This window comes from Bombina bombina, chromosome 4, assembly GCF_027579735.1.
Source record: "Bombina bombina isolate aBomBom1 chromosome 4, aBomBom1.pri, whole genome shotgun sequence".
In the NCBI taxonomy this organism is placed as follows: domain Eukaryota; kingdom Metazoa; phylum Chordata; class Amphibia; order Anura; family Bombinatoridae; genus Bombina; species Bombina bombina.
The window spans coordinates 1,120,709,405-1,120,781,493 of record NC_069502.1 but is presented as its reverse complement, the minus strand read 5'-3'; positions in this window follow the sequence as shown (position 1 = coordinate 1,120,781,493).

The following is a 72,089-nucleotide window of genomic DNA, read 5'->3' as shown; positions in this document are numbered from 1 at the left end:
CCTTAAAATAAAGAAATTATACTTTTTCTAACTAAAATTAACTTTTTCTCTCATTTATGCACCTCCCAACTAAGGGCTAGTTTACAAGTGGAGGCATATGCTGTCAGCATTTATCGATGTGCGGCGGACATGATACGCTACATTGTATCATGTCTGCTCGAACATTAATAAATATACCCCCAAAACCCCAAAACTCTTTTAGTGGGCACTGCCATACCCCACAAGCATAAAAACAGACAGGAATGTATGATCAAAAAGCTAAAACAGTGAGGTGAAAAGAAACAAGAAAAACTCAATTTAATGACCCTTATATACATAAATATTTTTTTAAATGGTGTTTGTTTCATTTCAGATTGTTCTGTTATTTATCTTCTAGTGATACAGTTTTTAATAGGCTTGTTAAGTTTAGTTCAGGCCAAACCCAAGAACCGTGCTGAGTACGCACTATGTATAGTAGCAGACAAACACAAACTCGCACATAGATATTCACACTCTCACACACTCTCTCTCTCACACACACACACAAACTCAATCTTTTACACACAGACTCACACACAAATACACTTACACACGCAGACACTTACTCAGAGACACTCTCACACTCAGACACACTCCCACACAAAGACACACACACGTAAGAGAGAAATAATTGTAGACATGTGCAGTATGTTTCCCTACAATCTCAGCTTCAAACCCGGACACACAAATGGAAACCCGAACTGTCCGGGTCATTCCTGGACAGAATAAAACCTTACGCCTAGATTACGAGTTCTGCTTTAGCCTTAAAAAGCAGCGTTGAGAGGTCCCAACGCTGCTTTTTAACGCCCGCTGGTATTACGAGTCAGGCAGGTACAGGTGTACCGCACACTTTTCTTCCGCGACTTTTGGCTACCGCAAATCCCCTTACGTCAATTGCATATCCTATCTTTTTAATGGGATTTGCCTAACGCCGGTATTACAAGTCTTCGAAGAAGTGAACGGTACACCCTCTCCTGTCAAGACTTCTACCGCATTTAAAAGTCAGTAGTTAAGAGTTTTATGGGCTAACGCTGGAACATAAAACTCCTAAATAAAGTGCCAAAAAGTACACTAACACCCATAAACTACCTATGAACCCCTAAACCGAGGCCCCCCACACATCGCAAACCCTATAATAAAATGATTTAACTGCTAATCTTCCGACCGGACATCGCCGCCACTTTAATAAATGTATTAACCCTTAAACTGCCGCACTCCCACCTCGCAAACACTAGTTAAATTTTATTAACCTCTAATCTGCCAGCCCTAACATCGCCGACACCTATCTACATTTATTAACCCCTAATCTGCCGACCCCACTATAATAAATGTATTAACCACTAAACCTAAGTCTAACCCTAAGTCTAACCCCCCCTAACTTAAATATAATTTAAATTAAACAAAATAAACTTACTACAATTAAATAAATTATTCCTATTTAAAACTAAATACTTACCGATAAAATAAACCCTAAGATAGCTACAATATAACTAATAGTTACATTGTAGCTAGCTTATGATTTATTTTAATTTTACAGGCAACTTTGTACTTATTTTAACTAGGTACAACAGTTATTAAATAGTTATTAACCATTTAATAACTACCTAGATAAAATATATACAAAATTACCTGTAAAATAAATCCTAACCTAAGTTACAATTACACCTAACACTACTCTATAAATAAATAAACTAAATTAAATTAAACTTATTACAATTAAATTAAATAAACTAAATTACGGAAAAAAACCACTAAATTACAGGGAAAAAAAAAATTACAAGAATTCTAAACTAATTACACCTAATCTAATCCCCCTAATAAAATAAAAAAGCCCCCCAAAATAATAAAATTCCCTACCCTATACTAAATTACATATAGCCCTTAAAAGGACCTTTTGCGGGGCATTGCCCCAAAGTATTCAGCTCTTTTACCACCCACCACCCACATACCCCTACTCTAAAACCCACCCAATCCCCCCTTAAAAAAACCTAACACTAACCCCCTGAAGATCACCCTACCTTGAGCCGTCTTCACCCAGCCGGGCACAAGTGGTCCTCCATACGGCAGAAGTCTTCATCCGATCGGGGCAGAAGAGGTCCTCCAGACAGCAGAAGGCTTCATCCAGGCTGCATCTTCTATCTTCATCCTTCCGCCACGGAGCGGGTCCATCTTCCATCCAGCCGACGCGGAGCATCCTCTTCAATCGAAGTCCTAACAAAGAATAAAGGTTCCTTTAAATGATGTCATCCAAGATGGCGTCCCTCAAATTTGGATTGGCTGATAGGATTCTATCAGCCAATTGGAATTAAGGTAGGAAAAATCTGATTGGCTGATGCTATCAGCCAATCGGATTGAAGTTCAATCCGATTGGCTGATCCAATCAGCCAATAGGATTGACCTCGCATTCTATTGGCTATCTTGGATGACATAATTTAAAGGAACCTTCATTCTTCGTTAGGACTTCGCTTGAAGAGGATGCTCCGCGTCGGCAGGATGGAAGATGGATGCTCCGCTCCGGAAGGATGAAGATAGAAGATGCAGCCTGGATGAAACTTTCTGCCGTCTGGAGGACCTCTTCTGCCCAATCGGATGAAGACTTCTGCCGTATGGAGGACCACTTGTGCCCGGCTGGGTGAAGATGGCTCAAGGTAGGGTGATCTTCAGGGGGTTAGTGTTCAGTTTTTTAAGGGGGGATTGGGTGGGTTTTAGAGTAGGGGTATGTGGGTGGTGGGTTGTAATGTTGGGGGGGTATTGTATTTTTTTTTTTTTTTACAGGTAAAAGAGCTGATTACTTTGGGGCAATGCCCTGCAAAAGGCCCTTTTACGGGCTATTTGTAATTTAGGGTAGGGAATTTTATTATTTGGGGGGGCTTTTTTATTTTATTAGGGGGATTAGATTAGGTGTAATTAGTTTTTTTCTGTAATTTAGTGTTTTTTTCGTAATTTAGTTTATTTTATTTAATTGTAATTAGTTTAATTTAATTTAGTTAATTTATTTATTTATAGAGTAGTGTTAGGTGTAATTGTAACTTAGGTTAGGATTTATTTTACAGGTAATTTTGTACTTATATTAGCTAGGTAGTTATTAAATAGTTAAGAGCTATTTAATAATTATTGTACCTAGTTAAAATAAATACAAAGTTGCCTGTAAAATAAAAATAAATCATAAGCTAGCTACACTGTAACTATTAGTTATATTGTAGCTATCTTATGGTTTATTTTATAGGTAAGTATTTAGTTTTAAATAGGAATAATTTATTTAATTGTAGTTATTTTATTTAGATTTATTTAAATTATATTTAAATTAGGGGGGTGTTAGGGTTAGATTTAGGTTTAGGGGTTAATAACTTTATTATAGTGGCGGCGACGTTGGCGGCGGCGGCAGATTAGGGGTTAATTAGTTTAATATAGTTGCAGCGACGCTGGGGGGGCAGATTAGGGGTTAATAACTATAATGTAGGTGTCGGCGATGTAGGGGGCAGCAGATTAGGGGTTCATAGGGATAATTTAGGTGGCGGCGGTGTCGGATGCGGCAGATTCGGAGTTAATAAGTGTAAGATTAGGGGTGTTTAGACTCGGGGTTCATGTTACGGTGTTAGGTGCAGACATATTTTTTCTTTCCCCATAGGAAACAATAGGGCTGCGTTAGGAGCTGAACGCTGCTTTTTTGCAGGTGTTAGGTTTTTTTTCAGCCAGCTCAGCCCCATTGTTTCCTATGGGGAAATCGTGCACAATCACGTTTTGACAGCTTACAACTACCGTAAGCAACGCTGGTATTGAGGTGAGATGTGGAGCTAAATTTTGCTCAACGCTCACTTTTCTGAGGCTAACGCCGGCTTGCAGAAAACTCGTAATACCAGCGTTGTTTAAAGGGAGCGGTAGCACCGCACAGCCTTACCGACAAAACTCATAATCTAGCCGTTTTTCACAATATATGGTATCCCTAACCCATAAATAACTGGTTAAATTATTACAAGCTTAAGGGCTTAACTAGTTTAAGGGCTTATCTAGTATAACATGGGTAGTTTAGATCTAAATTGTAGAACAGCTGCTGGCAGTGTTCCAAATAAGGGCAGATGAAAAGCTGTTTTATGTATTTGTGTTCATTAAACATTTATGAATATTAATTCATTGCTTACATGAAAAATATCACATTCATAGATAAATTAACTCACAGTTTAACCCTATTTAAGATGATTCATAAACACCTGTCTTGGGAACTAGTAACGTGATGTAAGAGGGTCACTGAGCTATGAGATTATTCTGCCTTCTGACAACTGATGCTATGATTGTAATGTGTTATCAGCCAGCAGCCTCAATATTTGTGTGTTTTTTATTTCCATTAATAGTCATGTTTATTGTTTTCTGAAATTGTTAAGCTCATTAGGAGAAATCTATTATAAACAGTATGTGCATTGGCATTCAGGAGAATGTAAAAAAAAAACATTTGTTTGAAAAGTAAAATGAGCGAGCCCTTTAAAGATGAAACAAATAATTGCATGCATGCTCAGAGATGATTGGTTTATATGGTTAAAGCTGTTACTTAAAGGCGAGAAAGGCTTCAAAATTGCAGTTTTATACTATTTAAGGGAGATCCAACAATCTCCTTGTCAGCTGATTGATTCCATTGTCAGCCAATAGAATGTGAGCTTCAAGTTTTGTTTTGTTTTTTGTTTTTTTTCCACTCCTGACCCCTTTAAAACTAAAAATTCAGTCAAACCAAACAATCCAATGAAACATTCTTGGACAATATGAAAATATTTTTTAATAATTTTTTTTTGTCTGTGCAAATGTGTAATATACATAGTATAGGTGAAATCCACCTTCTAGTCCCCAGGGGAAGAATTTACTAGTCCACTCATTGTTTTTTTTTTTTACTTTTCCACTGTTTATTACTTGTTGGGGGTAGTGGACCAAGCGCCCAAAAAGCCTCTGCTTTGGGGCTTTAAGAGTTGAATCTGTCTATGGTTCTTTATGATTTCAAGGTACAGTTTAGTCAAAATTAAACTTTCATGATTCAGACAGGGCATGCAATTTTAAGCAACTTTCCAATATACTTTTATCATCAAATTTACTTTGCTCTCTTGGTATTCGTTGTGGAAAGCTAAACCTAGGTAGGCTTATATGATAATTTCTAAGCAGCTGAACTGCCTCTTATCTCAGTGCATTTTGACAGTTTTTCACAATTAGACACTGTTAGTTCATGTGTGTCATATATATAACATTGTACTCACTCCCGTGGAGTTATTTAAGAGTTGGCCCTGATTGGCTAAAGTACATGTCTATTAAAAGAACTGAGATAAGGAGGCAGTCTGCAGAAGCTTAGATACAAGGTAATCACAGAGCAAAAAAATGTCATTAATATAACAGTGTTGGTTATGCAAAACTGGGGAATGGGTATTAAAGGGATTATCTATCTCTTTAAACAATAAAAAATCTTGAGTAGACTGTCCCTTTAAAGTGCCATAAAACAGGTTGAGATCTGTGCATATCTTAAAAGGGCTAATTAAGTAAAAAAATAGTTTGCATTAAAAAAAATTAAAAAAATTGCTGGCAAGTATTTTAAAATAATTTTAAAAAATAAACAAAATTAATTACATAGCTAAGCTGCCTGGAGCAGCTAACTCCACCCCCCTTATCAATGTTTAGACACAGGCATTGTATTTCAACTGAGTTCACAGCTTCTAGGCATGTTCCAGCAGATAATCCCTATGCACTTTTGCCTTCTACCAAAATAACAATAAACATAGATACAGCCATAAAAGGAATTGTGTGGGGGGAGTTAGAGCTTTACAATTCAGAAACTAAAAAGAAATGGTTAATGGCGAGGCACTGCAGTATAAATTTGCAAGTAAAGTAATTAAAGTACATATTATATTTTGTCTCTATCCCAACTTGTTTTATGTCCCTTTAAGCTCTCATTGAAGACTGTTACTCAATAATTAGCCTGTTAAGTAGTAAATTGTGTTAGATGATTTGATACACAGAACAGAATAGCATAGCACAAATTGACATGATCAAAACTAAAGATATAAGTTCAGACACTTTTTATTTTAACCATAAAGAAAACAGTGTAGGGTTCATTTGTTTTCTGACAGAACTATTTCAAATGAAACTTTAAATTGATAAACAAAATGTAATTTGCAACTCAAAATGAGAAAGAAACATATTGTTAGGTGTTGGATTGAAAAAAAAACCAAGTTTTCTATTATTTATGTAATTAGTTATTGCTTTCGTTATGCATGCACCCTTAATGGTTATAGTATTTAGGTGTAATTACTTTAATACTGTATTCACTGAAATTTCCAAGTAGCTCCCTAATTAACTGTCTCAGATATATAATTACATTGCATCTTTACGCAAGACTTGCCTAATTAATTTCGTTACACCACTTCTTTTGTGAATATGCATTATAACATGTTCTTTGCATTATTCTTTGTACTTCTTATAATCTAGGCTTAACAGAAATTGAGACCCCGTCATAAAAGATTTCCTGACCCACAACTAATTCACTTGGAAAGCTGTAGAAAATGTATTTTCTTGAAAAACAAGAACTATGTAACTCATTATAAGACTGGTTTTAAAAAAGCTATCATTTTGATATAATAAAACATGGAAATTAATGTTTTTATAATTTATAGAATTGAAGCTCTATTACGATGACTGTTGCTGAGTTCACCTTAGTTATATCTCATCTGTATGGTCAAGAGACAATGATTATATGGATGGATTATTAATCTTGGTATTATAACAACCATCAAAGAAAACAGAGATTATACAATTTATTCTGCATTTGGTTTCCTTTTAATATTTGCTCCAGAAACAAAATGATAGAAAAAAAAATAGTTTTTCAGAAGTAATTAATTTTTCAGTCACCACGATATGTTTTGCCATGCACTTTTGGGGATTTTTTTCCCCCCTCCAAAGAATAGGTGCTGAAAATGTTATATTAAACTGGCTAACCAACCATTCATTTTCTAAGGACCCAGGGACATTCCCTGATTGGGGTTGAGATTATAAATAATGAATATAAAAGAGATATAGAGAAGTATGTCCATTATAGTAGAGCAAAGATAGACCTTTATTATGGGATATGGTTATCATTAGTCTCCTTGGACCGTAAGACGTATAATGATAGACTGAAGATGTCTTGGAAGATGTCACTTTTAATAAATGTCTTAGACCATGTGCGAGTTCATGACAGCATAAGTAAGTTCAGTTTTTCTGAGGCATACGTAACATATCCTGTGAGGGCATGTGCACCAGTATTCAAACTCCATGCCAGAGTCAGCAGTGGCTTGTATGACACAAATGATGTATTCGCAGAAGCAATATAAACTACTGCCAGCTCTCTGAGCAGGTATAGTGTTTGAATGCTGGTGCACAGGACCTCACAGGATATGTGCGTATGCCTCAGAAAAACAACCCATGTACCTTTCATTTTTGACCTTTCTATCCCTTTAAGGAGTAAAAAAAAATTGTTTCACCTGGCATACACTCATGGGGTAATTTAGAATGTGGTGAAAATAGATAATAATAGATTCTTTCAAAATTGCTGCCATAAAGTACTCCAGACATGAGCAGTCTCCTGAGCTTATGTCCCTGCTTTTTAACTAAAGATACCAAGAGAATGAAGAAAAATTGATAATAGAAGTAAATTAGAACATTGTTTAAAACTGCATGCTCTATCACTAAAGACAGAGCAGGGTTTCATCTCCCTTTAAGGTAAAAAATATTTTTTACAGTACACTGTCCCTTTAAACATCAAAAAAATGTAGTATCGGCTCACCCTTAGGTTATAGCAGTAAAATATATTTAAAGAGTAGCACATGATACTTACCTTGCTATAGCAAACTGGGAAACAATAGAGTCAAATATGCTGTTGAAGTACTGGTGTTTAACTGTTGGTACTAGTACATTGTCTCAGTTGTATTAAAATAAAAAAAATAAAAAAGCTGGAACTGTAAAATTCACAAATTTTACAAAGTTCTTTCATTTGTAATAAAAATGAAAGCAATATATTTGCCTTCAGTTTTTTTTAGAAAAAAAATAAATAAATATTGCTTAGAACTAAAATAAAAGTACACAGAAAATAGCAAACTAACACCTAGATTACGAGTTTTGCATTGTGGCTTTTAACGCTGAAAAAAATGGCAATTTCAGCGTAAAAGCAGTAATGCGCTAATGGGAGTCGTGTGGGTATTGCTATACCGCAAGCATTTTAGTCTGTAACGCAACGTCAATCCCACACTCAAAAAAATGTCGTTTTTGCGTGGGATTTCCATAGCGCCGGTATTACAGGTTGTGGGGTGAGGCTAAAATGTTTGCGTTACAGCCTATACCGACACACTCCATACCGCCATCTGAGAGCAGTAGTTATGGATTTTGTGTAACAAAAATGTTTCACAAAACTCATAACTAAAGTGTTACAAAGTACACTAACACCCATAAACTTACTATTAACCCTTAAACCGAGGCCCTCCCGCATCACAAACAATAAAGAAACCTATTAACCCCTAATCTGCTGCCCACCCACATCGCCAACACTATTTAAATATATTAACCCCTAAACCGCCGCTCCCCGACATCACCACCACTATAATAAAGTTATAAATCCCTATTCCGTCGCTCCCCGCCTTTGCCACCACTATAATAAAGTTATTAACCCCTAATCTGCCACCCTCGACATCGGCGCCACTAATAAAAGCTATTAACGCCTATTCTGCCGCTCCCCAACATCGCCGCCACTAAATAAAGTTATTAAACCCTAAATGTCCGGCCTCTCACATCTCCGCCACTAAATAAACCTATTAACCCCTAAACCGCCGGCCACCCTCATTGCAAAACACTAAATGAAACTATTAACCCCTAAACCTAACACCCCCTTAACTTTAAATTAAAATTACAATATAACTATCTTTAAATAAATAGAAACTTACCTGTGAAATAAAAATAAACCTAACATTAAACTATAAATTAATCTAACCTTACTATTCTAATAAAATAAAAAAGCTACAAATTAAAATATCTAAATTACAAATTTGAAAAAACCTAACACTACGAAAAAAAATGAAAAATCTAAATTACAACTAAAAAAAAAATTCCTACAAAAAATAAAAAAACACTAAGATTACAAAAAAAAACTATGTCTCAGATTATATAATGCATGTGAAATGAAAGAACACCCTGTTACTGATGGTAGATTAGATATCTTAAAGATCATTAGATATCTTAAAGATATATATATATATATATATATATATATATATAAATATATGTGATGAATATGCAACGTGTATATAACCGTATACCTTAGGCTTGATAGATTCAGATTACCATATCTTATTTATGTGTTATTTTACATGTTGGACGGTTCCATTACTTATTTATATATTATATTAAATGTCCGCAGTGTGCGTCCCTGCACACATTTAAACCGCAAACATACCAAGTCATTGCTTATTTGTGCGGCAGTCACTGACTTATTATTAAGTATTTATTGGTGTGAAGACATGCCGATGCGTAAGATTTTATTCCCCAAAGAAAATCATCTGGAGCTTAAATTATCATGGCGTAGGAGATGGGGGGGAGTGGCTTCAGGACGCCTACGTATCAGACTATGATAGGAAGGACAAGCAAATACACCCCTATTGAGATACCGAGACCATTGGTAGATAGCAGTCTCAGTAGTAATGTGGTAAGTGGGCAGGAACCGGGCTCAGATGCCGAAACGGCAGAGCACTATATATGTGCTCAGTTACGTCACCTGCCAGCGATCGGGATTTTTAACAAAAGATCGAACTTGTGGGCCTTACAAGTCACGGGTAGAAATACATACATAAACTAAATGAGAATTGCCAAGGGGATTCATTGGTCACAGAATATCGTCAGTGACCAAATCTAAAGAATATTAATGTATACACAAAGCCATAAATCGTATTGTCAAACACATTGCTGAGAAAGAATGTGATCATATCGTGTGTGAAAATAAATGAGTGTTTCTAGCAAAAGCACTGGTGTAATGCAGCTATCAGATCCAGATACTGTCAGAGCCAGTGACTAGATAAGGATGTGATCTAAATATACTCTGAGAAAAGCTAAGGCGAGAAGTGTGAGGGAAGGGACGTGAGTCCACAAATAAACTATAATAAGGGTGAGGAGAGGGAGGGAGAGGGGATATCCCTCATAACTCAAGGCAATAAACAAATGGGAATATGTTCATTAGATGATGGAGTGTATTGTGTGAGATATTAACAGTCCACATAACGGACATACTATGCACACGGGATAAAAGGTGCAGGTGGGGTGTTAATCTTTAGTGGGCGTGAAAACCAAATGGGGGCAAGGGGCGTTAAAATCATAAAAAAATGTAAGTGTATATATAATACAATAGGGGTCCTATGCCAGGAGAATAACCTAGTAAGGATGTGCAGATACTGGGCCATTACCAGGAGTGTATTACCATCAAATTTGTGATGCTATTTGTTTATAGATCAAAGGCTGCTAGGTCCACATATTCATTGAGACCTTCTGGAATCAGTATGTAATTTATAGTTCCAGTATGTTTCCCTATATCGAAGACTAAGCATAGGTTATGGCTGTTCCTTGGTATCTGTTCAATTGGACAAATTGAAAGCATTTTTGAGCTTCCTTTATGAGCATACATACAGTGTCTTGATATACTATGTTTTAAGAACTTTCTTTTTATATTATGTAAGTGTTCGGCCCAACGTCTTTTTATTTTTCGACATGTTCGTCCTACATATTGGGCTCTACACAAGCACTGTATAAGATTTATCATGTATGTAGATTTGCAAGTAAGACATTTTTTATAGTAAACTTTTCCCCTGTGCTATTTGACTGGAATGTCTTAGTTCCATTTTTCACCACCTTGCACATGTTGCATTTCGCATTATGACATTTAATTAGGCCACATTGAGGTACAAAATTGGCCAAAAAGGTTTTGTTATTATTAGTGGTCTTAGTGGCCAAAGTAAGGCTATTGGCAGGTAATTTATCTCTAACTACCTTACTGGGTGCTAATTTACTTTTTAGCGTGGGAGCCCTTCTATACACTATTCTGGGCTTTGGGGATACATGATTTTTCAAGTAGGGGTCATTATTATAGGCCAGTGTTTTAGTATGATTCCTTTTATCTCCCTATGATGACTGCTATATCCGGTGATGAACAGAGGGGTATTTGAATCACCATTTGACTTCTGTTTATTAATTTTATTTTCCGTGAAATAAGTTGTTCTATCGTCATTTAGGGCTCTAAGGTAACCCTTCTGTATAAGATTCAAGGGGTACCCCTTTTCAAGAAATCTGTCTTTCCATATAATTGACTGTAGCACATAACTCTCCTTTGTGGTACAATTCCTTCTTATAAAGGAAATTTATCAAAGGTCTGGCGGACCTGATCCGACAGTGCTGAACAGGTCCGCCAGACCTCGCTGAATGTGGAGAGCAATACGCTCTCGGTATTCAGTATTGCACCAGCAGCTCTTGTGTCAATAAACCTGATCGTACTCAATTGGGTTGATTTTTTTCGGGGATGTGTATCCACCTGCTCACAGCAGGCGAACAGGTTATGGAGCAGCGGTCTTTAGACTGCTGCTTCATAACTAATGTTTCTGGTGAGCCTGCAGGCTCGCCAGAAACACAGGCCCTCAAGCTCCATATGGAGCTTGATAAATGGGCCCCATGCGTCTAAACTGTCCATATGGGACATTTTTCTGCCAACTAAAGTAATAATTACTATTAAAGTCTAAGAAGCTATTACAATCGACTTTTTTTAGTGGATTGGACATTGCTAGTGAATTCTAGGCCAAAATCATTGGCGTTGAGAGAGTCTGTAAAAAGAGATGCCTCTTCAAAGGACCACTTAAACAAAAAAATCAGGTCATCGATGTAGTGGCCAAAGAACACCAGACTCGCCCCCATAGGTGACCCGTAAACACAGGTCTCTTCGAACCTACCCATATAGAGATTCGCGAATCTGGTGCCCATGGCCGTACCCTTGATCTAAAGAAAGAAAGGACCCTGATATTTAAAATAGTTGTGATGGAGTATTCTAGCATAGGAAATAACCAGAAGAAACAAGACTTTCCAGGAAAGAAACTTAATGTCCACCTTATGCATAGGCTCAAATTGAGGAACCTGCAAAACCTTCAGCACCTGATTCAAGTTCCAAGGTGGAGAAATTGGTTCAATAACAAGCTTAATATGCACCAAAGCCTGAACAAAACACATATCAGGAAAATTGGCAATTTTCTTGTGAAACAAATCAGAAAGAGCAGAAATCTGACCTTTCAAAGTACTGGTGGATAAACCTTTATCCAACCATCTTGCAAATATTGCAAAATTCTAGGAATCCTGAAAGAATGCCAAGAAAAAACATGAACAAGACACCAAAAAATAAAAGTTTTCCTAATTTAATAATACATTTTCCTGGTAACTGGCTTCCAAGCCTTAATAGGGTTTCAATCACAGACTCAGATAAACCCCTATTCCTAAGAACTAACCATTCACGCTCCATGCCATCAAGTTTAGAGATTTCAGATCTTGATGGAAAAAATGGACCTTGGTAAAGAAGATCCAGCCTTAGAGGAAGAGACCAGGGAGGGCAACTGGACATCTGAACCAGATCTGCAAACTAAACTCTGCGGGACCAGGCTGGAGAAATTAGAATCACAGATGAATTCCCCTGCCTGATCATGGAAACTACTCTGGGAAGAAGTACCAGATGAGGAAACACAGCTGCACAGAACCATGTATTTACCAGAGCATCCACAAACACCTGAGGATCCCTTGACCTTGCAAAGTTTCTCAGACGTTTATTGTTCAACCGAGAGGCAATCAGATCTACTTTCAGAAGAACTCAAAGATCTACAATCTGATTGAACACTTCCAGATGAAGAGACCATTACCCTGGATGACGGAAATGATGACTGAGAAAATCTGCTTCCCAATTGAACACCTCTGAGAGACTGCTGAAATTAGACAGCAATTGGTATCTGCCCAAGAAAAAATTCAAAAAATGTCCCTCATGGCTAAAGGACTGCGAGTCCCACCTTGATGGACGATATAAGCCATGGTTATGATATTGTCTGACTGGAACTGGTAAAAAGATTATCCTCTCAGTAAGGGCCAAGCTTAAAGAGCTCTGAAATTGCACAAAGTTCTAAGATTTTTATAGGCAACCTTGCTTCCCTAGGAGCCCATTTTCCCTGTGCTTTTGGAGACCCCTAAACAGTTCCCTTTCTGAAAGACTTGCATCTGTATTGATCACAGACCAAATAGGATAAGCAAATGAAGCCCTCTGCAAAATAAGACGGTGCTACTGCCACCAAGACAGAGACTGTTTTGTTTTGAAATCTAGAAAAATTCCTCTGAGACAACAAAGTATGATCTCTGCACCACTGTCATAGCATACAAAGCTGAAGTGGTCTCATATGAAAACAAGCAAATGGAATAGCATGCAATGCTGCAATCATAAGACCTAGAACCTCCATACAAAAAGCAACAGTGGGAAACTAGACAGACTGATGATTTTAACAGGTCGAAAATAACTTCAATCTTCTTTGATCTGTTAGAGAAAGTTTCATGGAGACTGAATGCATCTGGAACCCCAGACAAGTAACCTTTGTCTGAGGAACTAAAATACTTTATAGCAAATTGATCATCCAACCACGTTAACAAAGAAACAATGACAGTCTGTTTGTGTGAGATTCTGCTAAATGTAAAGATGGAGCTAGTACCAAGATATCATCCAGGTAGGGAAACACTGCTTTTCCTTGACCTCTGATGACAGAAAAATAAAGCCCCAGAACCTTTGTGAAGATCATTGGAGCTGTAGCCAGACCAAAAGGTAGAACAACAAACTGAAAATGCTTGTCAAAAAAAAAAACTCAGAAACTGAAAGTGCCTTTGTGAATCGGAATATGGAGGTAAGCATCCTTTAAATCTATTATGGGCATAAAATGCCCTTGCTGAATGAAAGGCAGAATAGACTCCATTTTGAAAGTTGGAACTCTGACAAACTTGTTCAGAGCCTTTAGATCCCAAACTGCTCTGAACGTTCCCTCCTTCTTAGCAATAAAATCCCTTTTCCTGTCCCAGCAGAGGAGCAGGAATGAACTATCACATCCATGGATTCCAGATCCAAGACTGATTTACAAAAGAAACCTTCCACTGAGATATCTTACTCTGATAACATTCAGAAATTATATTCAGAGCCCAAGAATCTGAAACATTCCGAAACCATGCCTCCTGAAAGAGACTTAACCTGCCAGAGAATCTGGATTGGGGGTTGTATCTTCATGCAGACTAAGAAGCAGGAGTAGACTTTTTGGCCTGCTTAGGCCTGTTCCAATTAGAGCTCAGTTTCCAATTCCAACCTGAGGACCTTGCTTAGCTGTGAAAGAATCAGATTTTTGTTCCTTACTTTGACTAAAGGAACAAAAACTATTAGAAGCCAAAAAATGTACCCCTAGATTTCTTATCTTGGGGAAGAAAAGCTCCCTTACCATCAGTAATGCTGGAAGGAATGGAATCTAGATCCGCCCCAAACAATTTCTTTCCTTGAAAAGAAATATTCAACAGTATGGGCTTAGAAACTGCATCAGGAGACCATAATTTTAACCATAAGGCCTGTTTAGAAAGGACAGACAAGGACATGCTCTTAGCACTAATCCTAATGATTTAAAAAATGGCATCTCCAATAAAGGAATTGGCACATATAATCAAACCAAAAAGGTTAAGAAAATCTTCACAGTCAGATTCCTCAGAAATCTGATTCGAAGGACTATCCAACCAAATGGAAGCAGCAGCAAAAACATCAGCAATAGCAATTAGGGATGTGTATTAGTTTTCGGAAGAATAAAAGAAAATAATGAAAATGTAATTCCGAAAACATAAACATAAGAAAAAGAAAATAAATGTGAATGATTTTCTTTTGCATTTTCTTTTACTTTTTTTTTCAGATGCTGCTTTTATGATGGCTGTAGCCAATGAATGAAAACCATGAAGAAGCAGTGAATGGATTGACAGGTTCTATCAGTCTATCAGTGGAAGCTTGTGACTTTTTCTGGGCAGTCAGCATTCTCAGGGGGAGGGATTGGAGACAAAGAGGGAACTTTAGGTTACTGCCTAACGTTTTCAGCCTCAGACCAGTGCGTATCAGTGTGCTAGCAGTACCTGTGTGACTGTGCCCCTCACTGAGAGCCATTTGCTATTGCTTGTTACTAATATTGCTATAGCTAATATATTATATAATATTACTATAATGTTTGTGCCACTGCCTGGCAGTGCCTGCTTTAAAGAGAGATTAGATTAGAAGAATATGCCAGCACCGTTTGTGTTATTAATATAGTTATCTCTAATCTACATACATGTCTAATTTAATTATTTTAAATATTTTTATCTGTGGAACTGCAGATTAGTTGTAGTGTTCAAGAGTTGTGTAAATTGTTAAATATTTATTTTAAAAAGTTAGTACAGCAGTTTAGTAGTACTAATAGTTTGAGTAAAACAAGTTATTCATTTTTTACAACGTTTGTCATAAGTTCTAGTGGCTGCTAGTGTCTTCTCTTAAAGGGACATTTTTTTGTTTCAGTTCAGTAGTACTAGGTTAATAGTTAAAAAAAAAAAAACAAGTTCTCTGTTTTTTACTAAGTTATATTACTTGTAATTTGAAAAAGTTCTTACCTTTTGTTGCATTGCTGCTAGCCACTGCAGATGGACTGGTTTAGTGTCTCTTAAAGGGACATATTTGCTTTCAGTAATTAAAGGGATAGTAAAGTCCAAATTAAACTTGCATGATTCAGATAGGGCATGCAATTTTAAACAACTTTCTAATTTACTTTTATCATCAAATTTGCTTTGTTCTTTTGCTATTCTTAGTTGAAAGCTAAAACCTAGGTAGGCTCATATGTTAATTTCTATGCCCTTGAAGGCCGCCTCTCATCTGAATTCATTTGACAGTTTTTCACAGCTAGAGGGCGTTAGTTCACGTGTTTCATATAGATAACACTGTGCTCATGAACATGAAGTTATTTAAGAGTCAGCACTAATTGCCTGAAATGCAAGTCTGCCAAAAGATCTGAAATAAGGCGGCAGTCAGCAGAAGCTTAGTTACAAGGTAATTACAGATGTAAAAAGTATATTTCTATACCAGTGTTGGTTATGGAAAACTAGGGAATGGTAAATAAAGGGATTATCTATCTTTTTAAATAGTAACATTTTTGGTGTTTACTATCCCTTTAATTAATAGTTTAAAAAATAATCTCTGTTTTAATGTTTTTTTACTAACTTTCGGCTAGATTACGAGTTTTGCATTAAGCCTAATAACGCTGCATTTTTACTACCGCTCGTATTACGAGTCTTGCAGGTTTAGGGGCACCGCACACTTTTTTGGCCTTACCGCAAATCAACTAACGCAAATTGTGTATAGTAGTTTTTCTATGGGACTTCCGTATTACAAGCTTGTCCTGGGAGGCCAAAATGTGAGCGGTACAGCCTATCCCGTCAAGATTCGTACCGCATTTTAAAGTCAGTAGTTATGAGTTTTACGCTACAAAGCCGTAGCATAAAACTCATAACTAAAGTGCTAAAAAGTACACTAACACCCATAAACTACCTATTAACCCCTAAACCAAGGCCCTCCCGCATCACAAATACTAAAATAAAATTATTAACCCCTAATCTGCAACTCCTGACATCGTCGCCACTATAATAAATATCTTAACCCCTAAACCGCCGCACTCCCGCCTCGCAAACATTAGTTAAATATTATTAACCCCTAATCTGCTGTCCCTAACATCCCCGCCACCTATCTACATTTATTAACCCCTAATCTGCCGCTCCGGACATCGCCGCCACTATAATAAACATATTAACCCCTAAACCGCCGCACTCCCGCCTCACAAACATTAGTTAAATATAATTAACCCCTAATCTGCTGTCCCTAACATCGCCGCCACCTTTCTTCATTTATTAACCCCTAATATGCCGCTCCAAACATCGCCGCCACTATACTAAATTTATTAACCCCTAAACCTAAGTCTAACCCTAACCCTAACACCCCTAACTTAAATATAATTAAAATAAATCTAAATAAAACCTACTATTAATAACTAAATAATTCCTATTTAAAACTAAATACTTACCTGTAAAATAAACCCTAAACTAGCTACAATATAACTAATAGTTACGTTGTATCTAGCTTAGGTTTTATTTTTATTTTACAGGCAAGTTTGTATTTATTTTAACTAGGTAGATTAGTTAGTAAATAGTTATTAACTAGCTAAAATAAATACAAATTTACCTGTAAAATAAAACCTAACCTAAGTTACACTAACACCTAACAATACACCAGAATTAAATAAATTACCTAAATTCAATACAATTAGCTAAATTACAAAAAAAACAACACTAAATTACAGAAAATAAAAAACAAATTACAAGATCTTTAAACTAATTACACCTAATCTAATAGCCCTATAAAAATAAAAAAAGCCCCCCAAAATAAAAAAAACCCTAACCTAAACTAAACTACCAATAGCCCTTAAAAGGGCCTTTTGCGGGGCATTGCCCCAAAGAAATCAGCTCTTTTACCTGTAAAAAAAAAATACAAACAACCCCCCAACAGTAAAACCCACCACCCACACAACCAACCCCCCAAATAAAACCCTAACTAAAAAACCTAAGCTCCCCATTGCCCTGAAAAGGGCATTTGGATGGGCATTGCCCTTAAAAGGGCATTTAGCTCTATTGCATCCCAAACCCCTAATCTAAAAATAAAACCCACCCAATACACCCTTAAAAAAACCTAACACTAACCCCCTGAAGATCCACTTACAGTTTTGAAGAGCCGACATCCATCCTCAACAAAGCTGGGAGAAGTTATCATCCAAGCGGCAAGACGTCCTCAACGAAGCCGGCAGAAGTGGTCCTCCAGACGGGCAGAAGTCTTCACCCAGACGGCATCTTCTATCTTCATCCTTCCGACGCGGAGCGGCTCCATCTTCAAGACATCTGGCGCGGAGCATCCTCTTCGTTCAACGTCTTCTTCCCAAATGAATTCTCCTTTAAATGACGTCATCCAAGATGGTGTCCCTTAGATTCCAATTGGCTGATAGAATTCTATCAGCCAATCGGTATTGAAGGGACGCCATCTTGGATGACATCACTTAAAGGTACCTTCATTCAGTCGTAGCCGTCGGAAGAAGAGGATGCTCCGCGTCGGATGTCTTGAAGATGGACCTGCTCCGCGCCGGATGGATGAAGATAGAAGATGCCGTCTGGATGAAGACTTCTGTCCGTCTGGATGACCACTTCTGCCCGGTTGGATGAAGACGTCTCCCGATAAGGTGATCTTTAAGGGGTTAGTGTTAGGTTTTTTAAGGGGTAATTGGGTGGGTTTTAGAGTAGGATTGGTTGTGTGGGTGGTGGGTTTTAATGTTGGGGGGGATTTGTAATTTTTTTAAAAGGTAAAAGAGCTGATTACTTTGTGGCAATGCCCCGCAAAAGGCCCTTTTATGGACTATTTGTAATTTAGTGTAGGGAAAGGCTTTTTTATTTTGGGGGGGCTTTTTTATTTTGTTAGGGGGATTAGATTAGGTGTAATTAGTTTAAAAATCTTGTAATTTGTTTATTATTTTCTGTAATTTAGTGTTTGTTTGTTTTTTGTACTAAATTTTATTTAATTTAGGGAATTAATTTAATTAGAGTGTAGTGTTAGGTGTAATTGTAACTTAGGTTAGGTTTTATTTTACAGGTACTTTTGTCTTTATTTTAGCTAGGTAGTTATTAAATAGTTAATAACTATGTAATAACTATTCTACCTAGTTAAAATAAATACAAACTTGCCTGTAAAATAAAAATAAACCCTAAGCTAGCTACAATGTAACTATTAGTTATATTGTAGATATCTTAGGGTTTATTTTATAGGTAAGTATTTAGTTTTAAATAGGAATAATTTAGTTAATGATAGTTATTTTATTTAGATTTATTTAAATTATATTTAAGTTAGGGGGGGTTAGGGTTAGGGTTAGACTTAGATTTAGGGGTTAATAACTTTAATATAGTGGCGGCGACATTAGGGGCGGCAGATTAGGGGTTAATAAATGTAGGTAGGTGTCGGCGATGTTAGGGACAGCAGATTAGGGGTTAATAATATTTAACTAATGTTTGCGAGGCGGGAGTGCGGCGGTTTAGGGTTAATATATTTATTATAGTGGCGGCGAAGTCCTGTTTGGCAGATTAGGGGTTAAAATTTTAGTTTAGTATTTGCGATGTGGGAGGGCCTCGGTTTAGGGGTTAATAGGTAGTTTATGGGTGTTAGTGTACTTTTTAGCACTTTAGTTAAGAGTTTTATCCTACAGCGTTGTAGTGTAAAACTCTTAACTACTGACTTTAAAATGCGGTACCAGGCTTGACAGGAGAGGGTCTACCGCTCACTTTTTGGCAGACTCATAATACCGGCACTATGCAAGTCCCATTGAAAAAAGAGGATACACAATTGACGTAAGTGGATTTGCGGTATTTCTGAGTCTTGCCAAAAAAGTGAGCGGTTCACCTTTACCTGCAAGACTCGTAATACCAGCGGGCATTAATAAGCAGCCTTGGGACTGGCCAACGCTGCTTTTTAAGCCTAACGCACAACTCATAATCTAGCCGCTTATTTCTACCGTAAACAAAACCTCCTTTAATAAAGAACAAATGTGATCAATCTGAAATAAAAAGGAGGAAAAAGCAGGCTCAGGATTAGAGGCTGGCACGTGATCATCAAAAAAATGCACCCTCAAAAGCTACATTAGCCTTATCAGACACAGGAATATTGCTACTAGTAGAAGGTGTATCTTGTGATGACCTTTTACGCTTACTTGTATGCAGAATGAATGCCAGCATTTCCAACACTGTAGCATTAATAAACTCTTTCATGCCAGGAACAATTTAAGCTAGACCTTCCTGTAATGAACAGAAGGAGCAATAATACCTTTTGAAGCAAGTGCAGCATTTGATCGGTCTGAATGCATCAAAACATTAATGGCCAAATTAAAAGTGGCGTGCAAACAATTATGCACAAACAAAAAGGACTCTATTGTGGGTGTTTGCGCGCATCAGATTTATCGCTCATGTTACAAGTTGAAAGTAAATGCGATCGCTTAAGCACAAATTAAGTTAATGCACATATTGATAGCGTGTCCACAGAGCTCTTGTTAACTGTTTTAGGAAACAGAAAACTGTGTATATTTGTTTACAGACATATAAACACATAAATACATATGTACACAAATATATACATATATAAGTGCATTGGAGCCCTTTGCTGTCAAGTAGATGAAAACATGAAAAATCATATTTATGCAGTATTCATATTTAATAAAGTGTCATACTGTGTATTTACTATAAATATTTCACATTTCAATGTTCTACACATAGGGGAATATGTTCTATGTATTTCTAAATATATATACCTATGGTTGCTTTAAGTGCAATGCCTCACGATGTAAGACATGCTCACACATCATTCAGGGCAATACTTGTAGATCAGAAGCACTGGACAAAGTGTGCGATATAAGATATTTTATAAATTGTAATAGCACACATGTAGTCTACCTTTTAACGTGTCACGGATGCAAGATTCAATACATAGGGTGCACCAAGAGGTCCTTAAAAGATCGGGTCATGGAGCACCTAAGATCAATAGAGGATCCCGAGTCAAAAACCCCTATAGCTAAGCATTTCAGACATAATCACAATTCAGATAGCTCACTTCTTAAAGTTCAGGGTATTGATTTCATTCCTAGACACCCCCGAGGGGGTGATAGGGAAAAGAAATTAGATGAAAGGGAGGTTTTTTGGATTTTACACCTTAAAACGAGAGTACCCACTGGTCTAAATTCTAGGATGGACGTCAATATGTTTGTTCAATACTGACAAGTATATAAAATCTATTAAAAAGGGCAGTACATAATAAAAAGCAAGCAATATGCCAATTAAAACACAATATATTCATTAATGAATAAATTAGCAGAATAAGATCAAATTTGGATATTACATGAAGTATATAATCTATAGTTGTAGAAGGGTAATAATATCTTATAACTGTTTTTTCCATATCTAGCTCATTTATACATATATGAATCATGTTCTTTTTATATATATGTTTTTATATTCAATATCTGCAATTTGAGTCTAATTTATTTATAATGTGGTTAAGTATTAATGTAAGAAATTCTTTACACATTTTGTATTTCGAAATATAGTTGCTTATCAATTTTGTTATGTAGTATGTATCTTACAGAACACTAGGGGTTAACAAGAAAAGTGTTAATTGATGTATATTCATTGGATACAAGTTTGTATAAAATGAACACTTTCACCACCTGTTCCCTATCAGTGAACAAGTGCCCTAGAGGCATGAAACGCGTATGATGTCACAGGAGGGTGATGTTCCCCCTGCTTTTCTGTTCTACATTTGATTTTACCAAGTCACTGTATGTATTCTATGCTTTTAATGGCTAATGAATAAAGGACTGCTTTTATTTCATCTTACTTTGGAGTGCCGAGGAGTCTTTCCTGTTTCCCTATATACCTATATATCTATATAAATATCTATACCTATATATATACATATATATATATATAATCATGTACATACTGTATATAGGTATAGAAGTATAGTGTACCAAAATACAATCATATATATAGAGATATGTATTTATGAATAAATAGAACATATGTGAAGAACATTGGAATGTGAAATATTCATATTTTCATGTCGGGTAAGCGCACTTAATATATGCAATTGGGTCTGCGCTCGTGTAAGGGTTTTTTCCTCTTTTTTTTGCTCCATTGACTTCTATTGAGGTATGCGCGATCACACATGTAGCCAGGAAAAACAAAAGTACTTTGGGGCTTATGTATCAAGCTCCGAATGGAGCTTGATTCCCCGTGTTTCTGGCGAGTCATCAGAGCAGGCTGACAGACATCGTCGGAAATCAACCCGATCGAGTACGATCGGGTTGATTGGCACCCCCCTGCTGGTGGCCCATTGGCCGCGAGTCTGCAGGGGGCGGCGTTTCTATTAATTCGCCATAATCATAGACTCTATGTGATGTTAAGTGCTGCACAAATTTAAAGGACCAACTCTTCCATGATTGGTTAATTAAAAACACACCCAATATACTTGCTACTCGTGATTGAATACTGAGTAAAAAAAAAAAACTCCTCTTTATTGATTAACTCAAGACCATTTTTCATATGTATATTAACCCTTGGCATGATGAATCATGAGTGCTCTATTTCCACTTCAGTCAACTTAATTATCTGAGCATAGTACTTACATTTCAGCTATATATCGATATTATTATGCACTGGTTATTACTATGCTCTAACAGATGGATTACTACCCTTTACATTATATATTAGGATAGCCACAGCTGAGAGCTACTGTCTAGTCTTATAACCAGGTCAATATATATTTTAGATATGCATAAACAGTTACTATGCTGTGTATTAAAAAGGGAAGCAGATGTTAGATTTTTAAGGATATACGCAATATATAGTACATTTTGGTAAGAGAGAGCAGGGTAGTGATCACTTTTCATATGTTATAATCAATAGCTACATTACATTAGATTATAAAGTACAAGCTATCAAAAAATCTACCCAATTCACCTATTTTTAATAAACTCTAAATAAAGCTATTAGGGGAATAGGGGAAGCCCAAGATTCACTCCCAAAAATTGATAATGTCATTTGCTTAGTTAAAGCCAGCTGTAGTCAAAGTACCCAGCTTATTGATCCAATATACTTCCTGTCTGGCTAGAATGGACCATTTGTCTTTGCCTCTGGGTGGACTCCTAATAAGTTCTATAGCATTCCATTTTAGAGTGGACACACATCCTTTATGATCAGCAAAGTACTCCTCTCTCTCCCCAAAATTGAATCACATATAAGCACTATATGATATAATGGCAAGGATCCAAAACAATTAATCCAGATAGCAGAGCCGTAAAAAGTGATACACAATTTAAATGAGCGTACAATACGTGTGACAGCCTATATTACTGATGCAGTTCCTAATCATAAAGCTTCATATATATTGTGTGATACAATCCAATAGTTAGATAATCACTTACTTCGGGAGGTTAAACCAGTCCTGCTGATCACTCACGTTTGGGCCTTATTGTGTAGTTGATGTTCCTTCAATACCTCACTCTGTCTTCTGCTTGAAATGAGACCCAGCTGTGTGGAGCTGGGAAAACGGATCTTTGCTTTCGCCTTTGCTATAAGTACATATATACTCACAGTGTGCCCTGTAGGTACCTTAATGTAAGTCCAAACAGAAACGAAAAAAACCCAGACCGGCACCACTGATAGAGTATAAAAACATCAATTTATTGTCACATAATTAAAAGTGGTAAGCACACCACTTGGGAAAAAAGGCTAACATACCAAACAGTTGAAAGCTCCGGTTAAAAGGTGTGGCAGCTACAACCTGGGCCCGATGACGTCACTAGGCCCAGGTTGACGTCATCGGGCCCAGGTTGTAGCTGCCACACCTTTTAACCGGAGCTTTCAACTGTTTGGTATGTTAGCCTTTTTTCCCAAGTGGTGTGCTTACCACTTTTAATTATGTGACAATAAATTGATGTTTTTATACTCTATCAGTGGTGCCGGTCTGGGTTTTTTTCGTTTCTGTTTATCCTTTATGATCGTCTATAAAGTGACGTGCCAATTCTGAGCATCTCTTGATATTTGAGATATATCCAAGATGCTAACGTATCCTGGTACGGACATCCTGAGTGGTCATCCCTACATACTGTTTGGAATGGACCGAGCATTCAATAAGGTATACCACAAATGTTGAAATACACTTAATACAACCCTTTGTGTCGAAGCTCTGACCTGTCGAGTATGACATAAAGTTTGGACCCACTTTGATGTGTTCACATGCCTTGCGATTCTTTCCACATCTATAGGTACCATTATGGGTAAGCCAAGAGCTATTGCTCCTAGGGGCTCTCAGTTGGCTAGGGGATACCATATTACCAAGGGTAAGATTCCTAGAGTACACAAATTTACATCCCTGTTTAATACAATCTTTAAGTAGATCGTCCCCATATATAATGGGCAAATATTTCTTAATAATCTTACACACCTGATAGTATTGTGAAGAAAATTTGGTAACAAAAGTAAGTTTCCTAACTGCTTCATTGTTCTGTTCCTTGTTCTTTCCTACTCCGTGTAAAAGGTTTTCCCGTTCATGTTGTTTTATCTCCTCTAGGGTATTGTTTAATAAATTATTGGGATATCCTCTCTGTTTGAATCTATTTTCCAAATCCTTAGATTCTGCCTCAAATGCATCATCCCTTGAGCTAATGCGTCTGTTTCTAAGAATTCTGCGAAATACATGCTTTGGGTGTGCACTCGAGGCATGTAATAAGGAGTTGGCTGTAATGGGTTTTTCGATATAGACATTTGTCCACTCTTTTATGTTGGAAATCAAATATCAATTTGATGTCTAAGAAATTAATCTCAGTTCTGTGCCATTCAAATGTAAACTTAATTTCTGGTACACAGGTATTGAGATAATCTACAAATCTCTTTGCCTCCCTCTGATGAGACACGCTGATAAAAATGAGATCATCTATGTATCTCTTGTAAAACTTGATCGCAGAGGCGAAGGGGTTGCTATCCCCCAGAAGAAAGGTATATTCCAGCCAACCCATAAACAGGTTGGCGTACGATGGGGCAAATTTTGCTCCCATCACTGTACCCCTCTTCGGGAGGTAGCAAACCCCCTCAAAGGAAAAGTAGTTGTTTTCCAGTAGGAACTTTATAGACCTCAATATGAAGTTCTTGGTCTCATCATTGTAATCTGTCATAAGGTCCAAAAAGAAGTGGACTGCTATTATCCCAAGAGTATGGGGAATGGAGGTATATAAAGCAGCAACGTAAACCGTTAGCCAACTCATATTCTCCTCTACCTGTATTTTCTCCACTTGGGTCAACATATGAGTTGTGTCCTTGAGATAGCTTGGTAGGGATATGACCAGTGACTGCAATATATTATCTACCCACTCTGACAAATGTTCAGAGAGTGAGCCAATGACCGCCACAATAGGTCTCCCCTTAATATCATCCAAGCCCTTGTGGACTTTGGGCATATGGTGAAAAATAGGTAAGATAGGATCCTTGACTAGAAGGTAATCGAATGTGTTCCTATCTATGACCCCCATATATAACCCATCGTCTAGGAGTGATCTGAGGCTAAGTTGAAATCTTTTAGTAGGATCTGTATGTGGTGGTAAATATGAGTTACTATCACTCAATTGTCTGTATGCCTTGTTAGTATAGAACTCCCTGTCCATCACTACTATATTCCCACCCTTATCAGATTGTTTAATAACAATTGATAGGTTCTTTTGTAGTGAAACTATAGCTTCCCTTTCCTTTCTGGATAGATTAGGGTGGCCTGAGTTAGCTGTGATGTCCAAGTGGGTTAAATCCTCCATAACTCTTTTGCGAAAGTTCTCTAGGGACTTACCCCTCGACTGTACCGGGTAAAATCTAGATTTACACTTCATGCCATTTCTCGGTGTTAAGTCCCCTAGTAGTGTTTGGTCACTTTCTATACTCAGAGACTGCAATGCAGCCAAATCTTGCATATCTGAGAATGTATTGTATTAGTATATCCATAGTGATCAAATTATCACTTTCTTTAGTGGATCTACTCTCTGTATTCAAAAAATGTCTACGTAGGTTTAAGTTTCTGACAAATTTATTAACGTCTAGGATCGTTTGGAAGAGGTCAAATTTGCGAGTTGGACAAAATCCTAAACCCAAGTTAAGTACCTTCAATTTGTGTTCATTTAATGTGTAGGAAGAGATATTTATCACAATGTTGTTCTCTTTCATTGTGTTGATGGTTCTCTGACTGTGTATCTGTTCCTGGCTCTGGTGCCCATTACATTGTCTGTCCCACCCCCTCCCTTGACCTTCATGGCCGACCGAAAAACCGGTGACATCTGGGTATTAGTCTTCGAGGTCTCCTGGGAATTAGTAAGCAATGGGCCAGTAGTCCTTGTTTGATCTTGATTCATCTTAACTACATTCTTATTCTTGGTATTTTAATGAACTGCCCTTGCTGTGACAGACTGTGTATTGGTAACTACAAGGTTAATGGCTACTATGGAGGGGCTTGGCTCTATAGAACTATCTATTATGGTTACATCTGTAGCCATAGTGCCTTCTCCCTTTGAATTAGAACCCTCATCGCAGGAGGTGGAGAAGTTTGAGAGGGATTCCTCATCCATAGTTGCATTGTCTGTACCTTTAAAGTTAACTCTTTTATTCCCCCTATTATTCCTTCTCCTTCTGCGATTGAATCCCTGTGTAGACATAGTCCCCTGATTATCTACCTCTTCATCCTGCCACAATTTGTATTACTTATGTCTATGAGATTTATGCTATATATATATATATATATATATATATATATATATACCTGTGGTGTAATATTTTGGTCTCTCAGTAATTGTATGTGTTTAGTTTGTATAATCTCTTTTTTATGTGATTCCACAACATTCTGTAAGAGTTTGTCATATTCAGCATATTCTTTACTTGTCTAATTTTTATTAAGCTCTTGTTGTAGGGATACAATATCCTCCCTCACTGTACCTAGCAAATCTGCCTTGTATTTAACTAGCGTAACCATGAGCTTAATAGAACGTTCAGATAGTATCTGAACTAATCACTATCACTGATTTCAAATGTGGGGAATTTCTTCACCCTCAAACCCCTAGAAATCATACTTAAAGAAATATATTTATTCATAATCCATGTATCTAGCTTTAACCTCAATTCTTTTAAGCGTAGCAATTCTATATTACAAAATAAATCACTCAACTTTGTATTAGTAGTGTCCATAGAAAAGAATTCATCAAGTTCTAGACCTGCCAAATCCTTATCGTCAACAGCTGATAATGAGAAAAAGTTCTTGTATTCAAAGGATGTCTCTATATTAGTGCTGCTCGGTGCTGAAATATATATATATATATATATATATATATATATATATGTGAATGTATGTCCAATCTTACTTAGTGAACAAACCAATTGAATCAATGACAGACCAACAAGAGTGTCTCAAGGTTGAGAAGACATAAAAGTCAATAGAGCAAATGTATAGAGTAACTCTTATATGTATTAATATTTAAAAATAGCCCAATAAGATTCCAGCCTTCCATAGATACATAAAACTTTTACCACGGGAGAAGTGGATACAGAGAGTATGCGGCACACTGCAAAGATATACGAGTCAGTTATTATGCTGGTTCATAGATTGACTCACCCCTCCGAGGACAAGCTAAGATCCTGTCAGGACTTGTAGAGGGCCGTAGTTAATAACTTCCTTGACCCTTCTTTCCTCAATCCAACGACTCTAGCACAAAACCAGGTTGCCTTACACTTCTGGAGCCTCCTCTGCTCCTGCTACTGCTGCAGTTCGTGTACCTGGCGCCTCCGGATGACGTCAATGATCCGCAACTTCCGATCTCATCAATACCGTCTGTAATTTTGTCAATATTACGCAATATATATTTTTAGATATACATAAACAGTTACTATGCTGTGTATTAAAAAGGGAAGCAGATGTTAGATTTTTAAGGATATACGCGAATATATAGTACATTTTGGTAAGAGAGAGCAGGGTTGTGATCACTTTTCATATGTTGTTATAATCAATAGCTACATTACATTAGATTATAAAGTACAAGCTATCAAAAGATCTACCCAATTCCAATTCACCTATTTTTAATAAGCTCTAAATAAAGCGTTTAATGGAATAGGGAAAGCCCAAGATTCATTCCCAAAAATTGACAGAGCATAGTAACTGTTTATGCATATCTAAAAATATATATTGACCAGGTTATAAGACTAGACAGTAGCTCTCAGCTGTGGCTATCCTAATATATAATGTAAAGGGTAGTAATCCATCTGTTAGAGCATAGTAATAACCAGTGCATAATAATATCAATATATAGCTGACATGTAAAGTACTATGCTCAGATAATTAAGTTGACTGAAGTGGAAATAGAGCACTTATGATTTATCATACCAAGGGTTAATATACATATGAGAAATTGTGTTGAGTTAATCAATAAAGAGGAGGGTTTTTTTACTCAGTATTCAATCACAAGTAGCAAGTATATTGAGTGTGTTTTTAATTAACCAATCATGGGAGAGTTGGTCCTTTAAATTTGTGTAGCTCTTAACATCACTTACGGTGAGTTAATGCCGAAAAGAATGTGACCTTACTTGCTACTGTAGCATATTTTGGATGCTGCTCTGCTGTTTACTTTTATCCTTTTGCATCTAAAAAAGATTGAACATTCATTTTTTATAAAAGTTCCGAGGGTCTTTGTTCTTTTGGAAACCTACCTGTTTACCTACATGTTTGCAACAATGTCTCAGCTTTATATGTAAAAGGAAGGAGCAGAGGGTGTGTCCCTTGGACAAAATTTTCTGTAGTAGAAGACTTACTTGGAAGGTTGTAGGTTTTTTCCCTTGCTAGGAAGGATCAAATAAGGAGTTACACGTGTAAATTTCTATTGCCATTTCACGCTTTACAATGGTATTGATGCAAACACCTGTATTGTAAGGGATAGACCAGCTGAATAGCAATTGTATTAGGGATTTGCATTTGTATAACATGAAACTGTAAGGTTTCTGGTAACTCCACAATTGTAATCATGGTTTTTATTCAACTCTGCACCCAAACGATACTTGTGTATACTGATGATATGAACTTCACCAGATCAGACGTGGTCTTTCATGATGACCCTAGCAGGGGCTGCCCTGGTGGAATTATCATAAAAAATTGGCAGTCCCTGTGAGTGACGAGATGTCTCCTATTAAAAGTAATGGAGCTGGTTGGAAAGACAATATTTTAAAAATGAAATAGATCATCGGGCCCTTACTGAGAAAACTTCACAATATGGAAAGTTGAAGCAAATAAATTCATAGGAAAGGAGGAGAGATAATAAAAAATAGTGTAATTAAACAAACATGGATTTTATGTAAAAATAAATTATACGTAAAATCAATATGCAAACTAAGAAAAATATAATGATATAATTAAAATGCAGTGATACAAAGCTGGTATTTGCCCTTTATCAAACAGAATCAGCACAGTCAATTTGTACCCCTCAATCACCAACATATTAAAGATGGAAAAAAACAAGCATTCAGTCCAAGAGAATACTAGAAATTGAAATAATCATCCACAAGTTTTGTCTATTTTTTTAGGAATTTTTTTTTTTTAATTTGTTTCATGAGCCAGGAGAAGAACCTACAACATTTGTGCAACACTCACACTGTTAACTTTTTGATGTGCTGCTAAAACAAAGAGACCGGCATCTTTGCATGGCAGATGAAGAATTAACGGCCAGACAAACTCATTAAAGAGCTTTCACATTTGCCAGGACTTTCGTTAGGACAGCTTGATGTATGGTCCTCACTTGTACCAAGCCAAAAACAGATAGGTTGCTGAGTTCATGATCTGCCATCGGACAAAAGCAGGAAAATAACAAAGCATGAGAGCATAAAGGACACAGGTTAGGGGATAATGAATTTTAAAGTCTCAGTGCATACTAGTACAGGGATTGGCTATCTGTGCCAAGCTCTGACCGTGCAAAATATATGACCCTGTTTAAAATAATAATTTTAAATATATTGCTATTTTCTGTAGAAACACTGTAATATGTAAATTGCTTATGCTTTACCACATAGATATGCAAGCCCTGTTGCAGCAAGGATTATACGCAGTTTGTTTGCTGTCTATGCCACCTCATTTATAAAATGTAATGTTTCATGTTCATTTGGTAGAGTTGCCAGGTGTCCAGAATTTAACCGGACAGTCCAGAATTTCAACATGCTGTCTGAGGTCTGGTCATGACCCTATATACCTCTCCCTAGAGTATTCACTGGTTGTCTATTGTTTTTATGGAGACTGGCAAGCCTATCAGTTGCTGAGTTGGTTTCTCACAATTATGCCATATTGAATACTGGCATAAGCCATCACCCTATATAGATCTTGGGCTAGATTCATAGATGCTTGTGAGGTTATTATGGAGAGGCCTCATTATGAAGGTCATATAGTTCATACAGGTTTGTTATTTTTAGGATAGGGGCTGTTTTTGTATCATTTCTTTTAAGGATAGTTTTTTTTGGGGGGAGGGGATGCTTTTCATACAGGGGTGATTGACAGCCCACGCTCGTGCAGAATCGGCTTTGTTAAATGGACCCCTCTGTCTGAATCACAAAATAACATTTTGCGGTCTCATATCCCTTTAAGTATTTTATAAAAATAATTAATTTTGCAAAATCTTCTAAAGAAAACTTTGTGCACTCATTGACAATACTTCAATAGGCCAAGGGCACTTGTTGACACACATACTTTGAGTAGAAAAGAGAGTTACAGTAGAGAATATAAAAAGAATATACAAATTGCACTCACAGATGCAAATATCACATAATTATGGTGATTGCCAAAATATATTAAAACAACTTTTATTAGAAGTTATGACATAAAAACAGAAAATATTAAAAACACACAAATGAGTATAATATGGAGTCAGAGAGGGAAATAGGTAAAATTCTGCAATTAGTGTGATAAAGTGAATGTGTAATTACAACACATGGTTTTATGCATAAATAAGATACTTAAGTAATTTGTTGGGGTCTGAATAAAACCCTTACAGTGAGTACAGTGCTTTCTGTATCACTATTATAAGTTAGGTACCCTAAAGTACCGATGTAACCCTCTTATTATTATTATTATAATACCATTATGCTATTTAAAATTCTTAGACAAAACAAAAAGATGCGTTTCGCTGTCAAGGTTTTATCAAAGGGCGCTTTGCTAAACTTCTCGCAGTAATTTATAGGGTCCCGCTGATGGTGATTCGTCAATTTATCTGTCAATCACTTCCAAAGCGATTTCATTGCTTAGAATACGGTACAAAATTGAATTTACGATCATGTTATAGCTAATGTCATTAATCTCAACATCCAATCTCATTGGATGTGATAGATGTCATTCATTTTATCTTGTGAAATTGAAATTCGAGTATGTGTGTATATATAAAGATTATGAATTTAAGCAGTTATAAGGTTTTAAAAGTATTTCATATTATTGTCAAGACAATTATGCTTAGTGCGTGGATGATAAAAATATATTTAAAGAACACAAAAGAGTGGTTCATACAGGAACGATTTAATAACAATCACGATTGGCTGGTTAAGCTGTCAATCATAAGTGAATATAACAATTGGAAACCTAGTTGTAATTTATCTCAGTTATATTGATTTGATAAAGCACTTCTTTAATATCAGGAGAGAAGGACATTTCCTTCTCTCCTGATATAAAAGAAGAGCTTTATCTGTCTGTCCATTACTCTAAAACACTTCGGATTATGACATATAAAAATAATGCACAATAGAATTGTTATCCTATAATATAAATGGTTGTGTGTTTGTCCGAAGCTGTCATGCACAGTAGAGATTGCGCAAGGACATACACACCTGGCCTTCAACAAACTGACCTGTCTGCAAATCTAGGCATGATAGGGGTGGGACTGGCCGGGCGTGATGGGGTGGGACCGGGCATGGCAGGGGCGGGGCTGGGTTGGTGTGATGGGGAGGGGCCGGCCATGGCCGTGAGAGAGAGAGATCAAGAGAGGTATGAGAGAGAGCAAAAGAAAGGAGAGAGAGAGAGCAAAAGAGAAGGGAGAGAGAGCAAAATAGAAGGGAGAGAGAGCAAAAGACAGTGGAAGGAGACCAAAAGAGAGGGGAAGAAAGAACAAAAGAGGGGGAGAGAGAGCAAATAAGGGGGGAGAGAGAGCAAATGAGGGGGAGAGAGAGCAAAAGAGAAGGGAGAGAAAGCAAAAGAGAGGAGAGATAGAGCAAAAGAGAGGGGAGAGAGAGCAAAAGAGGAGAGAGAGAGCAAAAGAGAGGATGGAGATAGCAAAAGAGAGGGTGGAGAGGGGAAGAGAAAGCAAAAGAGGGGAGAGAGAGGAAAAGAGAGGGGAGAGAGAGAGCAAAAGAGAGGGGAGAGAGAGCAAAAGAGAGGGTGGAGAGAGGGAAGAGAAAGCAAAAAAGAGGGGAGTGAGAGCAAAAGAGGGGGGAGAGAGTGCAAAAGAGAGGGGGAGAGAGAGCAAAAGAGAGGGGAGAGGGAGTAAAAGAGAAGGGTTGAGAGAGAGCAAATAGAGGGGAGAGAGAGAAAGCAAAAGAGAGGGAGAGAGAGAGAGAGAGAGAGAGGGGGAGAAAGAGAGCAAACGAGAGGGGGGAGAAAGACAGTAAAAGAGAGGGGGAGAGTAAAAGAAAGGGGGGATAGAGAGAGAGCAAAAGAGAGAGTGAGAGAGAGCACAAAAGAGAGGGGGGAGAGAGAAAGAGCAAAAGAGAGGGGGAGAGAGAGCAAGAAAGGGCAGAGAGAAATCAAGATGTGGGAGAGAGAGAGCAAAAGAGAGGGGGAGAGAGAGCAAAAGAGTGGGGAGAGAGAGCAAAAGAGAGGAGGGAGAAAGAGAGAGCAAAAGAGGGGGGAGAGAGAGCAAAAGAGAGGAGGGGATGGAGAGAGCAAAAAAGAGGGGGGAGAGAGCACAAAAGAGAGGGGAGAGAGAGTGCAAAAGAGAGGAGGAGAGAAAGAGCGCAAAAGAGAGGAGGAGAGAAAGTGCAAAAAAGAGGGGGAGAAAAAGAGAGCAACAGAAGGGGAGAGAGAGAGCAAAAGATAGGAGAGAGAGAGAAAAAGAGAAGGGGGAGTGAGAGAACACAAAAGAGAGGGGGAGAGAGTGCAAAAGAGAGGGGGAGAGAGAGAGTGCAAAAGAGAGGGGAAGAGAGAGCAAAAGAGGGGGGAGAGAGGAAAAGACGGGGGAGATAGAGCAAATGAGCGAGGAGAGAGAACAAAAGAGGAGAAATAGCAAAAGAGAGGGGAGAGAGAGCAAACTGAGAGGGGAGAGAGAGCAAACAAGAGGGGAGAGAAAGGAAAAAAGGGGGGAGAGAGAGCAAAAGAGAGGAGAGAGAGAGCAAAAGAGAGGGGAGAGAGAGCAAAAGAGAGGGTGGAGAGAGGGTGGAGAGAGCAAAAGAGGAGGGGAGTGAGAGCAAAACAGAGGGGAGAGAGAGCAAAAGAGAGGAGTGAGAGAGCGAAAGAGGGGGTTGAGAAAGAGCAAAAGAGATGGGGAGAGAGAGAGCAAAAGAGAGGGGAGAAAAAGAAAGCAAAAGAGAGGGGGGAGAGAGAGAGAGAGAGAGAGAGAGCAAAAAGAGAAGGGGGAGAGAGAGCACAAAAGAGAGGGGGAGAGAGCGCAAAAGAGAGGGGGACAGAGAGATTAAAAAGAGAGGTGCAGAAAGAGAGAGCAAAAGAAAGGGGTAGAGAGAGCAAAAGAGAGGGGGGAGAGAGAGAGAGAGCAAAAGAGAAGGGTTAGAGAGAGAAAATGAGAGGGGGGAGAGAGAGACAGCAAAAGAGAGGGGAGAGAAAGCTAAAGAGGGGAAGAGAGAGAGAAAGAGACAGAGAGCAAAAGAGGGGGGGGAGAGAGAGAGCAAAAGATAGGGGTGAGAGAGCGCAAAAAAGAAGAGGGGGAGAGAGAGCAAAAGAGAGGGGGTTGAGAAAGAGCAAAAGAGAGTGGAAGAGAGACCAAAATAGAGAGGAGAGAAAGAAAGAAAAAGAGAGGGGGGAGAGAGAGAGAGAGCAAAAGAGAGGGGGGAGAGAGCAAGAGAGGGGGGAGAGAGAGCAAGATAGGGGGAGAGAGAGAGCAAAAGGGAGGGGGAGAGAGAGCAAAAGAGGGGGAAGAGAGAGCAAAGGAGAGGAAGGAGAAAGAGAGAGCAAAAGAGGGGAAGAGAGAACAAAAGAGAGGGGGATAGAGAGAGAGAGAGAGAGAGAGAGAGAGAGAGAGAGAGAGAAAGAGAGAGAGCACAAAAGAGAGGGGGAGAGAGCACAAAAGAGAGGTGGAGAGAGAGAGCACAAAAGAGAGGGTGAGAGAGAGATTCAAAAAAGAGAGGGAGAAATAGAGAGCAAAAGAAGGGGGTAGAGAGAGCAAAAGAGAGGGGGGAGAGAGAGCAAAAGAAAAGGTGGGAAAAAGAGAGGGGGGGGAGAGAGAGAGAGCAAAAGAGAGGGGGGAGAGAGCAAGAGAGGGGGGAGAGAGAGCAAGATAGGGGATAGAGAGAGAGAGAGAGAGAGAGAGAGAGAGAGCACAAAAGAGAGGGGGAGAGAGCACAAAAGAGAGGTGGAGAGAGAGAGCACAAAAGAGAGGGTGAGAGAGAGATTCAAAAAAGAGAGGGAGAAATAGAGAGCAAAAGAAGGGGGTAGAGAGCGCAAAAGAGAGGGGAGAGAGAGAGGGGGAGAGAGAGTGCAAAATAGAGGGGGAGCGAGAGTGAGCAAAAGAGAGGGGAGAGAAAGCTAAAGAGGGGGGGGGAGAGAGAGAGAGAGAGCAAAAGAGGGGGGGAGAGAGAGAGCAAAAGATAGGGGGAGAGAGAGTGCAAAAATGAAGAGGGAGAGAGAGAGAGCAAAAGAGAGGAGGAGAGAGAGAGCAAAAGAAAGGAAGAGGACGGGCTTTAGGTCTAGTTTACAATAATCAATTAATTACATTTTTTATTCACATATTTTATATGAATGGAAGCAGCAGCAAAAACATCAGCAATAGCAATTAGAGATGTGTATTCGTTTTCGGAAGAATAAAAGAAAATAATGAAAACGTAATTTTCGTTATTTTCTTTGCATTCCGAAAACTCAAACAACCGAAAAAGAAAATAAATGCTAATTATTTTATTTTGCTTTTTTTTTTTTTTTTTTTTTTCGAAGCTGCTTTTATGATGGCTTTAGTCAATGAATGAAAACCAGGAAGAAGCAGTAAATGGATTGACAGATTCTATCAGCCTGTCAGTGGAAGCTTGTGACTTTTTCTGGCCATTCAGCATTCTCAGGGGGAGGGATTGGAGACAAAGAGGGAACTTTAAGTTACTGCCTAATGTTTTCAGCCTCAGACCAGTAAGTATCAGTCTGCTACCAGTACCTGTGTGATTGTGCCCCTCACTGAGAGCCATTTGATATTGCTTGTTACTAATATTGCTATAGCTAATATATTATATAATATTACTATAATGCTTGTTCCACTGCCTGGCAGTGCCTGCTTTAAAGAGAGATTAGATTAGAAGAATATGCCAGCACTGTTTGTGTTATTAATATAGTTATCTCTAATCTACATACATATCTAATTTAATTATTTTAAATATTTTTATCTGTGGGACTGCAGATTAGTTGTTTATTTTAAGTTGTTTAAAATTGCATTTTGGAAAAAGTCCAACAAAGTGTGAAATGCGTTGAAGGCAGTAACAGTTTATTCTATTTAAAAGTATTTGACCAACTTGATTGGCAGTAAACGGTAGTATTTGTGAGTGCTGCCACCAGGGCCGCCACTAGAAATTTTGGGGCCCCTGACTCAACCATTGATCAGGGCCCCCCCCCCTCCTTTGACATGTGCAATTATTGACCAAGTGACTAAACGTATATGCAATTTATTTTTAATTGTCTATTTAAACTTTAAAATGTTGTAAAGGTAGTAACATACACACACAGACACACTCATACACTGAAACACACAAACACACTCACACATAAGGATTCACATATAGACACTCTCGCAGACACGCAAAGAAACACACTCAGACAAAGACACCCAAACAGACACTTAGCACTTGTTTACATTGACCTGACAAGTAATGAGGTAAACTATAGGTTTTTTTTTTTTTTAAAAAAAAGGAGATTTAGAAAACAAAATATGGAGTTCTGATTATCTTTTTGTAAAGGAAGATGACAACTAAATTATGACAACAGCATGCAGTGGTTGAAAGGAAGGGCCCTGAACTGCCTAAACAATAATTTAAAGGTTAAATGGTGGATTGGTTACTTCTGGAAAGGTCTTGTTAGTCTCAAAGTCTGTAGAAAGATGTGAATAATTAGTAGTAAGGTCAAAATGTCCTAAAAAGCAACAGACAATGGACACACACACACAAACTCAAACTTGCACATACACCCAAGGAAACACCAACAGAGACAGCCTCAGAAAACACACAAAGACATACACACAGAGACACCCACAGAAAACACACAAAGACATACACACAGAGAGACAACCACATAAAAAACACAGAAAGACATACATACACACACTCTCACTGAGACATCCACAGAAAACAAGCAAAGACATACACACACACACCCTCACAGAGACACCCACATAAAACACACACCCTCACAGAGACATCCACAGAAAACACAGACATACATACATACACATACACACACACACACCCTCACACAGACAGCCACAGAAAACACAGACATACATACATACATACACACACACACCCTCACAGAGACATCCACAGAAAACACAGACATACACACCAACCCTCACAGAGCCATCCAAAGAAAATACACAAAGACAAACATACACACCCACCCACCCACCCTCACAGAGAGACCCACAGATAAAAAAATACATACACACTCATAGAGACACAAACCAAAGCACAAAGACATAAACACAGACACCCACAAAAACACTCACAGGAGGAAACATTTATGCACCTTGCATCCCCTAAATCAACAGTGTATGACATGCATGATAAAAAATTTTTTTAGAAATTAAGAGATCACTTTTTAAAGAATCATATTTGTAAATGTGCAAACAAAAATAATTCTGTGAATTCAAAATTGTACATTAATGAGCTGGGTAGATGGCTAGATGAAGAAAAGTACCTTTAAAAGGTTGACATATGTTTGTTTGTTTGTTTTTTCCCCAACCAAGAGCACCACTTCAAATATAGTGTACAAATTTTCCTAGCTGTCAGCTGTACTTATGGATTTTGAAAATGCTGTACTCTATATGGTCTTGGTGGGGCCATAAGCTGTGGTACTCATACCATTAGATCTGGTTAAATGCAGGATTTAGGCTTGTTGGTATGTATTTCAAAATTAATTCAGCTGTAGTGTAAACTGAACAGTTTTTCAAACACTGAGCAATCTTAGTCTGAGAGTATAAAATTGTATGCAGATGTAAAAATCTTGCCTCCTTGCATCTGGAAAGTCCTTGCATAAAGGGGCAGTAAACTGGAATGTGTTATATATATATATATATATATATATATATATATATATATATATATAATGCATATCTGACAAAAGGGCATCTACCATTTGTGTATTGAGGAGGAAACATTTCTGCTTGGTTTTAAATATAGAATTTCTACAGCATTGTCAAAATAATACACTGCTGCTAAAAAAATGTGTGTTTATGGACCCCTAGCCCCACCAAACAACTACTACCACACTGAAGTTACAATCCAAAATTACACAAAGAAAAAAAAAACATTTGCTAAGTAAGTCCTACGTCCTCTGCAAATGAAAGTGATCTGCCGTCTGACTCAGGCACACACTGTACAAAGTGCCAAGTCTGTCTCACACTGCGCATAGTGGTTTAGTGCACACTAAGAAATCCTCTCAAATGCTAATACTTTACTCCTTACAATAACATTTCCCATGCTCAATTAGCACTCTGCTGTAGTACCCACTGGTGGCTGCCCAAATTTTTTTTTTTTTTTTTTTTAGTTCTTGCCTCATGGGGCCCCCCTGGCTCATTGGGCCCCTGACAGGAGTCACCCCTGTCACCCCCTGATGGCGGCCCTGGCTGCCACCCGGATAAAGCTACAAAAGGAGGATCAGCCCTTGTGTACCTATAGTACTGAAGTGCAGGGGAAACAGGTTGCTCCTTAAGAAAGTGAAAGTTTTCCCTTAAACAAGATGCTACTGCCTATCCGCTTATTAATGGCTAAATGATTGCCACACTTGAGATAGCGTTACTATGTTGTGAGATTACGATCAGGAGAGACTTTGTTATTTTCTCTAGGAAGTATTCATTTGAAACAAAATAAAACAGCAACCTTATAACGCCATATCAGCTTTTGTGATTGTTTGGGGAGATGTCCCCATTTTTTATGTAATTTTATATATTGAGTATATACAACTTTTATCTATTGTGAGAATATGAGTGGGAGATTACTGATTTATCTATGAAGTTTTTTAATGGATCAAAGTGTATACATCTAAGCTAAAGTTTGGATAATATAATAAGGTATCAGTTTTGTTGTTAATTCATTAGTGTCAAATAAAATTATTAATATGAATAGTGCAAAAATAATTATTATATTAATGTGATATGTAACCAAACTAAAAATAAAATTATCTGAATATTTTTTTTTTATTTAATTGATTAAATCCGAAGAGTATTAGAGTAATGGACAGACAGATAAAGCTCTTTTATATCAGGAGAGAAGGACAAGTGCTTTATCGAAACAATATAACTGAGATAAGTTGCAACTAGGTTTCCAATTGTTATATTCACTTATGATTGAGAGCTTAACCAGCCAATCGTGATTGTCACTAAATCGTTTCTGTATGAACCACTCTTTTGTGTTCTTTAAATATATTTTATCATCCATATACTAAGCATAATTGTCTTGACAATAATATGAAATACTTTTAAAACCCTATAACTGCTTTAATTCATAATCTTTATATATACAAACATACTAGAATTTTAATTTGACAAGATTAAATGAATTACATCTATCACATCCAATGAGATTATTGACATTAGCTATACCTTGATCGTAAATTCATATTTCATATAATACATACTCAATGACTATCTGTGTTACAGTATTTAGACGACCCGCTATTAAGGATACCATCCAAGGAGAAATATCACTTTGAAATTGTGATTTTTAGACTCAGTCATCACTTTTAGTATTAAGCCGAATTCTAAGCAATGAAATTGCTTTGGAAATGATTGACAGATAAATTGATGAATCACCATCAGCGGGACCCTATAAAGTACCGCGAGAAGTTAAGCAAAGCACCCTATAATAAAGCCTTGACAGCGAAACGCGTCAGTTGCGTCTGTTTGTTCTATCTAAGAATTTTAAACAGCGTAATGGGATTATAATAATAACAATAAGAGGGAAACATTGGTACTTTACTGTACTCTATGATATTAGATTTAGTGGAATAAGGGTTTTATTCAGACCCCAACAAATTACTTAAGTACCTTATTTAGCATAAAACCATGTGCTGTAATTACACTTTCACTTTATCGCACTAATTTCAGAATTTTATCTATTTCCCTCTCTGACTCCATAATATACCCATTAATGTGTTTTTAATATTTTCTGTTTTTATGTCATAACTTCTAATAAAAGTTGTTTTAATATATTTTGGCAATCACCATAACTATATGATATTAACGTCTGTGAGTGTAATTAGTATATTATTTTTCAGTTTTCTACTGTAACTCTCTTTTCTATTAGGCAATAATACACTGCACCCCATCCAACACACGATTGTGCATGTAAACAAGAATCAACTTTTTTATGGAAGATGTATATAAAATATAAACACATTAGTGCCATTTGTTTTCTACACTACTGCAACACATACCTTAAATGCCAAGGGATCCAAAATTCAATTTACCTGGTAAATAGCACAGTATTCCCAAAGCAGGAGCTTCCATAAAGTCCTAAATGTTTGTTCCATAAACTGAAGAATTAATGTAAACCCAGGAAAAGAATTTGGATTAAAAATAAAACCACCTGAGACCATGGATATCGACTGGTCATGAACATCTCATCTTGGCAGTTATGAGTATGGAATTGCAGTTAATAGATTGGTACTTGGGGGAGCTCTCATAAGTCAGCTACAGGAAATTGTAAGCAGGTATAAACTGCTGAAAAATGGAGACAGGTGTCATCTGCAGGAAACTGTAGGCCGGTATAAGCTTCTGGAATCTGGAGACAGGTGTCAGTTGCAGAAAACTGTATGCAAACTTCAGTGGTCTCCAGGGACAGCATGAAGAAGGCTCCGGTGGAAGAAAAGAAGAAGATACCTCTTTTGAAGCTCAATCCTATTGTCTGATTGCATCAGCCAATAGGATCTTTTCACCTTTAATTCCGATTGACTGATAGAATTCTATCAGCCAATCGGAATTCAAGGGATGCCATCTTGGATGACGTCACTTAAAGGAACCTTCATTCGAGAAGAACCGTGGAAAGAAGAGGATGCTCCGCGCTGGATGTCTTGAAGATGGAGCTGCTCCGCGCCGGATGGATGAAGATAGAATATGCAGTCTGGATTAAGACTTCTGCCCATCTGGAGGACCACTTCTTGCCGCTAGGATTAAGACTTCTCCCGGCTTCATTGAGGACTTCTTGCCGCTTGGATGAAGACTTCTCCGGCTGGATGAGGATGGATGTCCGGTCTTCAGAAGCTGTAAGTGTATTTTGGGGTGTTAGTGTTAGGTTTTTTAAGAGTTTATTGGGTGGATTTTATTTTTAGCTTAGGGTTTGGGCAGAAAAAGAGCTAAATGCCCTTTTAAGGGCAATGCCCATACAAATGCCCTTTTCAAAGCAATAGGGAGCTTAGGTTTTTTTAGTTAGGATTTTATTTGGGGGGTTTGGTTGTGTGGGTGGTGGGTTTTACTGTTGTGGGGTGTTTGTGGGTTTTTTTACAGGTAAAATGCCCTGCAAAAGGTCCTTTTAAGGGATATTGGCAGTTTAGTTTAGGCTAGGGTTTTTTTTATTTTGGGGGGGTTATTTTGATAGGGCTATTAGATTAGGTGTAATTAGTTTAAATATCTGATCATTTCTTTTTTATTTTATTTAATTTAGTGCGGTGTTGTTGTTTAGTTAATTGTATTTAATAAATGTAATTTATTTAATTGTAGTGTTAGTGTAACTCAGGTTAGGTTTTATTTTACAGTTAAATTTGTATTTATTTTAACTAGGTAGCTAGTAAATAGTTAATAACTATTTACTAACTAGTCTACCTAGTTAAAATAAATACAAATTTAGCTGTGAAATAAAAATACGCTAGATACAATGTAACTATTAGTTATATTGTAGCTAGCTTAGTTTTTTTGTAGCTAGCTTAGTTTTTTTTTACAGGTAAGTATTTAGTTTTAATTAGGAATTATTTAGTTATTAATAGAATGCTTTATTTAGATTTATTTTAATTACATTAAAGTTAGTGGGTGTTAGGGTTAGGGTTAGACTTAGGGTTTAATAACTTTAGTAAAGTGGCGGCGACGTTGGGGGCGGAAGATTAGGCGTTAATAAATGTAGGTAGGTGGCGGCGATGTTAGGGGCGGCAGATTAGGGGTTAATAATATTTAACTAGTGTTTGCGATGCGGGAGTATGGTGGTTTAGGGGTTAATATGTTTATTCTAGTGGCAGCGATGTCCGGAGTGACAGATTAGGGGTTAATAATTTTATTTTAGTGTTTGGGATGCGGGAGAGCCTCGGAGCGGAGTGGGTCCATCTTCAAGCCATCCGACACAGAGCATCCTCTTCCATCCGACGACTAACACTAAATGACGGTACCTTTAAGTGACGTCATCCAAGATGGCGTCCCTTGAATTCCGATTGGCTGATAGAATTCTGAGTCAGAATTTGGGGGGGGGGGGCCCAAGAAAATTTTCGCCCAGGGTCCAGTCAATATTAAAGACGGCCCTGCTCTGCGCACAGATAACAAGCCCGAAAAAAAGGAACCTCCTATGGTATGATGCAGCAACAGTGACGGACCGGGAATATATTCAGCATACACCTGTGAGACGGCTAGCTGGCGGCAGTTACAGACAGTAAGTCGCCAAGAGTACAAGCCGAGGATACAAGGTATTCAAAGTAGAGGTGTTGTAACCCTGAATTTCACTGAGCTCACCGTTGTATAGCAATTTCGGGAAGTTCACTGGGCTATCGAATAGCGGACTGATTGCAACCATTGTTTATTCAGCACTATAACAATACCTTTGGCGTAGGAGGTATTGAGTTGTTTTTAAATGGATTGTACTAGCTACCTTTGAAAAGAAGGTTTAGATTCGCCTTGAGTGTTACACACTATCCCACTCAACAACAAGGACAGTACATGATCCTCTGTGGTGGTTTTATATCCATGGTTTTACCAACAGACATTTTTTATATAATGTTTTATATACTGTACTTGTTTTGTGACCGGTCAGATCAGCATATTCACACTATATTGTCCAAATAAATATTTTACTCTTAACTGTTGTTTCTCTATAAATTCTTCTATACATCTTGCATATATTTATTTTAACCCTTTATAGCTGCTATTGCTCTTATACACATCTTTTCTCTTTTGTCTACCTACCTGCTTGTGGGAGCAGGATTGTATAGGAGCAAGGGTACGTATCTGCGCAACCCTCTATTTTTATATATCACATGAAAAAGCATTTTGTGATGGCAAAACCTATGTGCTTAAACCCTGCAAAGGGGTTTAAGAAATAGTCAAAGTCCATTCCAGAGCAGCAATGCACTACTGAGACATAGCTGAACACATATAGTGAGCCAATGACAAGAGGAATATGTGTATAGTCACCACCACCAGCTAGCTTCCAGTAGTGCGTTGCTGCGCCTGAACCTACATAGGTATGCTTTTCAAAAAAGAAAATCTGATTATATAAGTTAAATTGTGTATGCTCTTTCATAGTCATGAAAGTTGTTTTGATTTTCACGTCCCTTTAAAAGATCAGCAGAATAGGGGCTAGATTACGAGTGGAGCGGTATATTGTGGTCCCGCTTGCATGTTAAAGGGACAGTCAAGTAAAAAAAAACTTTCATGATTCAAATAGCGCATGTAATTTTAAACAACTTTCCAATTTACTTTTATCACCAATTTTGCTTTGTTCTCTTGGTATTCGTAGTTGAAATCTAAACCTAGGAGGTTCATGAACGAATTTCTTAGACCTTGAAGGCCGCCTCTAATCTAAATGCATTTTGACAGTTTTTCACCATTAGAGGGCATTAGTTCATGTGTTTCATATAGATAACATTGAGTTTATGAACGTGAATTTACCGAGGAGTGAGCACTGATTTGCTAAAATGCAAGTCTGTCAAAAGAACTGAAATAAGGGGGCAGTCTGTAGAGGCTTAGATACAAGGTAATCACAGAGATAAAAAGTGTATTACTATAACTGTATTGGTTATGCAAAACTGGGGAATGGGTAATTAAGGGAATATCTATCTTTTTAAAAAATTCTGATGTTGACTGTCCCTTTAACTGCACTAGAAGTAAGCTTTCTGTGCACGTTGGGTGGTGTGCATATTACAAGTTGAAAGAAAAAAATTCTTGCACCAGCAAATACATTAACGTTTTCCCCCATAGACTTCAATGTAGTGAGAAATGTGAAAAGAAAACACTCTACTCGCGCGCAAACACAATTGAATATTCTCAGGTGCGGTAACCCGACATGAAATATTAATATTTCAAATTCCAATGTTCTTCACATAGAAGAGTTCAATTTATTCATAAATACATATTTCTACATCTGACGTTTTTTTTTTGGAAAATATATATCTATACCTATATATAAAGATGATTATATATATAGTAAGTATAGATATATACAGATATATATATATATGTATCCAGAGAGGTATAAGCACTCACAGTAACACCCTTTGTATAAATCGATCCAGTTTGCCCGGGGTGCTTTTAAAGATATAGCATATTCATCCAGAAGTAAAAAGCACTCACCGGGTCTTTGTGCAAACAAACAAGTTAAATGTGACGTTTTGGGGTTACCCCTGTCTTCAGACAACTTCTTACAGACAAAATACATTACTCACCCTTTATAGCCGTGACCCACTCCCAAATGTGTCTCTGACGATGGCGTACCGGAAGTCAGACAGCCGCGCTGTGAACCACCGCGTCATCGGTTGTCATGGCAACCAGGACGCCCATCGCCAGTCTGTATGTGGAGCTAAAAACAACACTATATAAATGTAATGACAAGAGGGTATGTAAGACCAAAAGTTCCAAACAATTATGGCAGTATTACAAGAAACAGAGTTACATTTAAGGCCTGAATTGCATGCAATGAAAGGGAAATTATATTTACATAAGCAAAAGTATTTGCGTAAACAAAACTGGATACTCGCTAAGGTCCCAGTGTAGCAAATCTGAAATATAAGTAAAGGGTGTCAGTACTAAACGGGGATATATTCTAATCCTAACAACGTATACTGTGAGTAAGGATAAACCTATACTTTGACCCCTACTGTATATACCCAAGTAATTAAAACAATGCCACTATGTGTATGGGTAAAGAGAATCTACTATATAGATCACTCGTATATTCTAGGTGATAACTTAATGGTCGAGTGATGACCAGACTCAATACATAGAGACTATTCTACTAAGTGATTACACACTCTGATAAATCTTGTGTCAATGTTAAACACATAATAGCAACATAAGAGGCATAAGGTCCACTATACATCTTGGGCCATAGTAAAATTATGAGAAATTAAAGAATTAATAAAGAAGGTGGAAAAGAAACATGTTGTTGAACTGCTGGTCAGGGGAGACAGAGTTCTTAAAGTTATCCATCATAGCAAACAATGCCAATCCAAATTGACATTCAGGCCTTGAGGGGCCATGGTGCCCAAGTTAAAAATCCACTTGGATTCTCGTTGCAATAGTAATCTCCCTCTGTCACCTCCTCTCGCAAGGGGGGGCACATGGTCAATGATTATATATTTTAAATCAGAAACTGAATGTTTGGCCAGGGCAAAATGCCTGGCCACTGGCTGATCTGAGTCCCCACGGTCAATAGCCGTTCTGATGGCCGACCTGTGGTTGGCCATCCTTGTCCGAAGATCATCAATGGTTTTCCCACATAGAATAAACCACATACACAGTGTAACAAGTACACTATGTATTTGGTGGTACACGTCACACGATGTTTGATGCTGAAGACCTTGTTCTTATACGGATGTCTAAATGATTTACCGGTTGTCAAGCCGCTACAAGTAGTACATCCCAGGCAGCGAAAACGACCAGGTTTAGCATGTAACCACGTCTCCTTCATGTAGCACCCCCTGAGATCCGTCTTAATAAGTTGGTCTCTCAAGGACCTAGCTCTCCGAAAGCCAATTCTCGGTGGTGGTAATCCATAGAATGGCAGGTCTCTGTCAGTGGCCACCACAGACCAATGTTTCCATATACTTTCAATGATCTCTGGTTTATCAATGTCAAAGGTTGTGAGAAATGTCATTCTCTTATCCACATCATTGGTTGTTTTTTGGACCAATAGATCTGCTTGCTGTAGTTTCAATACATCCAATTTCTTCTGTTCCAAATCATGTTGCATGTATCCTCTTTGGACGAATCTTGATTCCATCTCCAACAGTTGTTTCTCTCTGAGGCTCTCATCGGTGTTGTTTCTTGCTGTTCTTTTAAATTGGGAAGTAGGTAGTGTACGTTTAAGAGCAAGGGGGTGACAGCTATGTGCATGCAACAGAGAGTTGCGATCCGTATCCTTCGTGTACAAAGTTGTTAATAAGCGTCCCCCTCTCTTAAAAATTCTCAAATCTAGAAAGTCCACACTGGCAGCATTGTATACCATCTTTTATATATATATCTATATATATATATAAAGATATCCAAAATTCCAGATCTTACCCACAAGTGGAAAACTGCCTGGGTGCAACTTTAAACAACAAATAGCAGCCAAAAGGAAGTGCACTCTCAGGTCTTTCACAGCAAAAGTTACTTTATTGATGTAACATTTTCGGAGGACGATGCTGATGAAGGAGGCAAGTCCTCCGAAAACGTTACATCAATAAAGTAACTTTTGCTGTGAAAGACCTGAGAGTGCACTTCCTTTTGGCTGCTATATATATATATATATATATATATATAGGAATATCTCTTTATAAATACATAGAACATACTCTGCTATGTGCAGAGCATTGGAATGTGAAATAGTTACACTAAATACAATATATGAATATTGCATAAATATGTGTTTACATGTTTTTAGCTACTTATCAATGCACTTATATATATATATATATATATATATATATATATATATATATATATATGTGTGTGTGTGTGTGATCTTTATAATGTATTAGCAAACAGCAAGGAGAGAGAACAAGAATACAGACTTTATTCAGCAGCATCCATCCTAACAACAACTGCCCCCCCTCCAATCACATGACTAAAATGTTAACTGTTTGTAGTGCACAGAGTGAACTAAGCATAACTACTGAACCTAAACTATAACATAAAGCATACACATCATTACATCTTCCCCTTCAAATATGAAACACTTAATATGAGATAAAGTCTTTCAATAGTTTTGGTTTAATAGCTCGACCATAACGAGAGAAAGTAACTGATGGCTCACTAGCAGTACAATCAGTGTCAAGTTGAGAGTCATTCCCAGCATTATCACAAGCTGATACACTTATGTTGTCCTCAAAGTTCTCAGTAGACTTTACATCCATGTTAATGAATTCTATGCATTCATTGCTTTGCTCTTTATTGTCATTGCTGCTTGGTTCCCCCAAGTAAAGTATCAGCTGCAGTGTCTGGTCGAAGATGACGCCTGTTGCGTCTCAGTTTCTGTCCACACTTGGTTTTGATTATATATGACCTTGGTGAATTAGCTTCACTGACAATTCGAGCAGGTTCCCATGTATCCCCAGTGACTCTGTGTCTCACAGCTTGCCCAGCCCTGAGTGGACCAAGTAACTTGGTAGATTTGTCAAAATACAGCTTTTGATTTTTCATGTTTATGTTCCTCTGACCTGTTACCTGATCCTGTGGGATAGTCAGAGGCTGCAATTTTTGTGGTGCAATAGGCACTGTGGTCCTCAGTGCTCTACCCATGAGCAGCTGTGCAGGTGAACATAAACCCTCCATGGGTGTTGCAAGATAGTTTAACAGGCCTAGGTACACATCCTGCCCTGATGATTGTGCTTTTCGGATAATGGATTTGGCTATGCCAACATACTTCTCAGCTAAACCATTGGCCTGTGAGTGATACAGACTTATTGGTTTGTGCCTGACTCCCCATTCACGCAGAAAGCACTGGAATTCAGCACTTGAGAATTGCGGGCCATTATCAGACACAAGTTCTTCACACACTCCATGTCTTGAGAGTATTGTTTGTTTGTATTTGTTTTGAAAGCCCATATGATTGCTGATGCTTTTAGATTTCTCAGCTGTACTAGCTCAAAGAATTTGCTGTAGCAATCTACTACTATCAGGTAGTGGTTGTCCTCAAAATTAAAAATATCTGTGGCCAGTCTCTGCCATGCCGAGAAGGAGTGTTCCATGGTGTAAGAGGTTCTTTTGCATTGTTTTTTTGAAATGTCTGGCAGGTTTCACATGTCTTCACAAGTGTCTCAATATCAAGGTCCAAATTAGGCCAGTAAACCACATCCCGTGCTCTGCGCTTACAAAGAGTAATGCCCAAATGTCCCTGGTGAATTTGCTCCAGTATTTCTGCCTGCTGTGATTTATGAATAAGAATACGGTCACCCATGAATATGATATCCGTATGAAAGGATAGTTCATTTCTCACAGGCCAGAATCCCTGCAACTCAGGACAAAGCTTCTTTTGTTTTTCTGGCCAGCCATTGCACATGACACAAATTAGTTTTTCTAGTACTTTATCTTGTTTGGTATCTTGTCTAATTTTTTCCAGCCGTACATCAGCTATTGGAATATTTACTAGTACTGTATGTACCTGTTCTTCCAATTCAGGTTCATCCCATGCTTCATGTCCTTCTGGAAACACCCTAGACAGCGTATCTGCCATCGGAATTTACTTTCCTGGTTTATATTTCCCTGTGAGATCATACTGTTGTAGTTTCATAACCATCCTCTGCAGGCGTGGAGGTATAGCAGATAGTGGTTTTTGCATGATGTACTCCAATGGTTTGTGATCAGTTTCCACAACCACTGGGCGACCATAGATATACTCACATCCATTCACAATGGCCAACATCTCCTTCTCAATTTGAGCATAATTAGCTTGTGTTGTTGTCAGAGCTTGTGAAGCATATGCAACAGGATGTCCTTGTTGCATTAGCACAGCACCTAACCCAAACTGGGATGCATCCACTTGAAGCACAGTGTCGAAGTTTACGTCAAAATATTTCAGTATTGGCCCGGATGTTTAGTGATCAGTTTTTTTACTTTCTCAAATGTCTTTTCCATGTTTGCGTCCCAAGACCAAATAGCATCCCTTTGTAGCAATGCACGTAGTGGGGCTGTCAGCTGAGTGAGGCCCTGAGAAAACTTGGATAGATAATTAAAAATGCCTAATGATGTCTCTAGTTCCTTCCTGGAGGATGGGGCCTTCATGCTAATAATTGCTGTTATCTTCTTTGGATCAGGCTTTAAACCTTCTTTGGTTAGAAGGTGTCCAAAATATGTAACCTCTTCTACCCCAATTTGCATTTTGTTTGGATTGAGTTTAAGATTTTTCTCCCGACACCACTTGAGTAAGGCAATAAGGTTTTCGTCAACAACACCATGTAGACCAGCAATCAATTCATGTGATTTCTTTTGAAATATCTCCTGAGCAGAAGCAATGCCGAAAAGGTACCCTTGTGAAACGCCATTGTCCAAAGGGGGAGTTGAAAGTGGTCAGGTGACTGCTGGGTTCATCAAGACGCAATTGCCAGTAACCAGATTGTGCATCTAGTACACTAAACACTGTTGCTCCTACTAGCTTGTGAGCTATATCATCTATGGTGGGGAGTTTGTAGTGCTCTCTCATTATTACTTTGTTCAAATCACGTGGGTCAATGCAAATACGAATTGCGCCTGTGTTTTTCTTCTCTACCACAACCATAGAACTGACCCATTCTGATGGTTCTGTGACCTTTTTTACTACCCCCAACTTCTCCATCCTAGTTAGTTCTTGTTTGACTTTAGCCTCAAGGGATAGAGGTATTTTCCTTGGGGCATGAATGACAGGCTGTGCACCCTCTTTTATACGTATGCGGCTAATCCCCGGGAGGCACCCAAGGCCTTTGAATAGATCACTGTACTCATGCTTAATGTTGTCCTTTGACAGTTCGCTGCACCCACCATCCACAGCCATAATGATCTTTACAAGTCCAATATCTTTACTTGTTTTGAGACCTAATACTGCTGGGGCTTTTGTTTCTATCACAAACAATTGTAAGACCTTTTCAGATCCCTAGTAAAAACATTTTGCATGGCAGCGACCCATCACTTTCAGCTTTTCACCACCATATCCCAACAGTTTTGGTAGGTCTTGAGTCTCTAAGGGGAATTAATTTCTAAGGAGTTCCAGGTATGTGTGGCTTGGCACACAGTTTACTTGTGCCCCTGTATCTATTTTGAATGTGACTGGAGTTTTGTGAGCCCCTATCTGTAGGGTTACATTTGCTTCATCTGCAGACTTGTGTGATTTCTGTACTGCTGCAAGATATATTGGGGTGCAATCTGAGTCTGATCCTGCATTGTCCTCTATGGCATGTACAGCCTGTGTTTGTGTCCTTGCAATATGGGAAAGCAGTTTACACACCCTGGCAAAATGTCCTCTTTTCTTGTATTTATTACATATCTGCCACTTTGCAGGACAGGCAGCATTTTTGTTGCGCATGTTTCCACAGTAGCCACAGGTTGCTTGTGTGTTACTTGTCCCAGTGTCCCACTTGCCTTTTATCCCCTTGTGTCCTCTTCCTTGCCAGTATCTGCTGCTTTGATTTTCTATAGCACTGATCTGGTGTTGTGTCCTTTCTTGACATTTCATATGCTCTAGCAATCCTGATGGCTTTCTCAAGATTTAAATCTTCCTGCAGCAGCTTTTCCTGAACTTCTTTAAACTTACTGCCCATCAGAATACGGTCTTTTATCATATCACCTGCATCATAAAAAGCACAGTCTTTGGCAAGCAAGCGCAGCTGTGTCACCCATTCATCCACAGATTCACCTCCACACTGATTCCTCTCATAAAACATTTTCCTTTGCACTGTGGTGTTTCTCCTTGGATTGCAGTATGCTTCAAACTTTGCAAACAATACCTCTGGTTTTTTTTTGTCATCTGCAGTGATATCCCCGCTTGCCTGCCAGGCTCTGCATACATCACGTCCCTTTTGTCCCACACATATCAGAAAGTGTGCTGCCTTCTGTTGATCAGTCCATCTGTCTGCATCTGGGCCTGCAAACACAAGTTCAATCAGCTCCCTCCATTTTGACCAACTATCAGAAATGTTCCCTGACTCTAAATCCAGAGAAGGAATGTTCTTTGTGTTGCTGTTTGCTGCCATGTCACTTTTCACCCCACTTCTGGTACCATGTGATGATCTTTATAATGTATTAGCAAACAGCAAGGAGAGAGAACAAGAATACAGACTTTATTCAGCAGCATCCATCTTAACAACAACTGCCCGCCCCCTCCAATCACATGACTAAAATGTTAACTGTTTGTAGTGCACAGAGTGAACTAAGCATAACTACTGAACTTAAACTATAACATAAAGCATACACATCATTACATGTGTGTGTGTGTGTGTACATATCTATTTTTGTGTTTATATGTGTATATGTCTGTAAATACATATATACATATAAATATAGTATACATATACTGTATATACAGTATATATATTTATACATATATATATATTTAGACATGTGTATGTATGCATCTCTATGTTAAAGCCCTTTTTCCTCTAACACCTGAGACCACATATCTTTGAGCAATTTTTTAAAAAATAATTTTTATTTGATGGTGTTATTATGAATGTATCTGTACTTTAAAATATATATTTTTTTTTTTTTTTGAGCCAGCAACCGATCAAGAGAGACGTGTCTAGGAGGGCTCCTGCTGTAATTTATCTAATTATGTGGTAATCTGGGGTTAACCCTCTGTGATTTACCCCAAAAAAGCTAATCTAGCCCTAGCAGGATACTTTCTACTCCATTAGAGGACCTCAGCGAATTACCACTGCGGATACCACCTTTCTTAATTACCCACTCCAGCTAGGAAACGTCTAGGCTCTTACGGCCTACAACAGTCATGGCGTCAAAAGATATGGAAATCTGGCCAGACATATACGCAGCTCTGCAGGACCTGAGTCTACAGATGTCGATTGGGTTTGCTGACATATTAACCCATCTAAGATCTACCGTCACACAGTGTGAACCTTTAGAGCAGGACAATGTGGAAAGCGTCACTACATCGTTTAAACAAGATCGTTCCTGTAGGCTAGGAGAATGGCTATCGGGCTCTACACTAGACGTTCCTGAGACACCTGGTGTCTTTACTGATCACTCTCTATCCAGCAATAACCCGGCTCAGAGAGATGAGGCGGATGACTTAAAACAGAACTCCATTCACTCGTTGGTAAAGAGGAAGCTTCTTGTAAACACCAGACAGGTAAACAAGTCTTTTGAAGCTCAGAGCCGAAAACTGTTACTGCCGTCAGATCACAGCCATTCAGGCCGCGACTTTGCAGTGGAGCATGAGAGCAGAGGCGTCACGAAACCGTTTAATACAATGGAGACTTTATGGAGACACAGCCACATAATTGATAACTACGATCTGTCTGATTACTTTTTTCCACTGAGTCATGCCCAGACTGCCTTTCATACTACACCGGAGACAGACTTACAGAGTGGGACACTATCTGAGCCATGCAGGAGAGTCATTATATTGCATACCACAGTACTTCTAGATCCCTTTGATCCGGGTGGCTGGCGCAAATGGCTGGCGCATTGTAGGAAGATCGGAGCTCCTTGTGTGTGGGAGTTTTTCGGTTGATGTTGCCCTATTAATGAAAGTGGGGGAAAAAAAAAAAAGAGAAAACACTTCCTATGCTATAAGAACATGGCTCAAGTTTATCGAGTAAGATGCAGAGACTCCTGTGAGATCCTGGACTTAGATAGCATCTAGAATGGTTTTTATACTTACGTGCTGACTCTGCCTTATAATGTTCTACATGACATGTTATGTCTCAGGTTATCATATACAATTTGCCTCTATATACAGTGAATGCAAGGTTTTGCAGAACGTGTTTTATGTATGTCTAGTGTGACTCTTGGTGAAACTCCTTACTATGGATAACTGCTGCAATAACTCCACGTACAATTTTAGATTGGTGGACTGTTAGTACGCTGTTCAAGTGTTTTCTTTTGTTGGTTCTTTTAATGTGCCTAGTTTACCATTCATAACATTTCTTACCCATAGCATTTCTTAAGATTACGTGAATCTCCACATAGCGCATCTCATTGTAATCCCCTTTATTGTATTAACGCATATTCCCTTCCACATCCTGATCCACAACAGATATATACACTCCCATGCATTTCCCTCTGGGAGCCTTTTGCTTTCAGGATAGACACTTTGCTTTGGGGTAAGATACTGCACAGTTTTTATTGTAACTTGGAAGCATTTCAATTATTATGCAGGACTCTGATTATTGACACCTATCTACCAGTTAACTCACATACTTTATGAAAGCTGGGGAACTTCCATCTATCAGTTACATGGTGGATTTGAGATAATTCCTGTTATGGCTCTTTTTATTTCAATGTTTTTATTCACTGTAAGTTAGATGTCCACTCTGATAGTTTAGGGTTATTCATCTCTATCATTCATTAATATCATTCAACTCTGTACAGTATGTGGTAGTGAGAGGTATTATTAAGTTACTACTATCATTGCCTGTGAAATATACATAAGCTGGAACTTCTACACTTATAGGGTTAACTCCTAAATCTAATGATACAGCTCTGTTATTTTTGTTATAGTCTATATGTTTAGTGATATGTAACAGTACCTCAATTCATTGCGGTTTATTACCCTAACTAGTATTTTTACTTGCCTTCTATACCTCTGGGAACATCCCTGGATCCCCCGATCTATTACCACAGTCACGACTCTATATTATACTTTTGTAGCTGCATAAAGAGTGGTGCTGGCTTTGTTAATCTATATTAGTTATTGCCCTGATTAGATTTTTTTTTAATCTAGTAATCTATTGAAAAGTTCTGGGCTAAATACTAAACAATCTATTTATCTGTCCACTGCCACTTACCACTTGAAATACCCACTCATATATTCTCACCAGGTTATTACAGAAATTCTTTGAACTAATCATACTATGTTTATGCTTTGTTGTATTTATGTTCCTAGGATATGGCATTCCTTATGTTGAGTTAATACTAAATTACTAGTCTCTGGTGGGCTCCTCCCCTCCCTTTCCCGCCGGTACTGGTTGCCTGCGGGTCATACCCCTATGCCTTTCTCCCACATCACCTATAGTTGGTAACTCCCTAGGGGAGGGGCTCACCTGAAAATTTCTCATGCTCCGTGTGCACTAATGTCCCCCTCCTCAATTAATAATGCTGGGAGCTACCGCAATCCATTTTATAGAGAGTCAATCCCTAGTCTTGGTCATGATACAGTTGTATTATATGTCTAATTCTACTCCAGTCTTCATGTCCCGTATACTAAGATTCATTCTGGTATATAAAGCATTGTTCCCAGGTTATAATGAGACTAATGAAAGATCTCCACTATATTCCTTTAATTAAGTATTCCAATTTATACTCTGTCTAGATACTATTAGGAGTGTACTTGGCAATTAAAACTAGTGCTCACTTAGAGTCCTGATAACAGGGAGTTTAAGATTGACGTCACAACTGGCTCCGCCCTCCATCCTCCCCCCCCCCCTTATTACATATCGAGCGGCTCTTGCCCGCTGCATCCCTCCCCCCCTTTACTCTATAAGGCTAATCCCTCCCCTGGCCCTAATTGTTTCTGAGTGGACACTTTAATTTACTTCCTATATGGCCTAGGGAGGACTATTTTTGTTTTATTGTTATTACTTTTATAGTAAAACTGGAGTCTTATTGTTAATCGCCCAAATTCTATAACATTACGTGTGATGTTTGGATTTATTGTACCCTTAATGTAGGGTTTTGTTTGTAACACTTATCCAATAATATTGTAGTTGCACTTTTCTGTAATTGCTTTGGGGCATAACCTTGGTTGTATCTGTTTATGACTTCAATAAAAAATATATTTAAAAAAAAAAAAAATATATATATTTTTGATATGTTTTGTGCAACTTTTTAGTCGAGTGTAACAGTTAACCAGAGCTCTGAAGTTGCAGTATCCAGATGTGTATTAAATTAAATTGAGCTTGAGCGAATGCATTTACTTTCAACCTGTAATGTGCACGCTACTTCCGACATGAGCAAATAAACTCATTATCTAGCCCTATGTGTTAGTCTAACAGCTAAAGGGTAGTATATAAAATGGAATTCTGGGATTTCACATTTCTACAGCAGGTGTGAGTATTTCATTGCAAGAGGAGCATATATGCAGATTACAGTTCTTTGAAGATGTAATTTAAAATTAAATAAACACAGCTCTGATTTGATGAATGTTTGGCAAACTCTGAATATATTTTTTAACCAATACTATTTTAATTTCCTATTTATTTATTTTTTGGCCATAGTAAAACTGTGTTGGAAAGAAATCTGATTACAATCTTTATTATTTTTTTTAACAGTGAGACTTAGATCAGATTCTTTAAAGTGAAATTGTCTAAACAATGTCCAGGGTTTTCAGCCCGTGAATTCATTAATAGTACTGCAATTCAATCTTTATTGTCAACGTTATCTGCAAGGTACGTTATGTAGAAAGAGCTTTGTTCAACTTGATCATATCATCTAGTTAAAGTGGGGGTAGTATAATAAAGACTAAATGAATATGATCTGAATGCATATATCTGTTACATCTCAAACAAGCAGCATCATAGATGAACAAGATCAAAAAAACAGCAAAACCTGACAAAGAGAAGAATAGATTATGTGTGGAACCATCTGCTTTGGAGGATACCCAAATCTGTCTGAATCTGCAAGGCCAAACTCCCAGCTATTCTAAGATGTTCCATTCCAAGAGTGGTCTAATACGCATTCATACAATCAGCTTCTCTCGCCATTACTTTGGCTGGAACTTTTTTATGCAATTAAGTAATTTATGCCTTTCTTCTTCCTCCTGATTCTAATGAATCCAAGCCACAAACAAGCTTCAGTTGTTCCTATTCAAGGATGGTGATTGCATCTGGCAGTAATTGCTGATAATCCTGAAGAGGGAACGGGGAAGGAAAGCATATTGTTTGTAGGGGTAATAGGTGAAGACCTGCTTCTCTTGACCTATAATACATTAGTGTCAGTGAATATTTGGCAGCCTTCAGATGATTAGTAATGAAGATGAATCAAGCAAAAAAGAGGTAGAATTCTGCCTCATCTGAATCACCAGAACTGCATAAATTTGCATGCTGATTAGCTTTTCTTTTGTCTGTGTTCCTAATTATTATGACACATTATGTCTTCATCATGCAAGATTTTGATCTATCTTGTTCAAAATGCATGTAGAAAAAGTGTTGTTTATTGATTCAACATGTAACTTTTATTTTTATGTTTGTTTTAATTAAATACATATTTGATTGCGTTTGACTGGCGCTACTGAGGTTTTTTGTTCATATTTTTTGCATCTTGTTGACAAACAATCAAATAACCCTCCTATAGCACTGTTATAACTTGCTGATTAATATGCAACAAACCAAACTGAAATTAGTGTTGTTATTTAGCCTGACAGTGAATAATTACAGCTTTTAAAACAATATGCTGATATAGAGGCATTGCATTTTTAACTAAACCTGTTGTTATACACGCAATTTGTTCATAAACCTTGGCTTAAAATCCTCATTTTTTTATTTTATTTATTTTGGCAAGAAGGTTTTATTCTGCCCTCTTTTAATAAAGGATATGTTCCAGAGTTAAAGAGAAAGAAAGTTTCAATAATATACGGCTAGATTACAAGTTTTTGTCGGTAAGGCTTGCGTTGTTAACGAGCCTTTTTTTCTCACCGCTCACTTAAGACAACGCTGGTATTACAGGTTTTTTTAAACCCGGCGTTAGCCACAAGCAAAATTTAGCTCCACATCTCACCTCAATACCAGCGTTGCTTATGGTAGCTGTGAGCTGGCTAAACGTGCTTGTGCACGATTTCCCCATAGGAAACAATGGGGCTGAGCTGGCTGAAAATAAACCTAACACCTGCAAAAAAAGCAGCGTTCAGCTTCTAACGCAGCCCCATTGTTTCCTGTGGGGAAATACATTTTATGTCTGCACCTAACCTCACCGAACCCTACATTATATTTATTAACCCCTACTCTGCCCCCCCCCAATGTCGCCGCAACTATATTAAATTCATTAACCCCTAATCTGCCGCCGCCAATGTCACCGCCACTATAATAAAGTTATTAACCCCTAAACCTAAGTCTAACCCTAACACCCCCCTAATTTAAATATAATTTTAAATATTCTTATTAAAATTACTACAATTAAATAAATTATTCCTATTTAAAACTAAATACTTACCTATCAAATAAACCCTAAGCTAGCTACAATATAACTAATAGTTACATTGTAACTAGCTTAGGGTTCATTTTTATATTACAGGCAACTTTGTATTTATTTTAACTAGGTACAAAAGTTACACCTAACACTATACTATAATTACATTAATTAACTAAACTACCTACAATTATTTACAATTAAATAAAATAAAGTAGAAAAAACAACAAACACTAAATTACAGAAAATAAAAAAATAATTACAATTTTTTAAACTAATTACACCTAATCTAATCCCCCTAATAAAATAAAAAAGCCCCCCAAAATAATAAAATTCCCTACCCTATACTAAATTACAAATAGCCCTTAAAAGGGCCTTTTGCGGGGCATTGCCCCAAAAAAATCAGCTCTTTTACCTGTAAAAAAAAATACAATACCCCCAACATTAAAACCCACCACCCACACACCCAAACCTACTCTAAAACCCACCCAATCCCCCTTAATAAAACCTAACACTAACCCCTTGAAGATAACCCTACCTTGAGACGTCTTCACCCAGCCGGGCACAAGTGGACCTCTAGAGGGGCAGAAGTCTTCATCCGATCCGGCCAGAAGAAGTCCTCCAGAGGGGCAGAAGTCTTCATCCAGACGGCATCTTCTATCTTCATGCATCCAGAGCGGAGCGGGTCCATCTTCAATCCAGCCAACGCAGAGCATCCTCTTCAAATGAAGTCTAAATGAAGAATGAAGGTTCCATTAAATGACGTCATTCAAGATGGCGTCCCTTCAATTCTGATTGGCTGATAGGATTCTATCAGCCAATCGGAATTAAGGTATGAAAAATCCTATTGGCTGATGCAATCAGCCAATAGGATTGAGCTTGCATTCTATTGGCTGATTGGAACAGCCTATAGAATGTGAGCTCAATCCTATTGGCTGATTGGATCAGCCTATAGGATTGAACTTCAATCCTATTGGTTGATTGCATCAGCCAATAGGATTTTTCCTACCTTAATTCCGATTGGCTGATAGAATCCTATAAGCCAATCGGAATTGAAGGGACGCCATCTTGGATGACATCATTTAAAGGAACCTTCATTCTTCAGTTGGACTTCGTTTGAAGAGGATGCTCCGCGTCGGCTGGATTGAAGATGGACCCGCTCCGCTCCGGATGGATGAAGATAGAAGATGCCGCCTGGATGAAGACTTCTGGCCCTCTGGAGGACCTCTTCTGGCCGGATCGGATGAAGACTTCTGCCCCTCTGGAGGTCCACTTGTGCCCGGCTGGGTGAAGACGTCTCAAGGTAGGGTGATCTTCAAGGGGTTAGTGTTAGGTTTTATTAAGGGGGTATTGGGTGAGTTTTAGAGTAGGGTTGGGTGTGTGGGTGGTGGGTTTTAATGTTGGGGGTATTGTATTTTTTTTTACAGGTAAAAGAGCTGATTACTTTGGGGCAATGCCCCGCAAAAGGCCCTTTTAAGGGCTATTTGTAATTTAGTATAGGGTAGGGAATTTTATTATTTTGGGGGGCTTTTTTATTTTATTAGGGGGATTAGATTAGGTGTAATTAGTTTAAAAAAATTGTAATAATTTTTTTATTTTCTGTAATTTAGTGTGTGCTGTTTTTTTACTTTAGTTTATTTAATTTAATTGTAATTAATTGTAGGTAGTTTAGGTAATTAATTTAATGATAGTGTAGTGTTAAATGTAATTGTAACTTAGGTTAGGATTTATTTTACAGGTACTTTTGTATTTATTTTAGCTAGGTAGCTATTAAATAGTTCATAACTATTCTACCTAGTTAAAATAAATACAAACTTACCTGTAAAATAAAAATAAACCCTAAGCTAGTTACAATGTAACTATTAGTTATATTGTAGCTAGCTTAGGGTTTATTTTACAGGTAAGTATTTAGTTTTAAATAGGAATAATTTAATTAATTGTATTAATTTTATTTAGATTTATTTAAATTATATTTAAGTTAGGGGGGTGTTAGGGTTAGGGCTAGACTTAGGTTTAGTGGTTAATACATTTAATATAGTTGCGGTGACGTTGGGGGGCGGCTGATTAGGGGTTAATAAATGTAGGTAGGTGTTGGCGATGTTAGGGATGGCAGATTAGAGGTTAATAATATTTAACTAGTGTTTGCGAGGCGGGAGTGCGGCGGTTAATACATTTATTAAAGTGGCGGCGATGTCCGATCGGCAGATTAGGGGTTAAAATGTATGGGTTTATGGGTGTTAGTGTACTTTTTATCACTTTAGTTAAGAGTTTTATGTTACGGCTTTAGCCCATAAAACTCTTAACTACTGACTTTTAAATGCGGTAGGAGTCTTGACAGGAGAGGGTGTACCGCTCACTTTCTTCAAGACTCTTAATACCGGCGTTAGGCAAGTCCCATTGAAAAGATAGGATAAGCAATTGACGTAAGGGGATTTGCGGTAAGCTTGAGTCTCGGAAGAAAAGTGAGCGGTACACCTGTACCTGCCAGACTCGTAATACCAGCAGGCGTTAAAAAGCAGCGTTGGGACCTCTCAACGCTGCTTTTAAAGGTTAACGCAAGACTTGTAATCTAGGCGATAGTAATTTACATTACACACAAATATTGGGGCCGAATTATCAAAGTGCGAGCGGAAATGCATACCTTGTGAAATGCTTGTGCAATCCCGCCCCTGCACATTCGTGGCTAATGGGCCGCTAGCAGGGGGTGTCAATCAACCCAATCGTATCTGATCGGGTTGATTGCTGTCCGCCGCCTCTTACGACCGCTGCTTCTTAACTTCCACTTCAGGCGGACCTGAAGTGGATTGGTTCGGAAGCAGCATCCGCTGCTTTTTAAAGTAACCCCATTGGCTTTAATTACAAGTGGAGCGCTATTGATAGCGCTGGTTGGACTATTAATATTGCTGGGATTAGCTGGCAAATTGGTATTACAAGTCCATGGTAAAGTAGAATTTCCAGAGAATGTTTAGCATGGACGACATCCCTTTAGTGTGCCCTGTACTTTCAATGGATATTGCAACCCCGCTAAACATCGCTCATATTACAAGCTGAAAACTTGAGCACCACACATAACAGCACTAGGGTTTAAAAGGGATATGGCATACAGTATGTCAAGGTGTTTGACTGGGAAGGGCTCAGAAGTGTTTATATATGTGTATATATTTGTATGTTTGAATGTATATATGGAGTTTTTTTGTATGGAATAGCGCTCGAAGAGTAGAAGGAAACAAAAGAGAAAACAATATAGTGGAGTATTCGCAACACCAAATAATACCTAAAAGATAATAATTTTCTGATCACCTTTAAATACCTTACTAACTTGAGGTATATAACATGCCAGGTGGGAATATATATCCCAATCTGTGGTAAAATTAAGATGTATTCCGTCTCACTTTGATGTTTGTTGTATTTTAAAGGGACAGTCTAGTATAAATTAAACTTTCATTATTCAGATAGGACTTTTAATTTTAATCAACTTTCCAATTTACTTTTATCATCAAATTTGCTTTTTTTCTCTTGGTATTCTTAGTTTAAACTAAACCAAGGTATGCTCATATGCTAATTTCTAAGCCTTTGAGGGCTGCCTCTTATCACATGCTTTTTAAATCTCTTTTCAACACAAAGAGACAAAAAGTACATGTGGGCCATATAGATAACACTGTGTTCAGGCACAGGGGGTTATTTAAGATTTAGCACAACACAATGCTAAATTTAAGACAATAGATAATAAACAGTCACAGTCATGTGATCAGGGGGCTGGAAGAAGGTTCCTAGATACAAGGTAATCACAGAGGTAAAAAGTATATTAATATAACTGTGTTGGTTATGCAAAACTGGGGAATGGGTAGTAAAGGGATTATCTATCTTTTAAAACAATAACAATTCTATGGTATAATGAGATTAGGGAAAGTGAGGGGATTTGGGACATTTAAGCCAAGTGTAGAATTATACACTCAAAGTATATAGAAAAAATGGGGGGGGGGGGGGTGATTACACTTTATTTAACATATATGCAAAAAGACATTACCATAAGTATGATGTTGTAAATAGTTAAGAAGAATGGGTATTTGCTTCCAGACTCTTATTTCATGAAAACTATTTATCCAGCATCCACTTGTTATTAAAATAAGATGCTTATAAGGGCTGTTAGAAGATTGGGAATAGTCGCTTCCAATATTCTGGGACTCATTAGCCATATATATATAGCATCTCACAAATTAAAATTACATAGGGCTTATGGGCCTGGTAAGCATGTATCCAATCTGTTTTAGATAAGGGATAGAGCTAAAGCTAAATGGCAGGTGATCAGAAATCATACATGTAATCTCGCACCACTATTCACACTGACTGCAGCATAAACTATGCGCTCAAAGGCGTCCTCCTACCTGCGTACTGCTTTGATCAAACAAAGTCAGCCGATTTCTAGCTTTAGTCCCTAAATGGTTAACTGTTTAGCAAATCATTCACACAACACATTCATATTCATATATACAGACAAGTCGGTAAAAATTGCTTGTTTCTCTCAATCTTAAAGTTGTACCCCACATATAGTGTCTGCTTAAGATATTGTATATGTATACCAGGATGTAATCGATGTGAATAGTGTATTTCAACTGACATCTAACATGTGGCTAGATTACCATACAAATCGTGAGCACTGTATTACTAGCCCCTTAATAGGGACTCAACAAAGTATCATATTGGTATAACCTATAAAGTATCTTAGACTGTCCCTTTAAATATATGTATTCATTTATCTAGGAAAGTGGCTGCTGCTCACCAATAGGTGCCCAGGCACCCTGGGAAAGTGGCCTCTGCTTGCTAATACACACCCAGGCACTCCAGAAAAGTGAACCTAGCTCATCAATAGGTGCATAGGCACCCCAGGAAAGTCTCCCCTGCTCACTAAAAGCCACTTGGGAACCATCAAGGAAAGTGTCCCCTGTGCACCAATAGATGTCCAGGTACGCCTGGAAAGTACCCCCTACTTGCTTATAGATGGTGATAGTGACCCATGCTTGCCAATAGATGTGCTGCTTGCCAATAGGTGCGAAGGCACCCAGGGAAGGTTGTCCCTGCTCCTCATTAGGTACCCACGTACCCCAGGAATGTAGCCCCTATTCATGAATAGGCACCCAAGCACCCCAGGAAAGTGTTCCCTGCTCACAAATAGGCACCCAAGTACTCCAGGAATATGAACCCAGCTTGTTAATAGGTGTACAGGGACCCCAGGAAAGTGGTCCCTGCTCTGCAATAGCCACCTAGGAATCCTCAAAGAAATGTTCTATGTTCTCTAATAAGTGCCCACGCCCCCTGGGAAAATAGCACCTGCACACCCCTACTCATAAATAGCTGCCTAGAAACGATCAAGGAAAGTGGCCCCTGCTCACTATTACACACCCAGGCATTCTGGGAAAGTGTCCCTTGCTTGCTAATATGTGTCCAGGCACCTCATAAAAATTGACCCTGCTTGCAAATAGGTGACCAGGTACCCTGGGAAAGTGTCCCCTGCTCGTCAATAGTTACCTAGGCATCCCAGGAAAGTGGCCCCTGCTAATCAATAGCAATCTAGGTACCCTTAAGGAAAGTGGCCCCTGCTGAATAATACGTGCACAGGCAGCCAAGGGCAGTGGCCCTTGCTCACTAATATGTGCTCAGGCACCCCAGAATAGTGGCCCATGCTTGCCAATAGCTAAATCGAAACCCCTCAAAGAAAGGTGCCTCTGCTCAGCAAAAATACCCAAGCACTCTGGGAAAGTGGCGAGCATGGGACACTTTCCTGAGTAGCCAAGAAGCCTATTAACCTGCAGAGGCCACTTTCCCAGGTGCCTGTGAACCAATTAGTGAGCAGAGGCCACTTTCTTTGAAGGTCCCTAGGTGGCTATTGGGAAGCAGGGGCTATTTTTCGAGGGTGCCTGAATTCTTATTGGCAGGAGCTACATGCCTTTGGTGCTTGGGTGTATTTTGGTGAGAAGGGGCCCCTTTCCTGTGGTTCCTGGAAGCCTATCAGCAAGCAGGGTCTACCAGAGCCACTGTCCAGTTAGGCTTGGGTGCCAAAACAGAGCAGAGGCAAATTTACCGGGGTGTCTGGAAGCCTATTGGCGAGTGGGCCACATTTCTGGGGTGTCTGGGCACCTATTGGCAAGCAGAGGAAACTTTCCTGGGATGCCAAGCCTATTGGTGAACAGGGGCCATTTTCCTGGGGGGCCTTTGCTCCTATTTGCTAGCAGGAGTAACTCTCCTGTGGTGCCTGGGTGTCCATTGGTAGGCAGGGTCCACTTTTACAGGGAGCCCATTGTAGTGCACCTATTAGCGAGTCAGGGCCACTTTCCCAGGGCGTTTGGGCACCTATTGGCTAGCAGGGGCAACTTCCCTGGGTGCCTCAAATCCTATTGGCAAGCAGGGGTCACTTTTCAAGGGAGCTTGCTTGTGTTTTGGTGAGCAGGGGCCACATACTGGAAAAGCCTGTGCACCTATTGGGCAAGCAGGAGCCACATACATTAAATGATTTTGGGTCTTGCAAATGTTAGAGCATTAACTAGCTGTGTAGAGCTTTAAAGGTACAGGAAAGTCAAATTTAAAAAATGTTAAAGGGATGTGAAGACCAAAAATGTTCTTTTGTGATTAAGACAGAGCATACAATTTTTAAAAAAAGTTTCCAATTAACTTCTATTATCAAATTTGAAAGTCTGTGTTGATGAGATACCTAGGTAGGCACCTGGAGCAAATTGATAACATTCTTCCAAAACTGCTGCCATATAGTGCTCCAGAAATGGGCCAGCTCCTAAGCTTATGTCCCTGCTTTTCAAAAGATACCAAGAGAAGAAAAATTGTTAATAGAAGTATATTAGAAAGTTGCTTAAAATCACATGCTCTATCTGAATCCTGAAAAAAAATTATGGGTTTTATTACCCTTTAAGAGACTTTTCATTTTACCTTTGTTATCTAATTTACTTTGTTCCCTTGGTATCCTTTGTTGAAATGCCTATCTAGATAGGTTCAGGAGCATCACTGCACTACTGGGAGTTCACAGGTAATTGATGGCTACATACTTATGTATCTTATCTTTGGCTCACCAGATGTATTAAGCAAGGACCAAGTAGTGTATTTCTGCCTTGGACTTTAGCTATTTGTTATAGTGCATATAAAATTCTCTAATACATAAGTACATTTTCTTCATGGACTTGTTTGTCTCTGTAAGTGCAACAATTATTTTGATTCAGATCATGAAGAAGCAAGTTCCTGCATTCTGACTAATACAGACTGAGGGGCAACATAAACAAGAAACAATATTTTAATATAACAAAGCCTTAGTATATAATTTTATCTAAAGATATCAAAGCCTCCTAACTAAACAGACGTGATGATGAAAAAACAAACTTAAAGGGATACTAAACCCAAATTTTTTCTTTCATGATTCAGATAGAGCATACAATTTTAAGCAACTTTTTAATTTACTCCTTTTATCAATTTGTCTTCATTCTCTTGGTATCTTTATTTGAAAATCAGGAATCAAAGCTTAGGAGCCGGCCCTTTTAGGTTCAGAACCTGGGTAGCGCTTGCTAATTGGTGGCTAGATTTAGTTTAGTATCCCTTTAACAATAGTATCTGTACAAAGCACAGCTACTAATTAGACTATTTCAACTTTAGATTAACCACAGGTACAAATCCCCAAATATGAAATTATAAAATACAAACTTATTCTATGCCTGTGCCTTCTGTTGTTGTCCATTCTTTTGTTTGTGTGTGTGTTCTAAAAAGCAAATAATAGTTTATATTTCATTAAAACAGTAAATATTACCTTTCTGATTACAGTACTGTACTATCTTTCTGATGGTATTATGTATACAAAATTATTACAAATGCTATAAAAATAATCTGTTAAGGTTCCAGATATAATCTAATTATGACGTAAATATTGCCTGAATGACATAAGATATTGTTGCTTACACTTGGTTCCATCCCTTCTCCAAAAACTGTCCCATTCTATAGATGGAAATATTCCAAATCCAAAATATTCCAAAATCCTAAAGTTTTCTGGTCCCAAGTAGTTTGGATAAAGTGTTTCTACCTGTATTACTATCACATCTTAGTCATCAATTACTATGTGACAAGTAACAATAGTGTGTTTTTCCACTTTAACCTTTTCAAACTCAGGAATATAGTTGCTATTACAGCACAGCTCACATAAATATCATAAGGAGATGCTTAAAGGGACATAATACTCATATGCTAAATCACTCGAAACTGATGCAGTATAACTGTAAAAACCTGACAAGAAAATATCACCTGAGCATCTCTGTGTAAAAAATGAAGATATTTTACCTCAAAATTTCTTCAACTCAAAATAGTAAGTGCTCAGTGAACAGTTATCCTTCAGCTACTGTCCAGCTGCAGATTGAAAAGAAAAAAACAGCAGCCAATCAGCATCAGCAGTGTAAGCTTTACTTAACTGTGGTCGCATGACATTTTACTGAAATCTCGCAAGGTTTCATAGTAAATTTCCTTAAACTGAGTGCTTTCCAAACTGTGTGTCGTGACACATTAGTGTGTCGGCGGATGTGTGTAGGTGTGTCCCTGCTTCAGCACAAATTTTTTTTAATTTAAAATTTTTTTTTTTTTTTTTTTTTGGTTTCCGACTTTCCGCATGCCTACTACGCATATCACGTAGTTGACACGTGATTGACACGTGATGGATACCTAGTAGGTCACAGATCATCTCAACCTCTTGGCGCAGCTTAGCGGGAACTGAAACTATTCCCATTGTCAGGAACATTGGCTCCTGACTGCACGAGTAGTCTCCTTAATCGGCTTGTGACTACACGTGTAGTCAGTGAGTGGTACAGCAGTGTGTTTGCAGCGTGGGCAGTAGTCAGTTGGACTTGCAGAGCTCTGACGGCAGCAGCTTAAACGCTGAGCTGAAGTAAAAGTGTTTTGTTTTTTTACAGCTAGCTCCCAGTAGTGCATTGCTGCTCCTGCTCTTGATATATGGATAGGAAGTGGAAGCTTAAAAATGCTCGATGATGAAATGCGAGTATCTTTATCTAATATTCCACCAAATATTCAGAAACTGTGTTCATCCCATCAACCTCATACATCCCATTAAAATAGTAAGTAGCTATTGGTGGTATTAAACTTTTTTTTTCCATTCTTGCACATTCATACTGTTACTTGTAAATACATTTTGTTATTATATAATTTAAGTCTTTTATGGTTACTTAAATGAAGTAAAGCAGCAGAGCAACTTTCTCCCATGTTGTTGTAACACACCACGCATGCTAAGAGAGCTGGAGGAGGTGTGTTACAACAACATGGGAGAAAGTTGCTTAAGACTTAAGGGGACAGGAAAACATCCTTTATGCTTAACAGATAAATTCCTTTCCTTCCTGGCAGGGAGAGTCCACAACTTCATTCCTTACTGTTGGGAAATGCAACACCTGGCCACCAGGAGGAGGCAAAGACACCACAGCCAAAGGCTTAAATATCCCTCCCACTTCCCATATCCCCCAGTCATTCTGCTGAGGGAACAAGGAAAATTAGGAGAAACATCAGGGTATAAAGGTGCCAGAAGAAATAATATAAAAAGGCTGTTGCCCTGCTGTCTCAGAAGCTAAGCCGATAATCCCTCCTCAACCAGAAAATAGGGAAGTCGTAGTAGCCTTCTGCCCCTTACGCTTCCCTATATAGATGAGAAACAAAGAGGAAGATTGTCTGAATTCCTTAGTAGCCTGAAGATAGAATTTCAAGGCACGAACCACATCTAGATTGTGAAGCAAGCGTTCCTTCACTGAAGCAGGATTAGAACACTAGGAAGGAACAACAATTTCTTGATTAATGTTACGATCCGATAACACCTTAGGGAGGAACCCTAATTTAGTACGTAAAACCGCCTTATCAGCATGATCTCAGAAACTCTGCGCACAGAGGCAATAGCCAGCTAAAAAAGAACCTTCCAAGATAACAATTTCATGTCAACAGTATGCATAGGCTCAAACAGAGCCTGCTGCAAAACACTTAGAACAAGATGTAGACTCCAAGGCAGAGCCCCAGATCTAAACACAGGTCTGATCCTAGTCAGAGCCTTAACAAAGGACTGCACATCCAGAAACTTAGCCAATCTCTTGTGCAGTAACACCAACAGCGCTGATATCTGTCCCTTCAGGGAACTAGCAGATAGGCCCTTCTACAGTCCATCCTGGAGAAAATATAAAATTCTGGCAACCTTAACCTAATGTCAGGAAAAGCCATGCTCTTCACACCAGTACAAGTAAGTCCTCCATACTTTATGGTAGATACGATGAGTAACTGGCTTACGAGCTTGAACCAGATTGTTGATAACACTCTCAGAGAACCCTCTCTCGGCTAAGACTAAGCATTCAATCTCCACGCAGTCAGCCTCAGAGAATCTAGATTTTGATAAATGAAGGGGCCCTGTATCGGCAGATCTCTGTGACAAGGTAACCTCCACTGAGGAGATGAGCACATCCCCACCAGATCCGCAAACCACGTCCTTCGCAGCCACCATGGAGCAATCAGAATCACTGGTGCTTGCTCCTGCTTGATGCGAGCCACCACACGACTGAGAAGCAGTAATGGAGGAAAAAGATATATGAGTCTGAACCTCCATGGTACTGATAGGGCATCTATCAATTCCACCTAAGGATCCCATGACCTCGACCCATACCTGGGTAGCTTGGTATTGAGGCGCAATGCCATAAAATCTATCTCCGGCATCCCCCACCCGCTTCATATCTCTGCAAACACCTCGGGGTGGAGAGACCATTCCCCTGGGTGAAAGGTTTACCTGCTGAGGAAGTCCGCTTTCCATTTGTCCACACCCGGAATGTGGATCGCTGACAGCATACATCTGTGAGTCTCCACCCACCGCCCACTCTAGTATCTGAGATATTTCTCTCATCGCCAATGAACTTCTTGTTCCCCCCTGATGGTTGATGTAGGCATCTGAGGTTATATTGTCTGATTGGAATCTGATAAACTGGGACGAACCCAGAAGGGGCCAAGCCTTAAAGGCATTGAAGATTGCCAGGAGTTCCAATATATTGATTAGAAGGGAGGACTCCTCCTGAGTCCATAGTCCTTGTGCCTTCTTGGCACCCCAAACTGATCCCCAGCCGGAAAGGCTTGCATCCGTAGTCACAATCTCCCAGGACAGTCTCAAGAAGCACCACCAGGAAATTTACCCTTGTACTTGGAGTAAGAGAACTCTTTTCCAAGTTTATCTTCCATCCATGTGATCAAAGAAGACTGAGGAGGGACTCAGAATGTTCTTCCGCTAGACAAAAAGATGGTGCCTGCACCAAGATATCATCCAGGTAAGGCGCTACTGCAATACCTCGTGTTCTGGCAATGACTAGAAGAGCCCCCAGAACCTTTGAAAATATCCTTGGAGCAGTAGCTAGGCCAAACGGAAGAGCTATGAACTGGAAGTGCTGGTCCAGAAAGGCAAACCTCAGGAACTGAAAATGTTCCCTGTGTATCGGAATGGGAAGGTATGCATCCTTCAGGTCTATGGTGGTCATAAACTGTCCTTCCTGAACCAGAGGAAGGATTGTCCGTATTTTCTCCATCTTGAAAGAGGGAACATTCAGAAACTTGTTTAGGCACTTTAAGTCCAGAATTAACTTAAACCCCAAACCTCTTTCTGCTGTAGGTACCGGGACAATTACTCCTAGAGACGAGAGATCCCGTATGCAACCTAAGAAGGCAGCCTTCTTTTCTGGTCTTGAAGACAGACTGGAGAGTAGGAATCTCCCCTGCCCTGGGTGGATGAGACTTGAATCCTATCCTGTATCCTTGAGATACTACCTCCAGGACCCAAGGATCCTGTGCATCCTGGAACCAAGCATCTGAATAAAGAGACATTCTGCCCCCTACTCGATCTGATCCCAGATTGGGGGCCGCCCCTTCATGCCAATTTGTTCTTGGTGGGCTTCTTAGTCTGTTTGGACTTATTCCAGGACTGACACGGCTTCAAGTACTCTTGGGCTGCTCGGACTTGGATGAGGATTGCTGTCATTGTGATTTGTCAGAAAGAATGGAAAGAAAATTAGACAATCACCATCTCTTAGGCCTATTTTTCTTATCCTGCAGTAGGAAGGTATCTTTCCCTCCGGTAACCGTAGAAATAATGGAGTCCAGCCCTGGACCGAATAAAATATTCCCCTTGAAAGGAAGAGAAAGGAGTCTGGATTTAAAAGTCATATCCGCAGACCAAGACTTCAACCAGAGAGCCCGACGGGCTAGGACTGCAAAGCGAGAAGCCTTTGCATTTAGATGAATAATCTGCATATTCAAGTCACAAATGAAGGAGTTAGCAATTCTCAGAGCATTAATTCTCTCCTGAATATCCTCGAGGGAAGTCTCCACCTCAATGAGCTCTGACAAAGTGTCGCACCAGTAGGTAGCTGCTCCAGCAACCGCGGCTACAGCTGCTGCCGGTTGAAATAAAAACATCATCCTCAGAAAGGTTTCCATTTTCTTATCCATAGGCTCTCTAAAAGCCTAGTAGTATGCTTAGCCAGCGTTGAAATAGTGCCATCCACCTTAGGGATGGAGTCTCACAAATCTAATTGAGAGTCATTCCCATTCCTATTCCCATTCATTACTAATAATGTTCGCAATCTTAACTGGCACAGGAAAAGTCAGAAGGACCCTCCTGTCTTCAAAAATCCTGCCTAATTTATGGATCTTAGGTTCCTCTGGGAGAGTAGCCTCTGCAACCTCTAGCGTAGACAGGATCTCCTTTAATAAAAAATGCAGATGCTCAATTAAAGGAGGATTCTTTCACTGAAGGAGGTTTAGAAACTGAAGTCTCCAACTCAAAAAGTTCACCCTCGGAAGCTACAGATGTTAACTCATCCTCGGATAGCTGGGACATAGTAGCTAAATCCGACAAATATTTAGATGACTCTAAGTCAGGAGAACTATGTTTAACCTTTCTCTTAGGTTTGCTAGAGTGGGGTAAGGCACTCAGGGCAACAGACACCGCCAATTGTAACTGTGAGGTAAAGTCCGTCAGAAAAAATCCCCCTCCAGATGGAGGATTAGTTGAGCCGGAGGGAACTGCATGTAGAGCGGGTAGTGTAGTAAGGGTAGTAATCTCTCGGGACACAGATTCCTGAGAGGTAGGCGGCTCAGAGGGGCTAATAGCGCTATGAGTATTAGCAGGCTTGTCTCCCTTCTTAGACTTTAGAACAATGCTTAGGCAAATGGAACAAAATTGAGCAGGTGGGCAAACCACGGCCTCCTCACAATATAAACAGGAATTATTAATAAGTGCAGAAGGAGCGGAAACTTCTAATGTAGTATCAGAGTCCTCCATAGCTAAGATATATTCACAGAAGGACAGACAAAAAGTAAACGCTTTTATTTAAAAAAACGGCACCTTTATAATCCCAATGGCTGGGGTACTGAAATCTGAAATCGCTTTCCTTAGGAGTGATGTCCGCAGCAGGATCGTAGGAAAATAAAAAGACCACACCCAGTCAAGTGGTGCATAGGACAGGACTTCCCCTGCTATGAAAAAGGCACTAAGCTGTTATGAGCTACGCAACAATCGAAAATGAAAGTGAAACCCGTTTGTTCCACGCCAAAAGCACAGTTTATGAGCCCAAAACTTTCACATTAAAGCAGTTATAAATAACCCCTAGCTGTTCAAATAATCTCCCTGAAGGAGATATTAACCCTTGATCCCATCGAGGCATAAAGGAGTCACACTGTGACCCTATATAGAAAAAGTGTAAAATAGTCTTAACCTCCAGGATCCATGCTGTGGAACAGGCGCAAGTGTGACAGTCTTGTAGCGATGCTTCTGACATGGAGTGTGAGTGTGTAACAGCAAGCAATGAAACTTGTCAACACTGATAGCTCAAGAGCTGTTAGGCAACAGTCTGGATGGGATTGCAGAAAAACATTCCCTGCATCTCCAGACTCTAACTTTCATCAATACTCTCACTGTGTATGTATGTATTGGGTACTTGTAAAGCACGGCTAATCATACATAAGGGTCTTAAGGCGCTTCTCATTTTATCAACCTCGGAAGAATGAAAGGCTGAGTGGAGCTCGATTGCGATCCAACCTGCAACCCTCAGGTTGCTACAGAGCTCAGTCACAGTGCATTAGCATGCTGAGCTATGTGTCCGACCTCACTGATAGGTTGACATGATTACTTAAAACTCCAGTCCTTTCTTGAAGGGAACATACCCATTACAGGATCATCCACATCTTCTGGCTCTTCTCTGCCACCTCCTATAGTGACGAAAGGCAAAGAATGACTGGGGGATAGGGAAGTGGGAGGGATATTTAAGCCTTTGGCTGGGGTGTCTTTGACTCCTCCTAGTAGCCAGGTGTTGTATTTCCCAACGGTAAGGAATGAAGTTGTGGACTCTCCTGCCTTATGGAAGGAAACCCAATGTTTTCTTTCTTGATTTGGATAGAACATACAATTTTAAACAACTTTCCAATTTACTTCTATTATCAAATTTGCTTCATTATCTTGTTATCCTTTGCTGATGGAACAGCTTTGCACTACTGGCAGCTAGCTGAACACATCTAGTTACCCAATCACAAGAGACAAATGTGAGCAGGCACCAATTAGCAGCTAGCTTTCACTAGTGTAGGATATGTGCGTATTCTTTTTCAACAAGTGGTACCAAAAGAACGAAGCACATTTGGAAATAGAAATTAATTTAAAAGCGTCTTAAAATGACATGCTCTATATGAATCATGTAAGTTTAATTTTGACTTTCCTATCCCTTTAACAAATGTCTAAACTTGTTTACAGAAATCTTGACTAGCGTGTCGACAAAGAGCATAATAAAGTAGGCTGCTTTCTCCCTCACATATATCAGATCATTCCAAGCATTATCAATTCATAGCTGGGGCTAATGATTCACAACCTTGTTCTCCCCATGTTCGCTGCCATTAAAGGGACAGTTTACTCAAAATTTTTCTCCCCTTGAATTTGTTCCCAATGATCCACTTTACCTGTTGGAGTGTATTAAATTGTTTACAAGTAGCTCCTTTACCCTTATATTGGCATTTGAAATTGTTGATTTAGCATGTGGTATCCCCACCTATTCTGAAAGTTTGTGGCCGCGCGTACCAGCTATAGATAAGCTTTGTAAACACAGCCAGCAGAAGAAATTACACTCCCAGTGGGATATAGCAGAGATAAGGTAATAAAATGTTGATTTTCCATTGTTCTCTCCAAGTACTGGTGAATGTTTTAAGGACAGATATAAGATACAGAAGCAGGTATATATGCACAATGTGATACAGTAATGAGATCTGATTATACCTACAAGCTCAACCCATTTTATTAGGCTGTGGCTTCAAAACACAAGATCAGAGCTTTAATATACAGAAATAAACCTTAAAAAGCTAATTTTCATACATTTTTTACTCTGCAGTTGGTAAAAAAAGCAATTGTAAACACATTTAGGGAAAAACAGTTTTACAGTATACTGTCCCTTTAAGTGATATTGTAATCTGAAGATGAGATTCTCCAGGCAAACTGACCCACTCAGTTTAAGGTATTTGTAAAATGTACTGATTTAAGGTAATACACCCTGGTTTAACTGCCTACTTCTGTGCAGCACCCAATATGACACAATATTACGAATGGCAGGCTAACTGTTGCTTACAAGAAAATAGGGTTTTATAGCGGCTGTTTGCATGCGTCGGAAGTAGCGTGTGTATTACAAG